At 37.9% G+C, this 72,089-nt stretch overlaps 1 protein-coding gene across 1 annotated transcript; it reads right to left on the reverse strand.

Annotated features, from left to right (window-relative positions):
- Positions 1 to 1,566: 1,566 nt before the first annotated feature.
- NPFFR2 (neuropeptide FF receptor 2) lies at positions 1,567 to 40,972 on the reverse strand. Its single transcript, XM_046656962.1, has 5 exons — positions 40,901 to 40,972; positions 23,924 to 23,989; positions 13,243 to 13,568; positions 8,192 to 8,291; positions 1,567 to 2,440 (listed from the first exon to the last, which is right to left on the reverse strand). Exons 3-5 carry the CDS (start codon positions 13,559 to 13,561, stop codon positions 1,606 to 1,608), a joined length of 1,254 nt encoding a protein of 417 aa, XP_046512918.1. The 5' UTR covers positions 13,562 to 13,568; positions 23,924 to 23,989; positions 40,901 to 40,972; the 3' UTR covers positions 1,567 to 1,605.
- Between the last annotated feature and the right edge of the window lie 31,117 nt (positions 40,973 to 72,089).

Raw genomic sequence — 72,089 nt, forward strand, 5'->3', positions numbered from 1 at the left:
GGTAGAATGTGACGATGCCCGTCAGAAAGTGATAGTTTCTAACAAAATAATCTTCAAGGTCTAAGTACATCAACTGTAAATAGCACTTCAGCAAATCAGGGCAGAGGAACATAAGATCAATTCTATACCTAAAATTCCAGAAAGTTGCTTTCCCTGATAACAGGAAATGATACTTGCATATTCAAATATCACATAGCTCAATTCAATCAAAAACAATTATTTTCTCAAAGGACTATAATATTGAAAGGCTTTTAGCTTGAACTACATAAATGACTGGAAAAACACAAGAGTTCCAAGCCCTGAGATTTATTTTTATTTGCCAAACTACTTGTTATTTTATAATTCCCAATTTTCTAGGGACTTATCTCAATCTAGAATAAAAGCTAGCATTTACAACTATCGTCATTACATAATTGTAACAGCAGAATCCAATTCTCTTTCTAACAGTTGTACTAATCGACTAATCTAGTAGGAGTGCTGGATTTAAATGTTAGGCCCAGTAGGAAATCCAGAATAATTGGTCTTGCTCTGTACAAACTTCATGGGAGTTTTATGATAATTGTTGAACATCTCTGATTAAAGACTTCAAAAGGGAGCTGTCATTCTTGTGACAATTGCTATATTATTAAAAGATTTGCTTCTTTATGTTAGAGATTCTATTAAAAAGGGGGTCAAGTTGGGATCCTCAATCACCTCTGTAAGAAACATGGGTTCGGCTAGGGCATAAACTTCATTTATGAAAATATTAAAAAGCTAACAATAAGTCCTATGGAACGTTATGATTTTACCAGCTTTAACAGAAAAAAAACCTTTAAATACAAAGCAATACAGTGTTTCTTTATTTTCTATTGCAGTTCTTATTTCTAAGAAAGTTAAGTACATTTTAAAAGCACAAACAGATAAATAATTCTGTAATCTAAAATTTCAAATCCTAAAGCAAAGAAAGGATTGACAAAATATACTCCCATGCAAAGAATTGCCGTTTATCACCATTTGGGGAAAATAGGAGTGTGTGTCTATGTGTGTGTGTATCCATACACATAATACACATAATGTGCTTGACTCATACACAAATGGCTAAGTTGGAAAAGGCCAGACTTTGAAAACTGTTCCTAGAAAATGGATTTATTCAGGAAAACTTGTATATGTGTTACTCTACATACTTTTATATACCATAAGAATGGTTATGAACACAAGACCATTTCGTTTACTTTTTTTTCCAGAGAGGCCTTTCAGTACATGTTTTCTTCAGAATATTCTTAGAAAGAATTGAAGTACAAAGCCATAGAAAGCAATAGTATTTCAATATATGTCACACAGTAAAGTGAAAATCATCACTCTAGCTCTTTTTTTCTTTTTGAGGAAGATTAGCCCTGAGCTAACATCTGCTACCAATCCTTCTCTTTTTGCTGAGGAAGACTGGCCCTGAGCTAACATTCTTGCCCATCTTCCTCTACTTTATATGTGGGATGCCTGACACAGCATGGCTTGACAAATGTTGTGCAGGTCCGTAGCCGGGATCTGAACCGGTGAAGCCGGGCACCCACAGTGGAACGTGCGAACTCAACTGCTGTACCACTGGGCCGGCCCCCACACTAGCTCTTTTTAAATCTCCTTGTTTCTGATAGGTTTCCCTAATTCTTCTGTCATTAACTCCTGCTTGGGTTTTTCAGCACTTTTCCTACAAAGCAAATTTTTCTCACGTGAGTTTTGAATTGTAGGTTCCTGGGCTAACTGACAAGATGTATTTATGACCACGTTGTTTTTAGCTCTTAGGGCGTAGTCTCCCATGGGCTTTGCTCTTCTTTGGCAGAGCTGGAAGTGAAAAGCATCTTGGAAACCCCGGCGAAAATTCTCATTGAAAAAACCGTAAATGATAGGGTTGATGCTGCTGTTGCAAAAGGCCAGCCAGTGTGCAAAAGGGTAGATGTAGACGTGGATTACCTGCAGTTCACTTGGAGACAGGTCAGCATAGTCTGAGAGCATCATCAGAGTCCACAGGGGCAGCCAGGAAAGAATGAAAAGCAGGGCCACAATCAGAAGCATCTTAATGACCTTCTGCTTCTTCTTGGACGCCACATGCCACTGCTCCTGGTTCTCCTTGCCTGTGTGGGGCACTGTCATCTTGAAGAGTGAAATTCCAATCCTTCCATACATGATGACGATGACAGACAGGGGAGCCAGGTAGATGTTGGCAAACAGCACAGTGGTGTAGATCTTCCTCATTTCTCGTTTTGGCCAGTCTTCCCGGCACCAGTAGACTGGGCTGGTTTTATTTTGGGAGTTGAGTCTCACTCGGAAATATTTATCTTCTTGAATGCGTAACATTATTGCAGATGGAAACATAATGGTGATGGCCAGGACCCAGATGATCACAATAGTGACAAACGCAGTCTTGATAGTGAGCTTTGGTTTAAAAGGGTAGACGACACACCGGCACCTACAATCAAAGGCAATATCAGTGAGGCTTTGCCTCATAACTTATAACTGAGTTGTGAATTAACTTTTTTAAATAATTACATTCTCCCACCCACCTTCCCCTCAAAAACATAGGAAGTTACCATTAGTAGTAGAAAGGCATGCATTGCCATTTTCTGTAATTGATAGTTGAGATAAATTTCAATTCAAAATATGAATAAGGGGAGTACATCAGACACTATTAGTAATAAAAGTAATAGTGGTAACTAGCATATACTGAACATGAACATTTAATATTCTATTCCAGGTTCTTTCCCGATGGTTTGCATCAATTGTTTCTTTAAGCTTCCCCATGTAAAAGATGGGAAAACAGGCTTAGGAAAAAATCTTGCCCATAATTACACATGATTTTTACACAGGTAGTTTGACTCCAGAGCTCATATTCTTAAACTCTCCTTCATGCTCTTCTGTGGTTCCCTCCAACACTATCTGTGTGCTTGGCCATACAACTTGCTTTGGTCAAACATTAGCAAGTGTGACATAAGCAGAAACAAGAGTGATTTCAGCTACAAGACACAGAGCAGGAGACCCACACAGAGGCACCTAGCCAATCCACAGCATTGTGAGAAATAATAAAGCACTATTGTTTCAAGTCACTAAGTGTTCTGGTGGTTTGTTTAACAGCTATAAGTCTGAGAGTTTCCAATTTGAGTTCTGATTCTGTGTCTTCCTGATGTTCTATGTCCTTTGGTGAGCTTGGAAATTCAGCATCAGTATGTAGGGTAAGTCTGATTCATTTTACTGCTATTTTGGTATTGTGATTCTTGATCTTGTTATTATTGATACTCATTATATTAATCATAAGATAATCATACCATTTTGCAACTGTGTAACATTTTGTATTTTTCCAAGTACTATCACCTACTTAATCTTCTTTGATTTTTGTGAAGACTCCATAAAAGTGAAATGTTATGAAAATTACTTTCCAGATAGTCGGATAAGGAAATTTAGAGTTTTTAAGTGGCTCAGCAGTAAATCCAAAGTAATTTATCCAACATATCATCATATAATGCCCAGTTAGCTTGAGCTTTCACTGCTCTGGTTTCCTTCTTAGGAACTCCTTCATTGCATGTCTAAGATCTTCTGTCTTAGCCTCCACGTTTCCCTCTAGTCTTCTAATTACTGAATTCTCCCATTTACTCACCTTTAAATTACGGGTAACTTCACAGGCAGGGTTCTGAGTATTTTGCTCTTTTTTTTAAACCAACTACTAGGACTTCAACTATTATTTTTTCATTTATTCATTTGACAAATGTATATGTATTCGGAGAGGCAAAGATGAACAAGATAGAAAATGCTCCCTACCAGGAAATAGTCAATGGAAATATTGTGTAATTACGCTAAAATCATGCTAGAGTTTGGACTTGGCCAAGGCATTAATCAGGGTTGTACCAACAGGACGTATAAATATATAGAAAGAAATTTATTGTAAGAAATTGGTTCATGTGATTACGGAGGTTGAGAAGTCTCAAGATCTGCAGTCGGCAAAGTGAAGACTCAGGAGAGCCGATGGTGTGTTCCAGCTCCAGTCTGAAGGCCTGAGAACCAGGAGAGCCACTAACACTAGTTCCAATCTGAAAGCCAGCAGGCTCAAGACCCCAGAAGTGCTGATGTTTCAGTTGAAGTCCAAAGGCAGGAAAAGACTGATGTCCCAGCTCAAAAAGTCAAGCAGGAAGAGTTCTCCCTTCCTTGCAGGAGGATCAACCTTGCTTGTTCTATTTGGGCCTTCAACTGATTGGATAAAGGCCCACATCAGGGAGGGCAATCTGCTCTACTCAGTCTACTGATTCAAATGTCAGTCTCATCAAAGACACCCTCACAGGCACAACCAGAATTGTTTGACCAGATATCTGGGGACCTACGGCTCAGTTGAGCTCAGACATAAATTAATCATCACAGCCATTTAGAAAAAAGTCTCAGTATCCCATCTCCAGCAACAAAGAATAGTGGCCTGGTTCAGGACCAGTTAGCAGACAAAACTGATGGGACTTTAAGAGTAGCTAGATAGAAGTTGAAGAGAGAAGAACGTTTCAAGGATAAATCTTAAGATTTTCAATTGTATTGGTGAGTTATCCAGCCATTCACTGATTGGGGAAAATGAGCTGATTTTTTGTTGAGTTTTTTTGTGGGGATGGATAGTGAAGACAAATTCATTTCTGGGCAGGTTTAGTTTGAGGTGTTTGTTGGATGCAGAGGTGAAGTTATCCAGTAGGTATTTTGAACATAAGTATAAAATCCAGGAGAAATAGGTTTGAAAGCTTTTTTTGCAATTTGGCTTTATCCCAGAGATGATCTGAGAAAAGCATTCAAGGGCAAGTACTTTAGATAGAGATAAATGTGTGGTGATTTTAAAATATGTCCAAATTTTTGACATTCCTTCCAAATTCTATTCACTTCTCTTTGAACGTGGGCTGGACTGAATGACTGACTTCTAATGAATAGAAAGCAGAAGTGATACTGCATGACTTTCTTTGGCACAGGCCCTCGGAGTCTTGGACTGACAGGTAAGAAGTCCAGCTGCCTTGAAGCTGCTGTGCTGCAAAGCCCATTGGGAGAAACCAATAGAGACAGAGTGCCAGAGAAGTCCCAGCTGTTCAAGTCTTCCCAGCCTAGGCACCATCATGAGAGTGAGAGAGCCTTGCACCCTTCCGCCCTGGCCTTGGAGCTCCCTACGTGATGCTGAGTGGAACAGAGACAAGCCATGCTTAGTGAATGTGCCCACATCACAGACTCTTGAACATAATAAGTATTGCTGTCACTTTAGACCACTAAGAGGTTTGTTTTGGGAGGTTACACATTATATAACAATAGATAGCTGAAACTATTGGAGGAGTGATACATGGATGGGAAGGCAGATAGTAAAGGGTGTGAATTAAACTACCAGTCACAGCAGGGGACTATATTTTCATCACTTTTTAAAAGACATGAAACATTACAGATGCAGTTGAAATTCTCTTGGTAGATCTTCTCAATCTTTTCCTCTTCTTCTTTCCCCAGAAATCCTAAAGTTGCACCTATAACATTTTAAATTTTATATAATGGCACCATATTATATGTATCATTATGTAACTTCCTTTTTGAGATTGTGTGCTTTTGAGATTTATGTATTTTTATATATGTTTATCTAGTTTATTAATTTTAACCACTGTACAGTTATCCATCAAATAAATATAGCATGATTTATTTATTATTCTAACCTCATATACTTTTTCAAATGAATAGCAATGTTTATTTCTAAATCTCTTTATAGGAGGCATGCTAGAAACAGCGAAAAAGAAATGTAGGGATATTTAATACTACATGTGGTGTGGAAGTAAACCTGATAAGCTCAAGATCAAGTAGGAAATGCAAAAGATATTACAGTTTTTTATTCACTGTAAAGATGACAAGTATTATTATATAATTAAAGTACAGAATTTATTATAAACATTCCCATCCAAATAACTTAGTAGTAGAACTACTTACTAGTATACAATGAGTATAAGTATTAGCATAGGTAGTATGTAAAAAATAATTGAGTATAATAGTAGTAACAGGGTATAGTAAGTTGGGAAATAATTAGCTCGCAAATTTTAATGCAAAAAAACATCTTTGGCATATAGTGGTTAGCATATGTTTAAATTCTGTTCTCTTCTCCTGTAAACCAGATAAAGTAGATCTACATGATGAATTCTTGGAAATAGATTAAAGTGTTGTAAATAATGATGCAAATAATAGATTAATATTAAAAATAGAATCTACCAGGTTGTTTTTTGGATGGCAGCAATTCTACTGCATTTCATGTTATTTTTAAACACGCTCTCTCTCTATTATATATGCGTTATTGATTGGTTGTTTTCTTTTGGGACCAGTTTCTTCACGTAGGGAGACATCTTCCAGGTCATTGTCCAGTTCCCCTCTCAAATCTCTCGCTGTCTGCTTTTTTTTAACATAGAGAAGCTGCTTTTACTTCAGCCCAAGGGAGACCATGTGAGCTGATTTTGTTTGTTTGCTTGTTTTGGTGAGGAAGATTGTTGCTGAGCTAACATCCGTGCCAATCTTCCTCTATTTTGTATGTGGGACGCCACGACAGCAAGGCTTGATGAGTGGTGTGTAGGTCTGCACCCAGGATCCAAATCCGTGAAGCCTGGGCCACTAAAGCAAAGGGCATGAACTTAACCACTATGTCACTGGGCTGGCCCTCAAATATCTCTTAATTGCCATTGCCACTGTCTTAATAGATGCGTACATCCTCTCCCATCTGAGTGGTTACAAAAATTTCTTATCTGCTCTCCCTTTCTGTAATCTTACACAACTCCAAAACCTTTCTACCTGTTTCTCTAAAATGAAAATATAGTCACTTTCCCCCTGTTTGAAAGACTTCAGCAACTCCCTGTTGACTTCAGGACAAAATTTAAACTTCTTAAAATGGAGATAAGCCCAGGAAATCTACTTCTTGCCCCTTTCTATGGCCTAATGTGCCACTCCACCTTCCTATGTTCCAGTTGAACTGCCTCTCTGCACATCTTTGGACACAGGCCCCTTATTTAAACTGGCCTATATATGTTCATGTCTTAAGAGATGCCCTTTCACCTACATCACTCATCTGTCAGTGGCCATGCTGTGGTGGCGGCTCACATACAAAAAGAGGAAGATAGGCAGTATATTTTAGCTCAGGGCAAATACTCCTCAGCAAAAAAAAAAAAAAAAAAAAAAAAGATAGAGAGATACCCTTCCCCCAGTTCTTCCTAAGGTAAATTTCTGATCCCCCAAGATTTAGACAGATATCAACTCTTCTGTGAACCCACCACTCCTGTCCTGACCAGTAACTTGATCGCCCTCTCCTTTGCACAGCTGTTATATCTTGGACCCATAGTAGGAGTGTTATTTGTAAATATTTGTTAATGTGTCTGTCTGCCTCTACCACTTCGCGGACTTTTTGAGGAACACTGTGGCTAATTTGTTTTAGATTCTACACAACCCAGCCCAAGACCTGGCACAACTCAACAATATGTGTAAATGAATGTATTAATGAATTTTATCTTACAATATGGATAAAGTTTCAGATTTATTTCAGCACATTTACATTTCCATCATTAGAAATTTCAAGATTCCAGTGTGAAAAACAGTAAAATTACACTATATGGATTATACAGTTGTGTCCCTTCAAAATTCGTCTGTTGAAACCCTAACCCTCAATGGGATGGTATTAGGAGGTGGGACCTTTGGGAGGTAGTTAGATTTAGATATGGTCAAGAGGGTGTTCTCATGATTGAATTAGTGCCCATTTAAGAAGAGAAAGAGACTAGAGCTCGTGCCTTCTACCATGTGAGGGTACAATGAGAAGATGGCTTTCTACAAATCGGGAAGAGATCTCTCACCAGACATCGAATTTACCAGCCTCCTGATCTTGACCTTCCCAGCCTTCAGAGCTGTGAGAAATAATTTCTGTCATTTAAGCTACACAGTCCATGGTATCTTGTTACAACAGCCTGAACTAAGACATGTATCATCCCTAATTATTTAATTTTAAAATATGGACATTTCCTTAGTTTTATTTTCTTCTTACTGAACCTTTAGTAAATATAAGCCTTGCTTTTAAAGGAGTAGATATTATGGATACAATTTTGTGTAGATATACTGAAATTTAGTAGATTATACATTTTTCTCTGGTTTGTTGGATTTGTTGCAGACCTGCCCGTTTTTCTGGATTCGGGTTTCGGTGCTGACTTACCTATCCACTGCTATTGCAACTAAAGTGAAGACAGAAGTCGCAACTGATACTCCCTGGACAAAGCCACTGATCTTGCACGTTGTGCTTCCAAATGGCCATCCTGAAAGGCAAATGGAACAGTTAGTCTCTGAAAAGATCATATTTTTTAAAACTTTCACTGAAAATATGAACAAAAAGGCATGAAATCAAGACTGATGCAACTGTTTCATAAATGATATCCAGGGAACAATGTTTCCAATTACTTTCATCAATATTGCCCTGGCCGTTTTTCAGCATACTGATAATAATGTCACAATTTTATAGTAGTTATGACATTCTAGGCACTATAATAAGTGCTTGCCATCTATGAACATATCTAATCCCCACAGTAGGATTTTGAAGGCTTTATTTTTCTCCTCATGATATAGATTAGGTAACACTCACACTAATATCACATACCTTGGCATACAGCTAGTTGGCAGCATGTTAAGAATTTGAACCCTAGCAGTATGGTTCCAGAGTGCAAACCATGAGCCCTTGTGCAATTATGCACTTTTTAAAAAAATTTTTTTTTTCCTTTTTTTCCCCAAAGTCCCCCAGTACATAGCTGTATATTCTTAGTTGTGGGTCCTTCTAGTTGTGGCATGTGGGACGCCGCCTCAGCGTGGTTTGATGAGCAGTGGCATGTCCGTGCCCAGGATTCGAACTGACAAAACACTGCGCCGCCTGCAGCGGAGCGCGCGAACTTAACCACTGGGCCACGGGGCCGGCCCCAACAATTATGCCCTTTTAACAAATAAAACAGGAAGAATATTGGTTTTGTAATTTGGAAATGCACTCTATAAACTATGAGGAATCAGGAGTTACATGTAGAATAAATAAAGTTAATATTTATCTATATATAATGTAATGAGACAATTTACCTCAGAGGTACTTTGTATGGAGTGAATGTTTGTGCTGCACACCTCTCCCCCCAATTCATATACTGAAGTCTTAACCCTCAATGTGATGGCATTTGCAGATGGGGCTTTTGGGAAGTAATTGGGTTTAGATGAGGTCATGAAGGTGGTGCCCACATTTTGGGATTAGTGCCCTTATAAGGAGAGGAAGAGAGAAAGAGAGATCTCTCTCTCCAGCACATGCACTGAGGAAAGGCCACGTGAGCACACAGCAAGATGACTATCTACAGACCAGGAAAAGGACCCATATCAAGAACCTGACCATGTCAGCTTCCTGATCTCAAGCTTCCAGCCTCCAGAATGGTGAGAAAATAAATGTCTTTTGTTTAAGCCCCCCAGTCTATGGTATTTTGTTACAGCAGCCTAAGCTAAGACATACTTCGAGAATAAAGACAACTTTACATAAATAAAAATAGTGTATTCCAGTTACTGCCTAATTGAAACTCAGCTACCAGAATGTTTATAAAAGATATTATTAAAAGTATTATAACAGTTTAATATTCTAAACTCCCATCTGCTATTACAGCAAATAATACTCCTCCACTAGCAAATATTCTATTTCCCCAAAGATAAATGCTGTGTATTTCTCAGATTTTTAAAATTTAGCTCTTAAAAATATCCTGGAATTCATTTAAAGAAAATATTCTTATCTAGTTTAAAATATCCCCAATAACCTAAATAATCCAACTATATATATCTAAAAAGGCCATTTTATTATCTATCCAGATCATCTTAAAATAGGTGCTTGAGTGACTCTACTGAATGGAAACTAGACGAGAGTGTGTCTTTCCAGTCCTAAAATTTGCCTGGCTGCTATAGTATTACTTTTCAACAAAAATGCAAAAAGGAGTGTATATAGCCATTGGTTGAAAATTGAAGAACAAGCATATGATTGATCTCATCTCCCTCACTAACCTCCACTGAAATGACAGCACAGGGACAAAAAGAACATAAATCCAGAGAAACCGAGGGACCACATAACTACTGAATGTAAAGTTGAGAAAACAACACGACTGGCTGAATTATGTATAAATGCAATCAGATGCCGCCAGCTTTTCCCCGGGGAGGGGCAGAAGCATGGAAGTTACTCTCTGAGAAGGCGGAAGCAGAGGGGCTCTAGACTTTGAGTCACCACGTGCAGGTGGAGTAGGGGCCACAATGATGTAGAAGGATTAAGTGAAAATATATGCTCCGCGTGCAATACCACTGGCCCAGAGAGCCACTCAGCTCCAGAATGCAGCAGCCAGCCTTATATTCCTTTAGCAGTAAGGCAGAGAATTTCCTTCTGGAGAAAGTGATCCTTCCAAGAACACTGACATGCAGATTTTGACAGTTGTGGATTTCCCAGTGAAAAGTCCAGACTAACGAAGCTGAGAGTGGGCCTAACCTCAAACCCCGAGCATGCAGAGGTTCAAGACAGCTATGCAGTGCTTCACTCTAAAACACAAGCAGCTAAGTAACAATTGACGTTAGGGAAACCTCAAATATGAAAGAAAGAGACTAAAACAAATAGAAAGAAAGAAACTTAGGGGAAAACCAATATGAATCAGGTAGACGAAAAATGACAAACAAACGAAAAATTATGACTAATAACCTCAGAGATTTAACACATTTTATTCATGAAACGTGCACGATAGTACGAAGAACATGCAGAACATAAAAATAGCTCAAAGAATTTAAAATATGATAACAGAAATGAACAACCCAAAAAAGTCTAGAAGAGAAAGTGGACAAAATCTTTGAAAGTAGAACAATAAGGAGCCGAAAATGGAAGAGAAAAGATGAATAAAAGGGTAACCCAGGACCTCCAATATCTGACTAATACAAGTTGAAGGAAGGAAAACGGAAAAGAACTCTACAAGAAAATTCCCCAGCATTGAAGGGCATTCTATTGTTGATTTGAAAGGACCTACTTTGTATCTAGCATAATAAATGAAAATAGAAAGACTTATCCAAGGCCTAATTGCCTGACATTCAGAACGCTGGGGATAAACAGAAGCCCTAAGAGCTTTCAGGAAGACAAACAAAATACAAATCATGAGTAAAGAAGCAAGAGTCAAATGACATTAGATTTTTCAGCAGTAACACCAGGTTTCTCAGCAATAATAACAAAGCAACCCTCTAAATATTTTGAGGGGAAAAAATGTCCAGCCTTGAACACTTTATACAGATAGGTATAATCAAGTGTGAGGGCAGAATAGAGATATTTGCAGACATACAAGATCTCAAACATCTTATCTCGATGTATTCTTTTTTAGGAAGCTAACAGAGGAATTAACCACGAAAGAAGAAGACAGAACTCCAGAAAATGGGATTGAGCACAACGAAAGGTGAAGAGAATTATTAGGGTCTCAGTAAAGGGACATCCCAGAGCAGTAGCTGAGCTCCATGCCTGGAGAGCGAGGTGGCTGGGTAGCAACAAGAGGATAGAGAGCTCCTGGGGGGTATCTCCAGGAAAGAGATGCAAGTTACAGGTTACCTGATATGTTTGAAGGTATTGATAAGAAATTGACGTTCCTAAAAGAGAACTTGAGGATACGTTGCTGATAGGTAAACATCAAAAACTAAGAAAATCAAAATATGATGTCCTTATTAAATCCAGGGAAACAAAAAAACACTTTACAAAAGAGAGATTGATATCTACCTCTCTATGTGGCTCAGCAGGAGTAAGATAGATATAATAATAGGAATGTATGCTTGGAATATTGATTTAAGCAAAGACTATGATATAATTACATTGAGAGAATGAGAGGAGATAAAGAGCGTGAAAAACATATTTGTGTTATGAAGTAGAAAAGGATTATGAAGACTAAATTACATTGTTTACAGTTTGAAGATAATATATTAGAATGAAAACACGCTCTTTAGAAATATGGTAGTAATTAACAAAAATAAAGGCAAATAATGCTGAAAGTGGCTGCCTCCTGGGAATGGGAATCAGGTAGAAATTTTTAAATAATAATTTAATTTAGGTATGAATGTTCATGGGGAAATGTTGAGAGCATTTCTTATTGGTGAAATAAGTTTCTTGAGAGCAATAATAATAATTTTTATTAATTATTTCACACTTTTTTGTCTAAATGTACATTCTCGATATTGTTTTTAATGATAGACATCACAAAAACACAGAATCTATGCAGGGCATGATAGAATAGGCACTATAAACTCTCCCTGGCCCCACTCCAGAGAAAGGAAGGAAACAGAGGTAAACTCTAAAGAGAAACCTCTTATTATTCAGTGAACTGATGCTGAATGCTACAAAAGGCTAAGAACTAGGATACGGCTCATGTTGCTCTAAATGTTATTGTTATGCTGCTATTGTTTCGTATCTTTCTTATACAAATTTGGAATATGAATATCTTGGGTACTGTTCATTAATTAATGCAAACAATATTTATTGTTGCTATGTACCAAAACTCTGTCAGGAGCTGGAGATACACTGTTCTGTACTTCCAGAGTGTCTAAGGTAGTGCTAAAGAAGTAGTAGTAACGCGAGCCCAGAAGCACTTTAGGGTAGTACCCTAGCCATTATTTATGTTGCACATGCAAATTACCACTGATGAAACTGTCACCTTTTGAGAAATCACTGGGACTGCTGCTCCATCTTCCATCAAAAACTATTGGAACTCTCCCTAGCTAACCACAAAAAGGCCTAAATATCTAGTTATGTTAGATTGAAGACATTGCATCAATTGAAAACAGACTTACCAGTTCCTTGAACTTTACAGTCCATAATATTCTCAATAATATTTCTACCATATTGCATGTGCCCTGAACTGTATTAAGCAAATTCAAGATCTTTGGTAAGAAGTGCCAGATCTCATTCTCTGATGCCCTTCAGTGAACACTATAAAAATAACAGCCTCCACTCTTCATCTCTGTCACTTGCTTTATTTTTCTCCATAATTCTTATTATTCTCTGAGTACTTGTATATCTATTTGTTTATTGTCTTTCTCCTCTTTTAGAATGTTGACCCCATGAGAACAGGTACCTGAGCAGTTCTTAGAACTCCATAAATACTTGTGAATGAATTGGTGACACTGCCATGGCTGCAGAGATGTGGGACAAACATTTCCTCATATCACCTTTGCACTGCACGCAAGTCAACATACCTGCTATAATATTGTCCAGCAGCGTGAGAGGCATACAGAATATGCCAACTAGTAAATCACTTATTGCCAGGTTCAGGATGAAGAGGTTAGTGACTGTTTGCATATGTTTGTTCCTCACGACAATAAAGCAAACCACTGTATTTCCCACCATGCACAGGAAGAAGATCAGAGAGTAGGAAATAATGAAGATTGCTGCCACTCGAGGCTCATAAAGATAGTAGTTCACATAGAAAATATTGATATCTGAGTGCTTGGTGTCATTGACACTCCAAATGTGATGCCAGTTTTCTGAAGAGTTTGAGTCCCATTTCTCCGTCATGATGAACCTGAACAAAGGAGAGGCAGAAAAGAAAAAGCCCAATTAGAAACCAGTAGGATATAAATTCTGTGCCTGAGTTTCAGAGGGGCCCTTTCAAAATCCTGTGGAATTTTGTTGGGCCTTCTAAAATAATCCTTAAATTTTGCATGGAACTAAGTTATAAATAAAGTATTTGAATTATTAGGATTTTAACCAAGAGCATTTGAAAATTCCACATTGTGCCATAAGTAACAATCATTATTATATTTTATTTCCACAATATACTCTTATTTCACCTCTTTCTCATATCTTCTATTCATTTGCAAAGTTTCAAGGGAAATTTTGGAAAATTCCCCTGTCTCCTACCTCCAGATATTGTAACCCGTCAAGACCTACTTGCTCTTTTAAGGCTAACTTACGTGCCTCTAACTTTCCTGATAATTTGAACAAGATGAGGTGTCTGCATCTTCAAAACTCCCACTGAAATAAGCTTATTGTATTTTCCTGATCCTGTTTTGGCTCAGTTAATTGAATATTCTTTTTAAATACTTCTGTATGCTGGAGTCGCCATCGTACTGTGAATTTCTTAAAAGAGGTCTAGGTTACTTGTCTTGGTTTCATAATTGGTTAGCTTATATAATTCCATTTACATAACATGTAGTCAATAAATATCTTTATGTAGAATCTGTATATCTTAATGTGGATATTTCAATCAACCCTTGTGTGTCAGAGGTCCCAGGAACACTCAGGTTTGGTGATTTACTAGAAGGACTCACAGGACTGAGCATATAGTGTATTCACAGCTAATACTTATTATAGCGAAATCAGCAAATAAAAAGGCACATGGGGTAAAATCTGCAGGAAACGAGGCACGAGCTTCCAAGAGCCCTCTCTCAGAGGAGGCACGTAGGGCATGCATAATTTCTCCAGCAGTGAGTTTGACAATGTGTGAACTGTTGTCCACCAGTGAAGCTCATTAGAGACTCAATGCCCATGGTTTTGAATTGAAGAGTAGTCATGTAGGCACCTTCTTCCCAGCACGTATCAAAATTTCAGACCCCTAGGTGGAAAGTCGGCATGCAGCATGAGCTATGCTCTTTGTACAAACAGACTAGGCATAGTGAGCCACTCATCATTTAGGGAAACTTTATGTCAGTATAAATGACTGTTCGTGATTTAAGTTCCCAGACTCTAACAGGGCCAACCTCGCAAGCAGGCCTTTCTAAACACAGCAGTCCTAGGCCTTCTTGTTAAGTCTTTTTTGTGTGCCTTTTAAATTAGTAGGACAGAAGGTTATATGTATCTTTAAATGAAAATGAATTTGACAGTGGACTTATACAGCTGATCTCCCATATTCTCTTTTTTGAAGTAGTCTCATGGACTTTGAATCAGTGAGGATAAATTCAAATGGATCTCTACAGGTAGATAATCAGACCCTAGTTTTCAGAAGACTGAAGTATTTAGTGACCTCATCATTACTTTGCATTTTCCAATCTTTCACTAAGTACACATTTGTATCATTTTAAGGGAGTATGTTTATTCTTGTAAATACTGCATAAGGACTAAGATATGTATTATTCACTTGTGATACGCAACTTTAGGTAGTTTTCTCTTCATATTTTAGGTACAGAAAAGAGTAAACAAGATAAGTTACTAATATAAAATAAGTTGATAAAAGGGGACTACTTTTCTCTATTAGCTCCCGTTATTCTGCCATTTTATTTCTTCCCTTTCCTCTAATCTTAAAAATCATCTCTGCTTTTCTGTATTTCATATCCCTAAGCCCAAATAAAAATGAAAAATGAAAAGCAAAGTGAGTGTGGGATGAGGTGAGGGTTTGGAGAGGAAAAAGAGAAAGGAATTTGTGTAGGACTAGATGTATTGTGCTATACAGAGTCACGTTGGGAATGTCTTTGTGGCCCAGAACCTGACATTGAGAATACTTACCAGCTGGATAAAAATCATTTCAAAGTCTCCAAAAGTAGAGCATTCACACAAATATTTGAAGATATTTGTACCTGAGGCAAGGAATCACTAGAAATACAAATGAGAACTAGGTAGCTAAAAGTTATTGGTAAGAGACATCTGTCCGTGGATTCAGTTATAGCTGGAAAACATAGGAGTAGAATATACCATAAGACATAATGCTTTATATTTGCACATTCTTTTTTTCTTATACCCTAGCTTAAAGCAACCACATGTTTCCAAAGAAGATATGCATCCATGGTGTATCTGTTGAGATAAGGCTCTTAGGAAAGTTGAGATGGAACAAGATTTTCAAAACCAACCTGCATATTAACTAAACTCCATGTCACTTGTCTGAGAGAGAAGTGTCTCTTTTCCTCTTCTTCTGTTGAATTTTTGAAACAGTAAAAGTAGATTTTGTTTTGGGGGCCAACACAGATTTCACTATTCCTATTATTGACTTGATAACTATATTCGGCAAGACAGCACACAAAATGCAATACAGAGAGTCAACCAAAGAACGTGTAGTATTTAAGTGTCCTTTCTTTCTGACATGCAATTGTAAAATTTTTGTATGTGAGGTCATAGCTTTGGCCATTAGATTGACTTATAATAATATAACTTTGGGGACAACATCATCACCCATGGTATTACTGTAGTGAGACAGGGAAAAGCCAGGTCCTGATTGATCCTAGGGAGGCCCACTTATTTCAGTTTAATACATCAAGGACAACTGCCCTTTGGTATTCATGCATCTGGCATCTTTCTGACTGGGCATTTAAAAATTCTATACATTTGATTAAAAAGATTTAAATGAAATCAACCTTTGGTTGAATACCTTTAAGACCAGAATTATTTAGAGTGTGCTCTGCAAATCATATTAATTGTGTAGATGAAATAATATAAAGAGTAAGAAAATTGTGTATACTAGTTGTAGGAAGGCAAACTTACACTCTGTCCTTACTGATGATTCAATGGTTTTGGAATATTTCATTAAAAACATGTGACATCTTTTTTAATAACAGAAAGTCTGAACTTTACAAATTAGTGTTTTACATACTGAGTAAATGAATGGTAAGCATGAGCCATTTTACCACTAATTAGTCTTATATTTTTTATTTCTACATGAAAAATTATGTGATAAATAAAATACTTGGTTGTGGGCTTTCTTTACCATTCCTTCATCTTCAACTCTAAAGAGGAAACAGATAGAGAGGCTGGACTGCATGAGCTCCATTGAGAACCCCAAGTTACCACAGTTCATTCAGACCCTTATTCTTACCTTTAGAAACAAAGTTGAGGTTTTCAGGAAGAGAAGTCAGGGGAGGAAGTCATCTGAAAATTTTACCTGCCTGGAATCACACTTACCAAAACACTAACAGTGGACTACTCTGGGAGATAGAATGGTTGGACACTGTTATATATTTTTTTGCTTATCAATATTTCTCAACTTTTTTCCTGTTACAGATTTTTTTATTATCTAAAAAAATGTATTATCATATCATTATCTGAATCGCACTGTGGAGAATAAAACCAGATGCCTTAGCTTAAGTTCTTCTTATAAATTTACAATTATGGGAAGTCAAATACTGGCTAGTAATAGTATTATTTTACCTAAAATAGATATGTCTCCCAAATTTCGGTTAGGAAAGAACCCATAAAGACTCTAACCTATTAGGTTTAAATGTATAGTTTCATACATATCATATAGAGAACTGATCATCTGAAAGAAGAGTTTATATTCTTTATTCTTGCATCAAACACTCAATTAAAGGGACCAAGCCGATAATAAACCGTGGGCTACCTAGACTGCGAGACACAACAAAGTCAACTATGGCCAATACTCTTTGTTTTTGTCATCTTCTCTCCTTGGGCTTTCCCTATTGCCTCTATTATTAATGTTATTATTATTAATTTTACTGTATTCTTCATTTTTTCCCTTTTTACCTCCATGTATTTATACAAGGACATAAGGACAGGAAGATGTCAGTATTTACTTCACCTATGTTGGATTATCTAAACTAAACTTTGATGATTATCATTAAAAGGTATTACAGTTATTAAGTAACCAATTTAATAATTCTGAATCAAGTAAATTAAATACAGTTATGACACCTTAGATTGCTAAAATAATTGAAAAGGAGAGACAGGGAAAATGGCAAGGACGGAAATACTGTAACGACACATACTCAAACTGAGAGTGAATCATTGGCAACAACTATGAGACATATAGTAATAATGCCTAATATTTAAATTTTCTAATCACTCTCGAATATATCACCTTAGGATATCAGTATCATGGAGCATAAGATGTCCCTCCTTTTTGCACCCCTTTTAACAACTAAAATTCAGCACCTATACACAAACAAAAGTGCCTCTGTGGGAGTTGTGGGATCTAGCACCAAACGTCAAGGGACCTGGAAGGAGTCTTGCCCACCTGTGCATCGCTTAGTAGTCAGAGGGCCCTCACTTGGGCTGTGGAACCAGCAGGAGCAGGTGAACTGGCCCCGCCCTTCTCAGCCACAGTTGGGGAAAACCTGGAGTGTGCTGAATTGGGAAGACACCTATGCGTGAGGGAGACTTTGTAGAAGTCCAGGTTTCCTGAGGAGAGATTCCAGTTCTCCGTTGGAGAAAAAATAGAGTTTGGAAGCATTGGAGAGGGTAAGAGGACTTTGGCGTGCCATCCTGTCAGATCTGCTGCTGATTAATGGCCAATATTTGGAGAAACCCTTGGACTTCTTTTGTTTGAAGAAAGAAGATTGGGTTCCCATGAATCTGTAATCTGAAGAAAAGAAGAGATGTGTTTCCCAGAGTGATACTGCAAGTTTTACTAATATCTGGTGTGTCAAACGTCTGCCACAGCTAAATGGTGTATTAGAGTGTTTGTAATTTCAGTGATAGAATTAAATGAAGACCAGACTTAGGCAAATGATGCTCCCCAGGATAAGGAAATGCTTTAGGAAGCTAAGCTGAAGCCTCTGACTGATACAAAACCTGTTAAAATTCATTGTCCAGAGGAGGAAGTGAACTTGACTTTAGAGACATTGCGCATTCAACAAAATGTCTCCATCAAATCATATAAGAAAGTCCATATAACTATGCACAATTGAAGATGAACAATAATTGAGATGGCAAAAGCATCTCAAAAGACCTTTAAAGAGATACAGTCACTATGAACATGCTTTATTCCTGCTCCTCATTGGGCTGTTCAAATCTTGATGGTCATCAATGTTTTAGAAATATTATTCTTTGTTTAAAATATTAAGGAAAGTGTAGTAAGACAAATAATAATAACTTGAGAAACAAAGAAGTATTAACTGAGGTTGGGGAGTGAATTGGTTGAAGGTGTTAAAGCAGCTGTCCAGTAATCCATTTCTCCCCTAAACATCTGGAGAATGCCCCCATGGAAAGAAAAGAAGACCAATGATTCAGTCTAATGCTCTTGTGGGTATAATAATTGGAACTCAAGATAGAGTAAAGATACTTGGTAGGATGATGAGCCTTTTCTCTTAGAGTTTTGAATATGATATTCCTGTGTAAGTATTGCTCGTACCAAATAGACACAGAATCTATAGTCTTATGAGGTATGACTCCCTAGAAAATGTCATGTAAGCTGGGCTATAAAATGGAGCTATTACATGGGCTGAACTCTCACTGTGTTATGTTGGGTAATAACACAAACCTTACCTGGAGACCTCATCTCTTACTCTGGGCCTGAGAGTGAGCATCTGATGCAGGAAGAGGAGTCCTAAGGAGCCACCCTCGATGTCCCAGACCCTCTTCTATTAAGCTCCTTGGTTGCTTATATTGTTGAAATTATTAATAAGGCATGAAAATGAGTCAAATCTCTGATTTCTAAAAAAGTAATTCAGGTTTTAACTATAAAATACAATATGCACACTGAATTGAATAACCATTCATATTCTTATATGCTTACAATCTAGTATAGTTGCCCATCTCCTACCAATTTTTTTTACTTTACATTTTTACATAAATGTCCCAGAGAAAAAAATAATGTTACTTTCAAGGAGGTAGCAAGTTCTTTTGGGATGAGAACTGTTTCACTTATGAAAACGCTTTGAGGAAGTCTCTTCAGATGAGAAGGAGACTACCCACCTCCAACCTTACCCTCTAGGACATAATGAAAGTGAGTAGAATAACCAAGAGACAGATGAGTACTTTATCATCCTTAAATTCATTATTACCTTAAGCAGTTTATTATCTCTGAGTATTTTAATATCTACTCTGTGTGAGGCACTATGCTAATTGCTTTATATGTGTCAGCCCATTGAATCTTCCCACTATGAGGTAGCTACTAATGGGACCCCAATATAATATATAAGATGTTAAGTAACCTGACCCAGTCTCCACAAACAACTGTAAGAGTTGGGAAACGTATAAAAAGGGTGTTCTAAGAGTGTGAAAGTCAGCAACATGGCTGGAGGGTGGGGGGCAACTTGAAGAGTTGGAAATTGACCAGAATGAAGTTCCATGAGATGGATATGGGCAAGAAAATTCTAGAATCTATCGTGTCTAATATTTAATTTTAAACTAACTTCTGTGCTATGCAGAAAACTACTCCCTGCCTATAACCCCAAATTGTCAGCAAGAACCTATTAAACATAATTGCCTTTGTGGGAGATATTTTTCAAATATTAAGGGAAATGTTCTAATGTCTGGGTTAGTATAGGGCAGAGAGAAAAAAGCAGGTATAAAGGATAAGACAGGAAGAGGAATGCATCAAATCTATCCAGAGAATTCCTGGAGATACTGTGTGGGAGCTGGGGGGTGGGGAGGTGATTGGTGGATTCTCCGAAGCATGTGGAATGGAGACAATTTTATTTGTATATCACAACTACATTGAACAAGCATGGCTTGTAGGATGCAATGTAAAAGCAACTATATTTGTATCCTGCTGACTTTTTAATTTTATTATTTGAGGATAATTTCTCCCTTGCCCCTGGGTGAAATTTGGAAGAAGTCTTACTACTTTTATAATCATTTTCTGACAATAAAAAATAGTATAGTAATTAATATGTCCAGTCTAGTGTAATAAACAAAATTTTAAATTTCTACCAAGGATGCCTCCTTGTCTTCTTTTCTCTTTGCTGACTTGCTCTACAATATTGTCATCCACATCTTGCCAATCTCAGTTCCCATCCTTGCTGGACTTGTAGGTGGACAAGGTTAGGCAGGTGGAAAGGGGCAGGAAAAGTCCTACTTTTCTTTCTAGGGTTGTCCTGAGGTATTCCTGGGACTGGACAGTTTTAAAGCTGATTCTTTCTTCTGTGGCACTTTCCTGAGCTCTTCAGAGACACTAAACTCTTACTGTGGATCTCTTATCTGCAGTTTCTCTTCATGTGAGGAAATTCATCTCTGGCTACTGCTGGCTTTGTCCTCAGCCTCAAGAAATCCTACAGGTCACTCTGCTGTAGAGCATCAGGGTTAACCACTGTCCAGGTGTGTCAGTCACCCCTGGCCCACAGTTAACATTTATGTATCTTTTGTCCAGAAAGACTCCAGGAGTGTCGGTTGGCCAATGCCACCAACCCTGTTGCTCCTCTATCAGAGAAACAAACCAGCCAGCCAGGCCCTGGCACTTATATGTGTGAGGCTGACACAAGTCACTGTGTTCTCCAGAATACTAAGTACATATGTTAAACTCTGCACGTCTCCTTTAGTCCCTCTTCCAAGCATGAGTTGAGGGGCAAGAACCCCAGTCCTCCATCTTGCAAGTGGGTGACTTACGAGATCCCGGCAATCCTGGGCCTTTTTATGTCCTCAGCCTGAGGATAAATGTTCCTTGTTACCCTGTTTACAAGTCTGCACGATGGTCCCATATAATTGCTCTATTTAAGAAGAAAGTGATATATGGAATATATTTCAGAAAAATTATATTGTAAATAAGTAATCCTTTTACAAAGTATTGATTCTATTTAGAGAAAATTCCAATTATTTGTAAAACTGATAGGAGAAACATCTAATCTTCTAATTAGAGATAATAAAGAGAGCCTTTGTTATTACTATTAACAGAATTATTTTTATTTTCTAAATTTTGTACACAACAGCTTAAATCTTTTAACATTGTGATTTATTTATGGCAAAAAATCCATTTGCATTATATAAATATGTATTTGTTTAATATATGAATATAAAAGTGAGTGAACACAAATTTCTAACATGTATAAATGTGATGCTAATTAGTTCTTGTAAAATTCCTAGAGATGGATAAACTTCATTAAAATCATATATTTCTAAAGGAAAGAGACCTAGTTGATATTGATGGAGCTCTCTTGAAACAATACTAAAAGTAGATGTTCAAGAATTTTAATTGTGAAAAGTGCTCTCAAAACTGTATATAAATTCAGTAATATGCAGTTCTCAAAACTGTACATTAATTCAACAATATTTATTGTGTCTTTTATCTACTAAACACTATGCTTGATGATGAATGTACATTATGAATAGGGTATGCATCCTTGCTGCCCTAACAGAACTAAAGGCTTGACCACTCCATGAACACTAACAGAAAAGCAGGAGGAGCCTTACAATCTTAGCTTTAGGTTTGAAAGGACAAATACAGATATCATGGCCTATACCAAAACCAGAACACACGCAAATCACAAACCTACAAATCATCTTCCTTAAAATTGCTAATATTTATTTGGCACCTTTCATTTTATCAAGGCTTCTCCATTTGATATTTTATTTAATATCTCAGTCAGCTATTTTAAAGGTAGATTATCATCAGAAGTAATGCTGAAGCATCCACAGGATCAACACAATGTGAAAAAGATCTTATATTTGCACAAATAGCAAAATGGAACTTCTGCTTCTAGCCAAGATGGAATAACAGGGACTGGATTTACTCTCCCACCTGAAACAACCAAATAATGGACAAAATATGTTGAGACAATGGTTTGAAAGACAATGGGTATCAGGCAACACGGACAGTCATCACTGAGAGATGGGGAAAATGAGGTGAGCCTTATGATTGCCTGTCCCATCTTACTGATTTGAGAGAGTTTTGAGGCTACAGAGCAGAGAACGGGAACCCAGGCAGAACCCAGTGGACTCCCTGAGTTAAGGAGATGGAGTTGAAACTCCAGGGAGACTTAGGTGTCTAGAGTCCTCAGGATAAACTACTAGAAGGAGAACTCTCTCTCCTCCCCCTCTCCAAAGGATGAGTTTCCTGGAGCTTACATAGGGTCTAGAATAGTGTTCTTCCCACCAACTGGAAAATCGCAGTAAAGTTTAGCAATAAAGTTTAGCAATTCCTATAATTTCATTTCCACTTCTTTTTCTTCTAAAATTTAAGAATATTTTTAAACTGAAGACATTTAAAAATGTTATGCATACCATGAAGTAATTTTTGTCTGCCTCTGTATGGAAATGTCTGTCATTCTATGTCTGTCCATACAATGTTTTCAGTGGTGTGTGTGCCTGTAAATGTTTAATAACTGGCTTTCAAAACAACCACCACCGAAACACAACAAAAGCCCTGGTATGTAGCCTATATCCATGGTGTAAATACCCCCCAACGGCTAATTTCAATCTACCAAGGGAACATCCCTGAATGAGAGGTGGGAAGGGATGTACAGAGTTAGTTCTCACAGGCCAGTACAAGCCAGAGCCAGCACACCATGTGATACATCTGAAGTTATGTCTACCAAAGGTTAACAGTGGATGCTCCTCAGTGTTGCGATTTTTGATTTATTTTCTTCTTAGTACCCTCTGAAAATTGATTTTATGGTTAACATGGTTCCATCATTTGTGTTTCATTATTTATTCACTAAAAGAAAAAAAAAGAAGGGAAAGCCTCTAGAAGAAGAAAGATGTAGAAATAATAATCTTTAACAATTATAATTGTTTTATTCATTTTGGTATAAAAGATAGGAAACAGATGAATAAATGAGTAGATAAATATGTATCTTTGAATATATATGAACACACATATATATAAGTGTATATGTTGCCTTAAATTTCCTTAAAATTTATCTTCCCTTAAATATCAAAAACTACATATTTTCACTAATATGTTAGAAACACTTAGATAAGAAAATAAAAATAGGGTATTTTAGAAATAAAGGGTTAAATAAATATGCAATTTAGTTCACAAATTAGGCAGGCAGCCCGAGAAATTCACCACCAACTATCTAACTGACTGGCTAATAAATGCTGGGAAAAAGCGCATGCTTTATTTCTACCTATATTTCTGAGATAAGCCTGTACATTAATGTCTCTCTTAAATATGTAGAGCCCTGGCCCATGGACTGTGAAAAATCCAGTCCTCTCTTGAGGGGTGTGGAAAAAAAAAAAAAAAACAGGCTCAAAATGGAGTCACTTATGCTAAGCCCCACCTTATTAAACCGAGACAACCTGATCACAGTTTCCGCTCTCCCAGAAATGGAATCTTACCAGTCAATCAGGAATCCCCAGATCAGCAGTAGTTAGGTCGTCTGCCCAATAGACCCCTGCCGGCCCCTAAAGAAAAGAAACCTTGCAATAATCAATCCATTTCTTGCCCAGTATAACTTCCTTGTTCCTGCTCCCTGCTGCCTATAAAATTTCATGCCTTCTATAGCTCTTCGGAGCTTCTTTCTATCTGCCAGATTGGATGTTGCCTGAACCATGAATCATTGAATAAAGTCAACAAGATCTTCAAAATTTGCTCAGTTGAATTTTGTTTTTTAACAGGGGATGAAATGATGAAATGGGCATCTGGTTCCTTCTCATCCTAGATTCTGGCTCTCACTAAATTCTCCGTTCCTTTTGCCTTCTGGGTCTCTCCCCTCTCATCTTTCAGAGCACATTTATGTTAGGCTATTTGATCAGGGATGATGCCACGGGACTGCAGCAGAACCAAAATGGAAACAACCTTCAACTGAACTTTAGACAGCGTTTTTCTTAAAGTCTCTCAGCCACCCCTACCATGAAGAGATATTTTCCTCAGGGGAAAATTTCTTTTCTTCAACCTCAACCAGTGGGAACTGCTCTTACCCTGCCCGTTCAGGCAATTTTCTCTCTTCCACCAGTCCTAGCCACAAGTTCCAGAAAGCAAGCAAATCCCCTTTTATTCCCGGCCTAGAGAAAATTCTCAAATTCCTGCTAACTTATTATTCAGCAAGTTAGCTTATTTCTCTGAATCTTCTCCTAGATCCTTTAGAGAGGACTTTACTCGTCACAACTGAAAAAAGTTTATTTAAACAAGATAAGCGTTTACTAATGCTTGAATCCTAGCAACTCCAATAACCAGCGACACTTCAAGTTGTTTTAACTTTTCCTAGATTTTATTTTTAGCCAAGTCTGTCTGTCCCTGCAACAATCTCCACAAATAGAAAGCAGTAGAAAATCATATAGCTGTCTTTCCAGGGGAAACACGAGGGGTCATGGAAATTTCTTTTTGTATGTTATTTTGTTTTGATTTTCTTCCCAGTGCATTAGCAACAGTGGCAAATGATAAGGTTTTTAGTAAAGCAATTCACAGAAGCTCTAGTGTGTCTTACCTATATTTCTAACAAGCTGCTGTGTGGACCATAACTTAGATTTTTCAGTGCTCAGAGGTAAATGTTAAAAATTGAACTCCTACAAGCTGTCATGTACCTTCAGGGCACAATCCGCACATCAGAATACTCAGGCGTGTTAGCATGAAATAGCCTCTCAGCTCCACCAGGTATTTCTGAGGAAGTCTAACCCTCTTCCAATAATAAGTACATTTTTTTTAAGTTTTGTTTCCTTTTTCTCTCCCAATTTTGCGAAGATGTTTATGAGGAAATTACAGACTTGTAAAAATATTTACTAATTGTCATTAAATCTCCATTTCAAAGTTTATCTACAGTTTAAGCATCTATAAGATATATTTTTGTGTTCCCACAGGATGCAAGACTCTTTCTTAAGCCCTGTGTCAACTTACACTGCTTATGTTCAACTCAATCTCCACCAACAATCATTTTGCTATTTATTCTGCATTAGCAATAAACTGTTAAGATTCTTCCAAAATATCTTTCTTTAAGAGAATCCACTATTGAAGAATACATGCAATGACAGTGATGTGATTTTAAAGTATTCTGAATACTAAACAGAACTAATGCAATCCATCAAGTTCAAATTTTTTCTCTGTTAACCAATTTAAAATGTTCAAGTAAATAGACATAAGATTGTTTCCTTATAATCAGTAAGAAAATTTAAAAAAAAATTGTACTTTACTTCTCTGCCTCTGAATTTCCAGAATACCCTTCCTAAGACTTACTTCTTAATGTTTTGTTTATCAACTTACATGCTAAGAAGTCTAAATAGAACATTACAGGTGGCAGGAATAGCTTAGAATAGTGCAGTCTGCCTATAGGTAGACAGAAATACAGACTTGTTAATGATACCTGTGTTCTGGACCATCAGAGCACTACTTACTTAGAAGACCGTGAGTGCTTCCAAAGCTGAAACCTATCCCATGTTGTTAAAACCTTTTTTAAAAAAGGGGTTCTAAATATTTGTATCCTATCTAAGCTAGTTCATGGATTTTTAAAATTACTTTTAGGCTTCAACAGGGAGCAATGATTGATATTTTAATCATCAAACAAGAAACAGGGGACACAAGGAAAAGACATCGATTGTACATGTACTATGTGTTTGGTACTTAGTGATCTTGTATGCATTATCTCACATAAGGAATGCTCACAATGACCCTGTGAGGGCACACTGAGAACCAGCAGTCACTACTGAGCATCTTCTTAGTATGTATCACACAAGTCAGACACAGCTCCTGCTCTCTTCCAGTTTATAAGAGGAAGATATCCACCCTTCCACTCCATTGTTTCCTCTCTTAGATTTTGGCTTCCTGTGGCAAGCTGCATGTACGTCTAAACTGGTAGTCTTAGAAATTACCAAAAGGTCACTTGATTTTTACCCAGTAATTTCATCTCAAATTTTAGTCTTCTCTATAGCAATCATGTGCTACAGAGTGGGGCGAAAGGGTAATGACAGGTTTTTGTTTTTAATTAGATAACAATACTTCTTGATGTCTCAGTTGTCTCATAGACTTAATTTCTTGAAACTGACATAATTCAGTTGCTCTCCTTAGTCAGTAATTATGTCAATAAAAAGTGGAAAATGTAATAGTAGAACATCATTTGCCCAGGCAATTATGCAGAAACAATCCTAAAGTTAAAAGAAATGTTTTATGCTATAATAATCTCAAGAGGCATTTATCTAGTTGAACAAAAGAAAAAAAATTAAGTCATGTAAAGGAGTGAGAGGAGAGTAAAAAGAACAGAAAAAAGATTGAATAACCAAACCTGTGGCTGAATCTTGAAATGCAAAATATAAAAAGCAAAAATCCAAGTTATAAGCCCCTTGTCCCAATAGAAATCCTTTTCTCCTCTTTCATAGCTGAGAACTATTTAGGTTTCACAGAAGTTTGAGATAGCAATGGCATAAGAAATAAAGCTGGGGGCAAATAATAATGATAACTCTACGTTTAGCTGATTGATAGCTACTTCATGTCAGTTGTAATAATTAGAAAAAAACTCAAATGGCTGTAAAATGTGTAAAATAGTGTTAACATTGTTGGTGTTTCTTTTTTATCCAGTGGATTTCTAGTTATACTCTTAGAAGACTTACCACTATTATATGAAATGTCTTTTTAACAACTTGATTTTCTTAGCACATTGCACAATGTTCTCAATGGTTCTTGATTAGAGGAGTGAATGATTATTTGTCACTTTTGGATTTCTCCTAAAGCAGAGCCTAAACAAGGTAGTTTATTTGGGAGACAATTTCTGGAAGAGTGAATGAGAAGGGTGAATGCGAAAGTAAAAGGAAACATCGAGAAAGATAAGTTATTGAGCTGGTTACCACTATGGGCAAACGAGGACTCTCTGAGTTAGTGTATTGAAAGCATAACGCGTGGCCAGGGCATTTATCTACTGACTCCAGATTCTTGTTACTGGAGCGTTGCCTCTTAGGGCATTAAGTGTCCCATGTTCCAGGCTGTGACCTGCTGCTTCCAGAGAAGCACTGAAGCAGAGAATCCTGAGAGTGGGTTGCAGACTTTCGAGATGACAAGTCGGTATTGTGCGCGGGAAGGGAACTGTCCACTGCAGCTGCTGCTGAAATCAGTGTGGGGGGGGGGGGGGGGTGACAGAAAGAGGGGGGCACTTAAAACACCTACAGTACTACAAAAATGAATCTGAACCATCATTTAAAATATCATTATTTAAGATAAGTTACTTTAGTTCTAGTCAGTTGGTCTTAAAAATGCTCACATAATTTTTAATCTAGTCATTGTAGTGCTCAAATTCTTCAAAGAATATCTGAAATTCTAAGTTCTTAAGCCCTTCTCAATTTGACCCTTTGCGTATTTCCAGTGTCATCACTTTCTAAACTTCCACATGGTTTATCTTCAACCATACTGAATTATTTGTAGTTTTTTGGCTGCAACATGCTATTTCTTGCTCCTTTGTGGAATTGAGGGGAGAGAATAAAGGCAAAATCAGGTAAATCCTTAGAAGCCATAGTAAAAAGAATTAATTTTATTCTAATAGAAAGTGTTTTAAGCTGGGGAGGAAATAAACTGTATGATAGTTTAAAAATATTTTTCTGGTGGTTATATGCAAAATGGAGTGGAAAAAGGAGGGAGGGCAAGAGTGGAAGAAGCAAAGTCAATTAGGAAGGGATTCCAGCAGTTCACATGGAAGACGCTGACAGCCTAGATTTAGGTGAGAGCAGTACATAGAGAGAGAGAAAGATGAATTTATGATCTTTGTCGGTAGTAATACCAACCAACGGATTGGATATGAGTTGGGTAGAAAGGAAGAGAGTAAGCAGTAGACTTTGGGTTTGGCCTGAGAACTGAATGGGAGGTAGCAACATTTATTTAAATTAGGAAGTCTGTACTGTTTTGGATTTATTTTATATAAGATGCCTTCTAGAAGCCCAAAATACTCAGCTGTAGAGTTGGGACTCAGAGGAGAGATAAGGACTAATGAGATCAACTTGGGAATTGTTAGCATATTGATGGTATTTTGAGTTATGGAATCTGATGAAATTACATATGAACAGAGGGTAGATAAGGAGAAAAGAGGTCCAGAGCCAAGTTCAATGTCCTCCAACATTTAGAGTTTAGGTAGAGGAGGTCAAACCAGCACAGGAGATTGGGAAGGTGCAATTAGTGAGCTAATGAAAAACCAAGAGACCGTGATGTTACTGAATCTAAGAGAGGAAAGTATTTCATAAATGAAAGAATAGTCAATTATGTCAAATACACAAATACTCCTAAAAAATTAAAGAAGATGAGAACCAAAGAGTAGTCATCAGATTTGGCAAAATAGATATTCTAAATGATCCAGACGAGATTATCTTTGCTAGAGTGGATAGGAAGAGAGCCTGATTCGGATGACAAGAAGTGATTCAGAGGGGAGATACTCTCCCCCCTCAGCCTCTTCATTGGATGAAATACTTCCAGTCTTTTTGCTGAGCTCCTCCTATTCCTTGAAGGAAGCTGTCTTGGAAGGAGTTATTTCTAAACTGATCTGATGCTAATGTCTCCACATAGATTTCTACATTTCTTCCCTGGGAAACATGCATCCTTACTGAAGTTGTATTGGGAGTACAATTACCTTCCAAATACAATTGTGTATTTGCTACCGTAGGCAGAGTTAGCCAATCTCCTGCCCATTAAGTCTGAGTCAATTACAAGTCTTCAGTCTCAACTCATGGTGGCCTTCTTAAACTCACTCTCACCTCCATCCTACTTCTGGACTAGGCTTGATGTTAATAGGAATATCCCTTTCTCCTGCTTGTGAATCATGTGTGTATGTACTAGCAGGATGGGGAAATAGTGGACAAGGGAAAATGCTACAGTCCTTCACCCACTTTCTCCAACAAAATTCACTCTCCAACTGTTTACTACACTCTTGGCCTCTCTAAATTTTTCACAGGTGGGTAGTAGGAGGTCAACTAAGAGTTATTAAATCAATTATCAGCTACCTCCTTTATATGTGCTCGTTGGGTGGTATATCAGTAAGGGTTCAGTCAGGAAGCAAGAACCATATGGGATATAAGATTTATTATAGGACTTGTACTTTACACCAGAGGTCAACAGACTTTTTCTGTAAAGAGCCAGATAGTACGCATTTTTGGCTTTGTGGGTCAAAACGTATCTGTCACAACTACTCAACTATGCTGTATAGCACAAAACAGCCATAAACATAAACAAATAGGCATATTTATGTTCCAATTGAATTTTATTTAAAAAAAATAAAATAAAATGACAGGCCATGGGGCTGTAGATAGTTTGCCCATCCCTGCTTTACATAGAGTGGGAGTTGCTGAGGAAATGAATTCCCAGAGTGGAGTATCAGAAGATCACACAAAAAGTCACTAAATAGTCATCCTGAAGCACTGGGGCAAAGGGCATCTTGGAGCTGAAGTGACATCTGGGAAGCCAAACAAGTTCAGCTTCTTTCCAAGGACTGTATAAAGGGAACTGTAGAAAGGTCTGTGGGAAGCTCTCGTCTCAGTGTGGTTCCCAGCTCTGTGGGTCCTTAGGGTCAGCAGTTGGGAAGAAGAGCTTGATGTGGGGCAGAGGAGGGTGAGGGAAAGCTGAGTATCTCTTTATCTGTCACTGCTCCTCACCCTTAGGTCCTTCCAAGAGAATGGCTACTGCTTCCCTTTAACCTCTCTAATTTCATGAGATTTCTCTCTTAGCCAAATTTAAGCTGGAAGTATACATGTTAAAAATATTCTAAGAAACATGGTTCCCAGTTTAATAAAGCTGATACTAGAACAAATTGCTGCGTTTTGTCTTTGGACTGTAGATAAAGTTGAGGCAGAAAGATTCTCATTTTAGCATAATGTAACTGTGGGAAAATAAGTCTTCCCCGGATTTCTCAGTGTACCCTCAAACATAGACATGCATATAATATAAATACAGAGAACGTTTCTTTTTACTTCCCCCAGAAACATTTAGATTAGATCTGTAACCATTTGTCTCCCTGATGATGAAGTTCATTGCTCCCATCCAAAGAGCTAAGAAACATCCCCCAAAGCCAAATGGTTACATCCTGGGATAGGCATTTAGGTTAACTTCAAAAGTGACTGACAGCTCAGAGATTTCTATGAAGACTTTAGTTTTATCTTCCTAAATGTTTATATTTCAAAAGAGATGAATCCCAGACCCTTGGAGACATCTCTCGTTTGTGAAAGCTGGACACACTGGACTTATTTGGCTTATTTGTACCCCAAAGAGCTAGGGTACAGATTCTTCCCAGCACAACTCCAGGAGACTCACTCAGGAGAGCAGGGGAAATTGGTTTCTTTTTTGTTTATAAACACACAAAAAACCTTTTTTTGTTTGTTTGTTTTGCCCACCTACCAAGTGAAATCTGCCAATCATGTAGGGCATTTCTCCATCTAGCTCTCATCACACTAATCTGCAGGGTTACTGGGTATAAAGGACCTATGCTGCAAGGTTAACCTGGCTGTTGTCTTTCTATTTGTATAAATGAAGCTCTTTTACCTGACCCAGCTGCCTCAAGTTTTTGATTTATCTTTCTATCTATCTATCTATCTATCTACAAACATGTATTTGCACAAATGGGGTAACATCTCAGATCCTTAAAAGTTTCTGAAATCACAGTAATATATTATGTTTCATCAAATCTAAGACATCATAAACTATAAGATGCAACTCTATTTTCTATACTGCCAAAAAATAAAAAATGTTGACAGTTAAACACTCAATACTTTTTATCTCATAATTTTATTTTGAACTTATTAATAATGCACTTTTAGATTTATTTAGACAAAAAAAAATGACAGCAGTATGAATAGCTAAGACTGTTGGTTCAGTGTAACCAATGGCAACTGTATCCTGACTATCACCTTCTTGACAGTGATTGTTAGGCACCACTAATTCTAAGACACGTCCTCATTGATGGATATTCTTAGATATTTATGGTTATCCTTAGGATAGATAAAATACTGTATGGATGAAATACAGTCATCACTTGAAAACCAAATGGGGGAGGAGAGTTTATTAGAGATTCAAAGAGGGAAGAGAGGTAATCAAACTGTTAACTGAAAAAGATAGATAGAGTTTATTAGAGAAATGTAGAATAAAAGGCAAGGATTGAGTCTCCCTGTGGAATCTGGGTTAGTGAAATTGAAAGCTCAATCAGTTATGTAATTGTGTGATTTTTTTTTTTTTTCCTCCGGCAAAATCAGGCTATTCCATATAGGCACAGGTTATTTGCTATGTATATATCTTCAGTGAAGTGTTTGCTTAAATCTTCTGCCAAGCTTTCACGGGATTGTTTCCTTAATATTGAATTTTCAGAGATTTTTATATTTTTCTGGATACGTGTGATTTATCAGATGTGTGGTTTGCAAACATTTTCTCCCAATCTGTAGTTTGCTTTTTCGTTCTCTCAACACTAGCTTTTGAAGAGTTGAAGTTCTTAATTTTTATGAAGCCCATTTTTTATAAATTTTATCTATTCCTAACCAAGATCACAAATATTTCCTCCTATTTTCTTCTGGATGTTCTATTGTTTGAAGTTCCATATTTAGGTTTCTGATCCACTTTGAGTTAACTTTCATATCAGGTGTGACATATGGATTAAGATTTTTTTTTAATGGATATCCCATTTTTCCAGGACTGTTTGTTGAAAAGATTGGATGAGAAGTTTTAATACAGTTGAAGAATTGCTGGAGTGATGTGCCAAAGTAAATTAACTGGGTAGAGGAGACTGCTTCCTGAAATACAACTTTCAAGATGGTGTAGTAAAAGCAAAACATAAAAATGATGTTGTAGCATGGAAGAAAATATCATTTCAGGGAAAGAGGTCAAGAAACTGATAAGCCACAAGGAGCCCTCTGTGTTGTGTTGCTGACACCAAGAAAAAGAATGGAGAGGAAGAAAGTGAATCAGGTATTAAAGATATCAATGGATAAGTGAGAGCAGATGATAGCAACAAGGAAGGTTAGTAGGAGGCTTTGTGTTATGGCATGAACTCCAAAAAATCTGGGGTTTTTAAAGGAGCACAGAAGATTCCCCAAATTGGTCCATATGTATATTGCAACTTCTATCAAAGTACACACCAGGTTTTTTTTGTGGACACAGACAAATTTATTCTAAACTTTATAGGGAAAGGCATAGGACCTAGAATAGCTAAAACAACTTTACAAAGAATAAAGTGGAAAGAATCACTCTACCTGATGCTAAGGCTTTCTATATAGCTACATTCATAAGGGCAATGCGGCATGGGTGAAGGGACAGACACACAGATCAGTGCAACAGAACAGAGAACTCACACGAACAATATATACCCACACAAACAAGCCCAACTGTTTTTTGACAAAGGTGCAAAAGCAATTCAATAGAGATGCTGAATGAGAAAGAGTAATCTTAAAATTTTCCATATTGTATGATTTTATTTATATAACATTCTTGAAATGACAAAATTCCAGAGATAGAGCATAGACTACTGGTTGCCAGGGTTTAGGGAGGTTGGAAGGTGGGAGGTGGCTCTTGCTATAGAAGGGCAGCATGAGGGATGCTTGTGATGGAACTGTTAGATATCTTGACTGTCTTGGTGGTCAAGCAGATCTACACATTATAAAATTGCATAGAACTAAATACATACACACACAAAAGTATATAAAACCAGTAAAATCTCAGTAAGTTCAATGGATTGTATCCATGTCAATTCCTGGTTGTGGTGTTGTACTATAGTTATGCAAAGATGTTACCATTTGGGGAAACTTGGTGAACGGTACATGGTATCTCTCTGTATTATTCCTTACAACTGTATGCGAATCTACAGTTATCTCAAAATAAAACGCTTAAAAAAAGAGTATGGAAGAAAAATTATTTGGTCTTACTCATCTTTGTTTTTTCAGTTCCTAGTGAAAAAAATATATTGTATGCTTTCAAATACTACTGTTTGGATGATAGCCTTATGAAAATTTTAGTGGTATTATACATGCAAATCCTCACTAAATAAAACGTACAGCCAGTCAGTCAACATAATCAACTTTTATTATAAATCAGCAGCTGCAATTAAGAAATAAAAACATGATTTTTAATTTATGTTTTAGTGATGGATGAGACAGCCTAATGTTGAAGAACTCCAAGAAAATAAATCATGATAATTTATGCCTGATAAACCATGACACGTTTTACGGAACAAAGATTAAGAGATAACACATCAATTATAAATTATAAGGGATCAGATACCATTATTTTCCTAATTTATACGCACTCTTTATTTTTAATGTAAGTATAGTTCTATCAAAGAAAAGAGGAAATGTCACCACCATATCACCCCAACATACATAGATACAACATAAACAACCTTTAAAATAAAACTAAACTTAATTTACATTCACTCTATTTCGGTAAAATATCTTCTGAGGTATATCTATTTTTTACAAGAATGTCAGTTGATACTGGTTCCCGAAGAGCTAACGTGTGTGAAAGAATGGCTACAGCAAAGAGACAAGAGGAAACAAGTGAAGATTAAAGCCTTGAGAAAGCTTGCCTTAAGAATCAGGACACAGTCGCGCTAAGAGATTTCTGGTTCTTGGTGAAGCTCTTTTCTGAGCAGTAAGCCCCTTCGAGCGAAGGTTTTAAGGAGGCACCTGTCAAGATCTGTAGCCACTTCCAGTTTCAGTGTTAAAGACTGCCAAAATGAGCAAACTTTTAGGAATGCTAATTAATAATCACCCTCCTTTGAAAGGAACTCCATTTACCCCAGGACTAAAATCATGGATGGAATATAAGCTTTGTGGTCCCCTCCTTGAAGGTCATCTGGAAAGAGAAACAGACCTCACTTATGTGTGTGTGTGTGGTGAGCGGGAAAGTGATTTATTCTTCTTTTTCTTTATCTTTAATTCTACCTTTTATTAGACTTAGCAGTTAATTTTCCATTTGACCTGGCCCCTCACAGTCTCTGGAAGAGGTGGTAGAGGTGCTCTAAAGTATCCTGATAATAGCTTTTATAGGGACAAAATTTTCTTCTAAGGGGTTTATGCCAGCAAACAGAAAAACATAGTGTCTTCAGCGTCGTCTACACGGGTTACACTGATGAAAGCTCGGAAGAAAGGAACTCAGGAAAGTGGTATTTTTAAAAAGGTTGAATATGAGGACAAATGAAGCCTAGACAGTGGAAACCTACAGACATACACAAAAGATATTTTAAAAAGCATTTTATCCTACCTACTGGGCAAGTCACTACTAGGTGGGGGTGCACATTTTTTAATTTTGAAGAAAATATGATTACATTTAGATAATTTATTACTTTGTACTTAAAAGGGCAATGTTTTACTCTTTCTTAGAAATGCCGTTTGCTCTAGGCAGCAACATTGAATAAGCATTTGAAATATTATGTTTGCTGACAGTGCATCCTGCTTCCTCACTTACCTTTTATGATTACATAACAGATCCAACTGTCTAAAAGTGCAGCAAAAAGCAAGTGACGAGTGATCATTCCCTCTTGTGACAATCGCAAGGACTTTCTCTCTCTCGTGACTTGGCTACATTAGGTTATATTTGTGCTGAAATGATTCGGTCACTCTCAAGCCTGCCTCTTTATCCAGCAATCACTCACGCTTTTCCTGAAGAAGAATAATGCTCTATCTTCAGTCCAGTCATTCTTCAGTGCGCAGCAGTCTGGCTCTTGCCTCCGCTTTCTACTGAATCTGTACTTGCTAAAGTCAATGGCTTCTTTTCAGCTGAATCTTGACCTCTTGTCTTTTCTAGCACATTTGACACTTTATATTCATTTTGGGGGTACATGCTTGTTAAGAGAGTAGTTTGCAAGTGCTTTTTAAAAAAATAAGATGTAAATGAATGATATGTAAAATCAATTTTATTAGAATATAAAAATTCAGCTATAAAGAAGAAAAAATAATGAGCTTTTCCCAAATATAAAAAATACAAAATATATTATCTTACCCTGGGGTAAGCCCACTGGGGCTTCACAATCTCCTACCTGGACCCCACGGTTATCACAAATGCACTTTTCTCCATGGATGGATGCCAATTTATTGCTGTTGAGGGTAGTACGGGCATACTTTGTCTTATTATGCTTCACTTTTTTGTGTTTTACAGATACTGCGTTTTCTACAAATTGAAGGTTTCTAGCAACCTTATTCCAAGCAAGTCTGTTAGCACCATTTCTCCAATACCATTTGCCCACTTCGTGTCTCTGTGGGTCACATTTTGGTAATTCTTGTAGTATTTCAAACTTTTTCATTATTATTGTATTTGTTACGCTGATCTTGTCCATTTTTCTGTTGGGTTGTCTTTTTCTGATGAATTTATATGTTCTCTGAATATTGTCAATATTAACTCTTGCATAGTAAATGTTTTCCATATTCTCTACTGTCTTTGTTCACAAACCCTCAAGGCTGTAGGTAACAAGTGAGGTCAGGAGAGGGCAGAGCCAAGGAAGAAGTCAGAGAGAACTTCTAAGGCTTTGCTTACTGTGGAACCTTCAAGGCCCTACTTCCACAAATGAGAAGTTACTCAAACCTGGTAATCAAAATATCAAGAAAAGCAAGCTCAGGATAGGGGTACTTGGGCAGTGTGGGTTGGTCTCCAGTGAGCCCCCAGGGCTGCTGGTTTTGGAAGATGCATAAACTGCACTGCAGGCCCTGCTGCGGATGTGGAGCCCTCTGCGCATAGGAAGGACTAGAGGCTGTGCTCCTACAGAGCTCACGTTCACTTTAGTACCTGTGTACCAGAATGCAGGCGCAGGAAGTAAAATGGAAAGGAAATTTTAGAAGCTTTAAAGAGGCACTTTAAATTTAAAGACTTTAAATGAGATGCCCTATTTTCAGGGAAAGTCGGGAAAGTTCAGAGGAATCCTGGGTACTATGGGTGACACCTCTTTAAATGTCCGCATTTTTCAAGGAGACAAGGGTGTTTGAGATGACACTCTGAAAGGGGAAGCAGTTTGTATAAGTGACAGATTCCTGCTACCCTCCCCGGAACAAGCTCTTGATTTGAAGTTTTTCCTTATCGTGTTTTATGTCCACAGGTGGTAAACTCTAATATAGACAATTATTTGATTTAACTGGCGTTTTGGCGAGGCTGAATTCCAGAAACGTTTAGCCTCTTGTTACATTTCTCTAAATACCCCCTTTCCCAGATGATACTTGTTTCTTCTATGGCTGCAAATAGCAATGTGGGTTAGGACCAATTTTTTTCACTATGAGAAATCATGAGGATTATTTTCACTCAGAATCATGAAAATACACACACCCAGACCCGACTCCAGACCCACTAGGCTCAGTGGTGGGACCCAGGTGCAGACATTTGAAAAAGCTTCAAAGTGATTGATGCTTCCTACTTCTGTTTATAAGAACCTTCGTCAAGACTGTAATATTTATTTCTTCCTATTGCAGCTTTTGCTTGGGAAATCTTGGTATAGGCAGAAATCAGTAATTTTGAAAATAAACTGCTATTACGATATGCCTGGGGGCCCTGCAGTGTAGAATTTAAGTGTGTGGACTTGAAGGACACATGAGTTCATTATCGTGATTCCTCAACCTAATAAACATATTTACTTTGAACAAATTATTGACAAGCCTCAGTTTCCTTATCAACAAAACAGGGATTGTGATTGTACTCAATCCCCAAATCAGGAGGAGTAAGTGAGATAGGGAGGTGAAGTTACACCTCACTAAAGCTTAGCTGTTACTATCTTATCTGGCTTTGAGGAATTGTTGTTTTTTAAATTTTGTGGGAATGCAACCAGAGTTGTAATATTCAAATGCGCTTGGTAGACTCTGAAGTTTTGAAAAGATAGATAGGTCAACTAAGGTTTCTGTGGGACTAGAAAAAGGTACATCTGTCCTAGTAGAAGATACTTTACCTGCAAGGGCCACAGGGGACCCAGACTCCATACGGGCACCTAAATGAGATGCTTTCACATCCCCAGAAGCAAATAAAGTAAGAAATATACTTTGGAATATTTGGAAATATTAAACTTTTAGTAGCAACAAGATTACGGGAGAACTAGTTTCTTGGCATTTCAGGGGTTATTTTGTTCATTTTTTCTTTCCTTTTTTCTTTAAATTACTGGCGTGGTGTGGTTTGGGGTATGCTGCTGTTCTGATGCCCCTTATGTAATGTGTCCAGGGCTCTTAGCTGGAACAGAGTTGAACCTAGTTTGACAAGAGAACTGAAATAGAGCATGTCTTCTCAGTCTTGTGTGGCATTAATATAAATTTAATTTTTGTGCTTTCCTGGGTCACTTTGACTTTTGGGCGGGGAGGATGGGGAGATATTAAAGAGGCATTCATGAGATGTTTGAGGCCCTGACTCTCCCATCTCCTGGTCCTGGCACACTATAGGAGTTATACTGGTAATGGCCATCTGAACATGCAGGAGGGACTTCTCCACACTTTGCCTATCTCCTCCCCTGCTAGAGCCAGAAACGCCTTTGGAGGTGTCAGAGATAGCACCTTCAAAAAACCACTGTGCAACTCCTACGTGACAGATGCTGCATCTAGCACAGTCATATGTACCATCCCATTCATTCCTTCTAAGAGCCCTTTTTACATAGGGGACATTGATGCCATAGAATTTTCAGGGCCTTGCCTAAGGGCAGCTGCTCTCAAGTGTCAGAATAAGGATGTCTGAGTCTTCTCACCATGGATCCTCTGCCCTCTTACCATAGAAACAGTGAAACCCGGAAGGGTGAAAAGATTTCAGAAATCATATTCTAACTCATCCTTTCACATTCAAGAAATCTTAGACTCAGAGAAGTTGTATGATTTGCCCCAGTGCAGAGCCAGTTAGAAGCCTGACTGGGAAGAAAACCTGATCTCTGCAGTTTTAGAAGTCTTGTGCCTCCAGATCCCACGAGTTGTGTGAAAGACATGAGAGCCATTCAAAACATCTGTCTGCCGTGGTGACCATTGTAACTCATCCTGGGTCAGCATATTTACGTCTGCCTTTGGTTCAATAGTATGCAATTCTCTGGACCCTTAATGTTCGGTTTCAAGGCAACTGGAAAATTCATTTAAGAGCTAGTTTATCCCAAAGAGCTAGAACTTAAAACTAAAGGAAAACAGGAAGAAAATTCAGCTGTCAAGATTGGGCTAATGGCAAGTAATAAATTCATGTGTTTAAGAGAACAATTTGGTAAAACTATTAAAAGAGTACATAGATATATTTTAGAAATAGAGATACATTTTAGGTATATTTATCCTCCTTTCTTTTAGTATGTATGACAGTTTTAAAGTGTTCACCTAAAATTGATTCCCGTCTCCACAGTAAAGAGGGTAGTATTTTACAAAATGATTATTTTTAAATAAATGAAGCTTTGAGGAACAAAGTTTCTCCTTATTTTGCATCCTGATTACACCTGGAAATCCATTTAGTGTAAAACAGTGAAAAAGTTCAAGAATATTTATCAGAGAGGCATTTGCAAGGAATTCTCATCAAAAGTCACACCTTCAAAAGCCAAGAACAATAAATGAACAAAGTTTCCAGGAGCAAATCATTCATTGGGTAACAGAATTTGTATCTATACATCTTACAGCCTTTGACACCTGTAAAAGAGAACATGGTAAGCAGTATGATTAACAGGAGCTATGGATAAAACAAGAAATTTCTAATATATACTTTTAAATACCTTGTAATGTATTCCCAAATGCTCCAGAATAAAAATACCAGATAAAATAGATAGATGATAGATGCAGGAAAAAATAAGTTTGAGATTCAAACTCTCCTGAGGATGCCTATAGACATCAAGAAACAACAGCTGGTGGAAAGATCTCACTGGATTATATGGGTTTTAGAAAAACTTATAGGATAGGATAATGATAAATGAGTGACTCGTGTCATTATCAAGCAATAGTGAAAGCACGTTTTATATTATTACAATATCCAGTCTTTAATAATATTAATATGTACCTTTAAAAATAATGAAGCTGTTTTGTTTTTGTTTTTGTTTTTGTTTTTGTTTTGAGGAAGATTAGCCCTGAGCTAACTACTGTCAATCCTCCTCTTTTTGCTGAGGAAGACTGGCCCTAAGCGAACATGCATGCCTATCTTCCTCTACTGTATACATGGGACGCGTACTACAGCATGGCTTTTGCAAAGCCGGACCATGTCCGCACCTGGGATCCCAACCGGCGAACCCCTGGCAGCCAAGAAGCCAAACGTGCAAACCGCTGCGCCACCGGGCCAGCCCCTGAAGCTGTTTTCTTAAATTACTAATCAATAGTAGCTTTTACAGATGAATACAATTGCCACTCAAATTTCTGTTCATGATAATAGTTCTATCTTTGAGCATTTCATAGCAATTCTGCAAATTCAACCATAACTTAAAATATCATTATTAAGATAATTTTACACAAGCTATTTTGGTTTAATTAGAGTTCCTGCTGAAAACAGAAATATGTCCGCAGTTTACAAGCCACAATTTGCCCATCCTCCCCCTTGTTAGTTATCAACTGAAAATGATTTGGAAAGAGAAGTTTAGATGCATGGTTAAAATAACTTGAAATACTTTGTTCAGGAAAAATCCCCAGCGTCTTCTTAACAGTTTATGTCATCTTATACTAAAGATCCTTTAAAATGAATAAATCTTTTAAATGTCCACAGTCTAGCTGAGGGAAAATGGGGGATAAACAAATGTATCTTTGTTCCGTAGTTTATAGCTTGTCTTTAACAAAGACGACAGCGCAGAGCAGATAATTTTCCTCTGCTCCCACTCCAGACCCTAACTTTGACGGAGAGCTGCGCTGTTGGAAAATGCCTGGTGGTTTAGCAGAAGCGAGGCTAAACTGGCACTGCCTGGAAACCCCATTTCACCCCCAGAAAGAGCTAAAAATCTCTCCAAGTGCCGTCACCGAGGGCTCTTTGGTGTCCTGGACCCGGGTAAGAAACCGCATTTTAGCCTTCCTGGCAAGTGGAAACGCACAAGATTCAGCCTCAGGAACACCAAAATCATTGCTCGGAATCCTCACGGATGAAGGGAACAGTTTAGAAATCTCTCTCTAGCATCAATCAGGCTCGCTCTCCGAGGAGATACAACAAAATTATAACAATACAGCCCCGGAGAGGGGTTTTTGGAGAACTTTAGCTAAGAAACCGCCCCCTCGTCCCTCGCCCCAGGCCCACCTCTGCGAGCCTGGGAACCGGCACCCGTGGTCCGGATAGCCCCGGCAGGGAAGGCCCCCCAAAGTTAGGCTGGCCACCAAAGGGACACTCTCGTGGACTGTGACACTACAGAGGGTGATTATGGATCTAGGAAGGGATTTGGGAGAAGTAAAGAGCAAAGTCACAAAATCTAAGGTAACAGTCCCCAATCACTAACACAAATCATCCAAGCCAGGGGCGGGCGCGGGGGACCCCAGCCCAGCCGGACCCGCCCTTACCTGCCCACGGTGCAAGGACGGAGCCCCGGCGGCGCTGGGAAGCAGAAGCGCCTTCGCTGGACTTCGGCAACAGGTTCCCCCCTGCCTCCCGGCCCAGGCTCCGGCCCCGGCTCCGGCGGCGGTGGGGAAGCTCCGCCCCAGCCGACCCTGTCTGCGGGCTGGGCTCTAGGTGACCCGGGCTGCGCAGACGAGCGGCTGGGAGCTCGGCGCTCTGCGCTCGCTGCCTCCTTGTCCCCTTCGGATGAAACGTCACTCTCTGGGAGGCATCAGCAGCCGCTGGGATTCCCAAGAAGCTAGTCACATCCTGCTAAGGGGCACACAGATACCATCCTGGGACACTCAAAATCCTGATGCTGCCAAGAAAAGGAATACACTATGACGAGTATCTCGTCTTTGGTTGCCTGGCTCCACACCTAGGGGAGTGATTTAGCCTCTCTGTACCTCAGTTTCCTTGTTTACAAAACAGAGATGATAACGATAATAGCAACTGGGTAATCTGAGAGTTAAATGAGTATGTGCAAAATGCCTGGAGTGGTGCCCGGGACACATTAAGCATTCAAAAACGTTAGCTATCATTGTAAGGCTCTCTTAGGAATGAGGAGTTGATCCAGGCTGCAGACTGAGACGGCCCCTTCGTTTTCTGAAGGGAACTGTGATCTATGAGTCCTTGCAAAGACCTTTTAGCTTGCACGATAACCTCTCTGGAATTCTGGAAATGTGAATTCACATCATAACTAGAAGGGGAAAGGAGACAGCCAGAAGGAAAGCTCAGTGATTCTAAGAATATCTGTTTGGTTGGAAGTTGCTAATAGATTATACCTAAAATATAATGCATTAACTTGGAGGTTTATACGATTACTGAGTCAGAGATAAGTAAAGGTGCTTTAAGAGAATAACACCGATAGGGTCAAGTGTGGGTAAAGTCTGTGAAGAACCTTTGCATATGCTATCAGGTCTGCTCCTCACAAAACTATGATAGGTTTGTTAAATGTAGTGCACAATTATTCCCAAACAACACGGAGCAACCCAGGTTCAGTAGCTTGTCCAAGATCACAGAGGTAGTTTTTAAATGACAATGCAGGCTCCCAAAGCTGAGTTCAGTTCTTTCACTATTACATTTCTCTGCATAAGTCACTGGTAAATGTGGGATACAGGAAAAAGCTGCTTGGGGAGACCTTTTAAAATAAGATTCCTTGGTCTTGCATTAAGGTTGTAGATTCAGACGTGTGTGTGTGTTTAAACCTGGATTATGACTATGCTGAGGATCCAGAAGGGGGTATCTCTCTCAAGACTTTACCAAGTTCAAGGTAGAAATACTGGGCCCACTTCTGTGAAGTTTATCCAAGTATACCCAAGGCATAGAAAGTCACAGAAAAAAGAAAAAGACATTAAACAGAGATAACAAATAGGAAGTGGGGCTTAGAAGAATAAGTTAGTTAAGGAAAATAAAGTTAAGAGGAGAAAGACACTGTATTTAATCTGAGATTCTCAAATCGAAGTGCAAAAAATTAATTGTGGACCGTCACCCGGTATAATCCCTTCTACCACTAGAAGACTGGATCATCGGAATGAATGGGAATAGTAGCAATGCTTTTGATGAGACATTGAAGTAATGTCTAGCTTGCAAGAATTCTATTACAAATTAAATGAAACACAAAATTTGCCAGGTAAAATTAAATTATGAGTCACTTCCTGTTTCTTAAAAAACAGCACACTGAGAACTACTGTCCTGATTCTCCTCCCCACCCCTAACTCCATTCCAAACGGGAGACCATGTCTGTCAGCAGGAGCAAATTACATAAAACCAGAGAGGGACCCGAAATGTACCCCCCTCCCCCCACTTTCCCTTAAACAGCCACACACGCTGCTTTAACTTCTACCCTTTCATTTATCCTGCTTTGCCTTATCTAGTTCCAACAGAAGATCTTGTCTTATTCCCAGCTAATGCTCAGCCCTACAACTGTATGATTTGCTCCCCACCCTCCCCCACGTTTTCAGGATTCCCACACTATCTTTCTTGTGGATGTCTCCTCTCCATGCCACATGAATTATCCCCACTGGCGTTTTTTTGAGGAAGATCAGCCCTGAGCTAACATCTGCTGCCAATCCTCCTCTTTTTGCTGAGGAAAACTGGCCCTGAGCTAACATCCATGCCCATCTTCCTCTACTTTATATGTGGGATGCCTGCCACAGCATGGCTTGCCAAGTGGTGACATGTCTGTACCCGAGATCCCAACAGGTGATCCCAGGGCTGCTAAAGTCAAACATGTGAACTTAACTGCTGTGCCATCAGGTCGGCACCCCTCAGGTGCCAATCTTTAAATTGCCTGAAGAAAATGGTTAACATTGAAATTCTTAGAAAAATTTCAGTTGAAGACATTATACTGCAATAATGATGTGGCAATGCAGTTTCACGGAATGTGACAAATGTACCACTTTGGTGGAAGATGTTGATTGTTGGGGAGGCTGTGTGCATGGGGGTGTAGGGAGTAGATCCCTGAACTTTCTGCTCAGTATTGCTGTGCACCTCACTGCTCTAAAAATAAAGTAAGCAGGGCCAGCCGGTTGGCACTGTGGTTAAGTTCGCATGTTCCGCTTCGGCGGCCCCGGTTCATCCATTTGGATCCTGGGTGCAGACACGGCACCGCTTGGCACTCCATGCTGTGGTAGGCGTCTCACATATAAAGTAGAGGAGGATGGGCATGGATGTTAGCTCAGGGCCAGGCTTCCTCAGCAAAAAGAGGAGGATTGGCAGCTGTTGGCTCAGGGCTACTCTTCCTCAAATAAATAAAGCAAATACATAAAGTTATACTGCCTACTAAAATAGTGTGAAACTATTAATTATGAATATTTTGTTTGCTTTTACTTTTGCATACAAATTAACGGCTATTGTTTAGAAATAAGCCTAAAAGTAGAAAGAAACTGTGTTCCCTTAAGACAAAGTAAAAGTAAAAAGTGTATGTAATGGAAAATTTGTGAATGCAGAAATAAATCAGTCAAATTTAGAAGAACAGAAGTAATTGAAAAACTACGTTTGGAAAAGAGACATCTAGATGATATAATATTAAAAATACTTGAGGAAAAGTCTTCAATTTGATCACTCTGTCAGATTTCCTAATTTGGTAATAAATAGTTCCATATGTACGTAAGTCACCAAAGAATGGAAAATTCCTGTATTATCCAGTGACCTAAAATTTTTACTGTTATTATTTATAGCAATGAGCCGGAGAGTCAGTTGGAATAGAAATAGATGATATTTAAAGGAATTAAACTAATCTAATTTTAATGCCAGATCTATTCACTAAGCAACTTAAATGGATATATGAATCACTGTTAAATTCTCATCAAATCCTATTGAATCTTTGAATATACGCTGGAATTTTGGGTGATGTTACTTCATTCCACATATTCTTAATACATGTTTTTATAACTAGTCATTTTTAATATATATTAGTCCCTTGTTATCCTATCATTTTAAATAACAAAAATCCTATTATCCTTAAATATAAATGTTTATATTTGTGTATATAAATGTTATAAATTTATATATATATTTTTTTCTCATTCTAGTTTCTGCTTTTGTAAGATTTGCCCTGAAGGTGATTCCTGTTTTGATCTTCTGTGAGGATAGACCTGAATGTGGATTGGGACCTTCAGTTTACACAGAACCTAAGAATGTGAGTTGTTGATATTCAATAATGATCTACCATCATCTGTGTTTCTGATGACAGCTGATGCAGGGCTTGCTTTCAAGAAAAGTTGCTATTCAGACACACACATTTATTTCATCTCCAGCTCCATAAGGCGTTGCTCTATCTAGTCCATTCCCACTGCTCTCGAGGATTCCTGGTATACCTAGCTGCTTGCTCAAATTATGCGAATTTTCATAGTGGGGGGAAAAAAAAGCATGAATTCAAACCAAAGAGCCCATGCAAAAGAAAACTACTCAAGTCTTTTTAAAATAATAATGTCTGTAGAAGGATGTCTATATAGAAGAGTCCACAAATCACAAGTGTACAGCTCAACGAGTTATCACAATGTGAATTCGCTTAACTGTCACCTATGTCAAGAAATAACCATTCAAGTTTAAAGTGATATCACAATAACCATAATTGGGAACACCACTCAAGTTCTGGTAAGTGTTTGGAATAAGAATTTTAACAAAATGTTTACATAGTTTTAGCTTCAAGTTATATATAGAGAGAGAAAGGGGCTTTAAATCTTACATGTGCATTGATGAAATTCCCCATTTCTAAATGTGGAAACGGGATAATAAATACATTCGAGGGACAAGTAGTGTCTGGACCAGGATACTTTCAGTGGAGGAGCATCTTCTCTGCTCCTCCTAAAACTGGGACGGTGGTGAATAGGTTAGAGAAGGTCTCACATCTCTGCTAGAAATTGGAAATAGTGTCATCATTAAGGAAAGAAACCACCATACCATAAAGAACATAGTGCCAGTCATATCTAAGTAATACTTATCAGATTGAAAATAAGGGCACTTGACTGAAAAACCATTATTTATTCTTAGTTTCTTATTCACTGTCTTATTTAAAAAAGCAAATTCTATTATTTTGGGTGTGGTGAAGAAGGGGAAATCATCCTCTTTGGTGAGAAACCCTCCTCGCTCATTCTCCCATGCCTCTGTTTTTGCTCCCTCTACCCGAGAGGGGATCGGTGAGCTCTGTCAGAACTGCCTTCACTAACAGCAAAGTGACCTCTTTGCAAGGGGAGTGGCAGTTGGTTTCCAGTTTTCTAAAATTTCTCATCAATTGTATCGTGACAGGATTGTCTCAGAGTTTGCACTGTTGGGAATTGACTGTTTTAGCATTAATAACCCTGGCCACCTCCAGACCTAGGATTTTTCTCTTTGTTTCCATTGTTCTCTGGGATTTGATGGATTAGGAAGGTGAAATAGTCAGGAAAACAAAGAAATGTAATATCAGATAGTGATAGATGATATGAAAAAAATAGAGTAAGAGATTTGAAAGTGATTAGGGGAAGAGACACTTTTAGATGGGGGGTAGGAAAGAGTTTTTTGAAGAGGAGACATAGTAACAAAGATCTAAAGAGGAGCCAATAGGGACAAAATGAAAAGACTAGGAAATGAGTCAGAGAAGACAGGGCTAGATAGTACGCCATTATAAGGAGTTTGAATTTTATTCTGTTTACTGAAGGACCATTGGAAACTTTTAAGCAAGGAAATGACATGATATGATTTATATTTTTTAAAGTTCATCCCAGCTACTGGGTAGAAAATGTACAGTAGAGAGGCAAAAGTACTGAAAACGGAAAAGTCAACTAGTAGGCATTTGTGTGATGGTCTGGATTAGAGATGGCCATGATTCGACCTGAGATGGTTCACATTGGAGATGAAGATCAAGTTACTGAACCAAGTTCATTTTTGCCCATTGCCTAGCAAGCCAAATACGGAGATGATGAGATCGCAGCAGAGGGAGAGTTTAATCACAAGGCAGCCAAGTGAGGAAACAGAAGAGCAGGTCTCAAATCTGTCTCCCCAAAAATGGGGACTCAGGGATATTTATGGGGTAGGAGACGAAGTGCTCTGAAACGTGGGGAGGAGGATTGGAGAAGAGGAGAGGTGAGGTAACTGGTGATCTACGCAAGCGTAGTCAGACTTCATGCCTCTTCACAGGACGCATGTTCACAAAATGGCGGCATTAGCATGACCTGAGGGTGGAGTTTTTAGCCTCTTGATGTCAATAGGTCACTTATAGGACATCTGCACAGGCCCAGTTGATGGGTTGGTGGTCTCAATTGGCCTGAAGTGGACAAGCGGTCCTAATTCCTGAAAAACAACTTAAACATTCATTACCATGGTGACCCAGGTGCCAGGGAGACTTCATCTATAGGAAGCTAGTGGGAGTCAGGTAGCATATTGCCTCAGCAGCACAGTTAACAGTGGGTGGGACAACAACTAAAAGCTATAATCAGTAATTACAAAAAGGAAAAAAAACTTTAGTTACCAGCTGCTTAATCATCAATGGCTAAATGGCTGACTATTTACTGCTTTCAATAAATTATCAGGTCATCATGTATTTTAAAGAATTTACTGTTAAATTGCAAGTGGCAGGAGTTGTAGTGCAGCCCAGCAGGGAGCGGAGTGGGAGGAGAAAGTGATCAGTAGTGAGGGAAAGAAAGGAACTAGGGAAAACTCGTAGGTTCATGGCCTCAGCAACTGAAGAAATGAACGAAAAAGACCACAGACACCACAGGCAAAACAGTCAACCATGTAGAAGAGAGGCCAAGTTCAAAGTAACTCTCCCTAAATTTAGATGTTTCACTCTTTCCTAGAACAGTTTTTTCATTGTTACGTTCTGAAATATAAAAGGAAAATGTAGAAACTGAAACTTTTGTACATATTAATTGGTATAAAACTTGTTAAAGAAATTGAGATAATTTAAAATAATATGACTAAAGGGTAAAGATAATAGACAAAGCATATTAAGTTGTAACACGTTGAAGTAGATTTTCATTTTCTAGAAGCGGGGATTTATACAGCAGAAATTAGTCAATGTAGACATTGGAGAGAGTAAATCCATGTACTCAGATAAGTCATAGAAAAAATGTTTTGCAGAGAGAACTGAATTACAGTAAGAAAAGAGAACCACAATGCTCACAGCCCGTTCAAGTACCACTTTTTGAGCAATTACTATGTAACAGGAAGAGTGCTACCTACTTGCTATACAATACCTCATGTAATCCTTACCAAATTCTCCCAGATAGATATTTTTCTCCGGATGTTACAGTTGAAGGAATTAAAAAATTTAAGAGGTTAAATAATTTGTTCAAGATGACAAATTCAATGTCAGGGCATAGAGATCTTCAGCACCAGAAAATATCACATCCAGCTATTTAAGAATGGTTTAATTTGACAGCTCTGCTATGACTAGATGAATAGAAAATCTTAGAGCTGAAAGGACCATAGAGATGAATCTGTCCATTCAAAGAATCAGTGGCATGGTCAATGCCCGCCAGCCAGATACCACGAGAGATACAACCCTTAATTTTATTGCTGTTGCAGTGAGGGAAAACCCACCCAGGAAGAGCCCTGGGGCAGCTTAGTAAGAGGGTAAGAGAAAGACTTGTTTTCGGATCTGGGCTTTGTGTTAGGTGATTTGGGAGAGGGGTTAAAATAGCAAGGCTTTCCTCTGGCTTGGATGGTGTCAGGAAGCAGAGAATAATTCTGTGATTGGACATCTTAATAACTCTTACCTGGAAGGTAGGATGAATGAAATGCAGCTGAAGCCTTAATTGATAAAGAAGCAGCAGTCACTCATATTAACCAGCACATGGAGACGCTTGATCATTTTTGTGGTTTGGGCAATTTTTAGGTTTTGTCTGTGTTCAGACATGATACACGGTCATTTTGCTTTTGCCTTGCCTGATGTCAGCGCTCTGGGAAATGGTGCATGTCCAACAGGAGAACACCAAGGCCTAGGTATGAGTACCAGGACAGCCACTGGGCGTCGGGACGGTTTTTCTTTCCAGCATTGACAAGATCAGTCATTTCTCCACATGCATGAGTTTTCTGTCCAATCTTTGTATAGGTATCTTTTATTTCTTCATTTGCGGTAAGTGAGGAACTGAATGTATACCCCCCTAGTGCCCATTATTGGCAATGCACCTTTTCTTACAAAAAAGGCAAGTTTTCTTTTAAATGTAATGCTACTCAAAGAAAACATTTTTGTTTTTGGCATTCATTTTATTTTTCATCTTTAAAATGTTGTTTTGAAATGAAAGAGGCAATTGCGTGTGAAAATTAATTTTGAGAAAATCTATTATAACATGTCAGCTGGAACACTGAAAATTGTTCTCTTACTTTCCAGTTCATATTCAGAATGTACTGAAATAACATTTAAAAAGTAAAAATATAGAACATGTACAAACATATGGTTTCTTATGTTTGAAATTTAGTATGCATGATCTTTTATAAAAGTATGATTATTTTAAGAAATTCAAACTAGTTACAAAAGATTACAATTTAGAAAATGAAAACCCCCTTACTCCATCCCTCTGAGAAAAGCTTTATTAATAAACATTTTGTTGAATATATAATGCCAAAATGTATATATTTGTATCTACAAATATAAAAAGGAATCACACTATCCACACTGCTATATATCATTTTACACATAAATGTACCATAACCGATGAAATTCTATTTTGTCGATATATTATAGATTATTGACCCAATTCCTTATTGATTAGGTTTAATTAGATATTTTGGGCAATTTCCGCTAACACCAATAACCCTTTAATGATTATATATACATCTTTGCGTATTTGTCTAATTTTTATCTTAGAAATTGTATTGCTGGATCAAAGTATTTCCATGATTTAGATTTTGGAAATTATTGTCAGTTGACCCCAGAAAGGTCCTAGAATGTATAGTCAAGTATGTAAGGGAGTACTTACATATTCACTGAGTATACCGTGAGTACTCACGAACTTTCATGAATATTTGCATGCAAATGAAGCCAAATGGCCCATCAGCACACTCATTCCCATCCGCTGGTTCTGCTTTCATGGGGAAAACTTGCTGAGACAGAATCAACAGCCCATGTAGGACCGCTCCTCCCCCTCCCATCTTGGCCTCATCCCCTCATGGCAATCTGGGGCAGTGGACAGCAAAGTGGCTAGAACATCAACCAAGTGAGGGACAGCCTGACCCAAGGACTATGTGTCCTTTAAGCCCCTTTTCAGGGCAAGCCTAAACCCCACCTCTGGAGGGGTCAGGGACAGGACTACAATAGCAATATGATGTGTCAGAACCTCAACTCCAGCCCCAACCTGCTTCTTCCTGGTGTACTCATTTTTCTGGGGTTGAAGCCTTACATTATTAGAGCAAGCTGATGGCAGGATTGCCACACCAGCCTCCCTGGCTGTGGAAGGACCAGCCTCTGGCCTGGTATGTAGGGCTGGGATCCATCTCCTGGGGTTGGTCAGGACTGATTGCCTTAAGCACTGGGCCACACTCATTTTTCCGTGGAGCTTTGCAGCAAATGGGTAGAGGTCCGCTCTTTGTCTGGAAGGCCAGGGTTCAGGGAACAGCCTGGGACAATTAACTGTAACCTTCAATATTATCAATGATAAATATCTCATTACTAAAATTTACATTTCTTTGATTTGCAGTTGATTAGTCTTGTTTAAATAATCATGTTTGCATTTCTTCCTTTGTAAATTCTCCGTTTATGTCCTGCATATAACACAATTGATCCTTTTCTTCTTGAAACCTGTATTTGAACTTGGCTTTTGGAATACAATAAATTCCTGGTTTACTTCCTATCTCCCTGGGCATTCTTTGTCAGTCTCCTTCAGCATTTCCTTCTGTTCTTTCCAAGGACTTGATCTCTGGTCATTTCCTCTCCATCTATATACTCTCGCTACTGGTCTCATTTGGTAACATGGCATAAAATACCCTCGATGTTCTGAGGATTCCCCAGTTTATCTTCACCATATCTCTTCTGAGCTCCAAAGAGGGCCTTACATGATGTCTCTACTTAGACATTTGATAGAAAGCCTAAACTGTCCATGTCCTAAACAAACTCATGATACCCTCGTCCCAGGCCACCCTCTCCTGCTCCCAAATTGGCTTCTCCTTCAGTCTTTCCTCTCCAAAGCGTAAAGGAGACTACCTGTCCCACATCTGCACAGGAGGAAGACCCACGAGTCACCCTGATTCCTCCCTTTTCCTCACGTTGATATATAATGTGTTTGGAAAGCAGCAGTTTCTAACTTCAAAATATATTGGATTTCTTTTCACCACATTCCCCTTCACTCTTCCAGCCTGTAGTCCACTTCACTCTCCTGCAACAACCTCACAACCAGCCACCCACTTTCACGCCTGTGGCTCCACCCGCACCTTCAATTCCACAGGGCAGCCTGAGAGATCTCTTCACCCTCTGCTCCTCAGGGTTTCTCTCCCTCAGCACTATTGCCATCTGGACTGGATAATTCTGTGTTGTTGAGGGCTGCCCTGTGCATTCTAGAATATTTGGCAGCATCCCTGGCTTCTACCCTCTAATGCCAATAGTAAGCGCCCAGTTGTGATAACCAAAAATTTCTCCAGACATTGCTAAATGCTCCCTGGGGACAAAATTCCCCTGGTTGAGAACCACTGTTAAGGGTTTTCCTTCATACTCTGGTAAAATCCCAGGTCTTTATTTACCTGCCCTGATCACATATCCCTTTATTCTGCCCTTTTTCATTTTGCTCTAGCATCCTGGCCTCCTTGCTTTTCTGGGAACACATCAATCCCTTTTTCAAGACCTTTGTCCTTGCTCTTCCATCTGCCTTAAATGCTGTTCCCTCAAATCATTTTATGGCTCACTTCCTCACTTCATTGGTCTCTGCTAAAATGTTGTTAGCAGAGAATTCTTCCCTGATCATTCCATATAAAATGTCCTTTCATTTTCAATCATTTTCTCTTTATCTCTGCTTTATTTTTTAGATATCGTTGTCCCTACCTGCTATTTTATTATATAAATATCTGTTTATCATTTATCTCTCTCAAGAAAATGTAAACTCCATAGGAAATGTTGTCTTCTTCATGCTTATTCAACTATAATCCAGCATCTGGTAGCTACTGGGTAAGTAGCTGTGAAATAAATGAATGAATGAAATAATTAAATCTCTCAGAATATTTTTTTCACTGTATAAACACAAGTTAGGAGGAAATATAAAGTCATTTTTATATCTTCCTCAAAGTAGACAGGCAATGAATTTTTTTTATATTATCAACTCCGGAAGGAAGTATTGGGAAAGAAATTACTTTACACCGCGACTCAGAGTAGTTCATAATAATAAAATCAGCTCTCCTTAGCCCTAAGCTAATCCTATGCCAAAACGCTCCTGCCAGCCTATCTTTTCTGATCACAGAATTGCATTTCAATAGAGTGCTTTGTTTAGTTACAATGTTCTTGTATTTCTGGCATATGCAGTAAGAACACGGAAGAGATAGGTTTGCAAATAAAAGTAGATAATAGCATTTTATTTTGTTAGTCTATTACTGACAGTAAGTTTCCATGACAACTTATCAAAACCTCCAGAATATTATGTTGCTTTCAAATCCAGTTGTGATTATTCATTAAAAGCTTTTTAGCATAGTCATTTCCTCCTAGTTATCAAATAATCAGGATAATTGGTGATTTGGGCTCATTTAAAATCGAGATACATGAAATTCTATAAAAATGAGTTTTATGGAACTGACTATAAATGATAAGTACACTGTCCTATTCATGCTTGTAAGCACATTAATTGGTAATTTCACTTTATCATTAAAAATGTAATTTTGCAGCCAATTTTATCTTATGTATATACATTCCTTTTATTTTCTTTCATTGAAAGTCACCTTTCTACGCTCTTCAGGATAATAACTTTTGCATTAAAAAGAAATGTATAATTGGTTTAATGTGGCAAAGCTATAATAGCTAATATTCATATTTAAAAATTGAATTGAATTAGTTCTAAATGTATATGCTTTTCAATGAAATAGGGAAACCCACCAATATATTCTATATTTAGCATTCCTTTAAAAATGCCTTTACTGGCTATGATTAAACAATACAAAATAACTAATTGAAAGTTTACAAATTACACTTTCTTTCACTTAAGCACATTCAATCTTAACATCACTAGTGTATGAAAATCTGACATTTTACACCTCCTAACATGATACAATAAGAAATACATCTCACTAACTGAGTATTCTTGCCAAAAATGTCTAGACTTAATCTCTAATCACGAGATGTTATCAAACCAATCTAGAATATTGTACATTTTAAAAGGGAACTAGCCTAGATACTTTAAAACACTAAATAGCAAGAAAAACAAAACAAAAGCTTATTGGGGCTTTTCTACAGTTACATATTAAAAGACGCTAATAATATATTTAACATTCAAAAGCTGTGCAGGAACTTTGGTTAAAGCTTATGGATCTTATTACCTAAAGCAAATGAATACACAAAGGAATGAATGATTAAATAACTATTAAAACATAGGACTTCTGCAATTGGAGAAATTTAAATAAGGACTGTATAATATTATGATATTTTTGTATTAGTGATAATTTTCTTAGGAAATTTCATACAATTCACCCAAAAACTAAAAAGGTGTGTATGTGTGCATACAGCAAGAGCAAAAAGTGGCAAACTTGGTAAACTATGAGTGAATTTATGTGAAGGCTATGTGGATATTCTTTGTATTAGTCTTTGAATTCTTCTGTAGGTTTGAAAATTTAACAATAAAAAAGTTGGGAAGCAATAAGGTATCTTAAAAAATAGCACTATCATTTATTTTTATGTCTCCATGTGTTATATAGTACATCTTTTTTTTTTCTTTAAAAATTTGCCTTGATTCTTTTCATTCTCTTCCAAAGACAGAAAAATAACCTTAATTTTATTTTAGAGTGACAATTTATATGACAACTGAACCAGAACAGTTTGTAATTCTGATTATCCACACCTATGATTGATAGAAATACCAAAAGGAGCTCTATAGAGAATGTACCTCTGAGTTTCTAAGATCATAGATTTGTACTACTCTTTGGCAAGGAAAAATAAACTATTGGAAATTCCATTGTGCCATTTAGCACTAATCTTAAAGGCATAACTCAATTCTTTCCAAAATAGCTCCGATTTAACTCCAAAACATACTTAACACTTACATCACTGACACTTTGGAAGTAGAGTTAACTTTTGCTTATGCATAATACATAGGAATATGATATGTGTTACAGTAAATTAACACAAAGACTATCAAAACAGTGAAAATCTATTCACTTATTTTAAAACACTTCTTGATCATTTACTACATAAAAGGTATCACGTAGGCTATCATGGCAGCTTTAGAGATAAATATGATTTGGTTCTTGCCTTTAAGAAATTCTCAGGGAAGCTGAAAAAATAGGAGACATGCCTGCTTTCAGGATAGTAAATTGGAAGTGGCCTAACAAAGGTATGGATATATGCTCCAAGAGTCCAAGACCAAAAAGGTTTCTTACTCCTGAAGGAAACTAGGGGAATTCATTTTGGAAGATGTAATATGTGATCTTGACCTTAAAAGATATACATTATTCTTTTTTTTGGAAGATTAGCCCTGAGCTAACTGCTGCCAATCCTCCTACTTTTGCTGAGGAAGAGTGACCCTGAGCTAACATCCATGCCCATTTTCCTCTACTTTATATGTTGGACGCCTACCACAGCATAGCGTGCCAGGCGGTGCCATGTCCACATCCAGGATCTGAACCAGCGAACCCCAGGCCACCGAAGTGGAAGGTGTGCACTTAACTGCTGTGTCACCTGGCCAACCCCTGACTTTTAAGCCGAGAGACTTTCCTGGGGTCCAGCTAGAAAGCAAAAGATTGAGATGAAGAAGAAATTCTCCTTTAGCTTACCTGAATCAGAGATTCATAGCTTATTAAACAACAGGCAGTACAGGACTGTGATCCCTGCGAAAAGATAGAGTACAAATGAGATGAGTCATCTGATTTCCCCAGCTTTCTACCAAATGTGCTTTCTGGACCATGTTTCAAGGAAGGGCACTTCAAGCAGAGCATGGCATTTCTGTTGAGATGAAGAGAGAGATGATGTTCAAGGAAGACAAAGCAACTGGGATTTGCATTAATATAATGAGGAAGAAGTAGAAGATATATAAATAACACAAAATGGAATTTAAAGAGTCAAAAATGTACAACAACTAAAGTGAAAAATTTCCTAGATGATATTAACACATATTAGATACTCATAAGAAAAGATTAGTGAATACAAACACACCACAATACAAATTCTCAACACTGAAGCACAAAGAGGAAGATGACTGAAGAATAGTGAAGAGTGCCTGACTAACAAGTGGAAAGTGTTAAGAGGTCAAACATACATGGAATTGGAGTCATAAAAGGGGAAGGGTAAGAAATAATGTTTGAAGAAATAATGACCAAAAGTAGTATGAATTCAAAGAAAGCTAAAAACCCACAGATCCAACAATCGCGGCAAACCCAAATCAGAGATCTAAGAACTGCTGTCACAGACTGTAGAAGAAGGGATGAAAAGCATCCGAGAAGTGGGCCTATGTTGGAGGAAGTAATCGAGAGGATGTGACTGTCAGTTGACCAGGCAATCAGAGGCTCCTCACTCTCTCTCTGTCCTTAGAATGTCTGTTCTGCCCACCGTTTCCAGCGTGGGAGCTGTTTTCAAGGATGCAGCCTTGAGAGAGCAATGTGTTGTTGAGACCATCTGGATGGTATATGAGACTGAACCCAGTCAAGGCCTCTATATAAACTTTTAGGACTGGTGGGCAGGTGTGGAGATCTACTCATCTTGTGGCCACCCAAAACAAGCCTCACCTGTAAGTTCCCTTGCTTATTAAACTTGCCACCTACCAATCTAGAGAGGTCTGCCTCTTTCTTCAGTCTCTCCTTGCCCTCTGTGTTTGGGGGTCAGTTTCAGATTTCACCTGGAAATCTCCTGAGTTTGCAAACCAACAGCATACTAGAAAGAATCTCCTCTGTAAGACCAGAAAACCTACCCGCTTACTACGTTCCTCAGGGGGATGACTTCATTTATCAAGACAATAAAGAATGCAGTGTTGAGGGGTCACTGGTAACACTGCAAAGCTCAGAGGTGGCGATCCTCTGTAGTTCAAGGCTAAAGATTTGTAATACTTTTTCAAAACCAGGCCCCAGAGGTTTCAAAATCTAGGATCTTGTCAGGAGCAAAATAGGCATATTGGACAAGATTGGAACAGCACTTGGCATGCTGACATGTCAGACCTTTGGAGACAGTTAATAGAGCAAAGATTTCACAGCAGCAAGGTAGATTGCCTAGTAAATATGTGTAGAAGACTAAGGTCAGCTGCCACCCAGAAATCCCTTTGCCTACTTTCCAGGTCTGAGCCCTTTCTGAGAGCAGATCTGAAGACTGAGGGAAAGGCCAGGTACCATGAGAAAGACCCTGAAAAACCTACTATTGATGAAAATAATAAGAATAATAAGTTTTCACATATTGAGGTATATGGGAAAGTGATTCTGGTTTATGTCAGATTCAGCCTAAAAACTTGTTTTTCCCAGAGCAGCCTGACTTATGGCCCACCAACCACGCATGTACATCTGCTTCAAATATTTTCCCAAGCAAAGAATGCACTCTTTAAAGATAGAGACAAATGTCTCCTTCTCTCTGACGCCAATAGCAGTACTTCTTTGAAGACAAGATTTGCTTCCCAGGGAACCAAGGTCAAGATGACCTGCTGTGTAAGTGCTAAACCATGGCAAAGCATTTCTTTGTGACTTTGGGAAAAAACTCTATTCCTGTCATGCTTGATGCATGTTCTTCGTTCTCAAAAGTTATATAACCAATCTATAAATCACATTTCTCCAGAATGTTTCTTCCCTGGGGAAGGGAGTGCTTCTGGACTAGCCCTTGGCTCAGTTAAATATCACTCTCTTTCTCATCTATAGATTGGTTATTGATTGTTTGCATCGACACTGTCACATACACAGTACTGGTGTCCACAGTCCTTCCTCAGAGAGACGTGCAGCCCTTCATGTAACTACAGGACTGTTGGACACAGTGCTCATGACTGCTCATGATGTTGACACCCAGGGACGTAAAACACATCATGAGGATATGGGGTCACGTAACAAGTGAAACCCTGACCCAGGTCTATCTCAGAGTGGGTTCATTATGTCCATGGACCCACCCAGGGGTCCGTTCTCAAAAGTGTAACTGAATGAACAGAGTTAACATTTGTCAGAACCCTCACATTTGTTGCTTACTTTGTAAAGTAAGAGCTATTTTACATTACTGGCCCCTGTATTAAAAAAAAATGGATAGATCATGGATTACTGCTAACTTAGCTGAGTGATACCTCAAATTGTAACCGCTGGAGTGGATGTGGTGGAATTATTGGAGTTTATTTACACATCCTTGAGGACATAGTATTTGCTTATTTATCTGATGAATGCATTCTTTTCTAAACTCATCAGAAAGGAGGCTCTAAGGTAGTTTTCATTAACATTATTGAATAAATGTATATATTCACGGGCTAGTTCCAGGGCTATGTTAATGCTACAGTTCTCTATCACAATGTAGTCTTAAGGGGACTGAACAATCTGGGCAAACTGCAGAATGTGATATTATCCCACTATATTGTTGATATTATGTTAATAAGAATAAAATTTCAGAAATTTACAAAGTCAAGTGATTGGTTGGAAATTCATTAAGTGTCTAAAAAAGAACATTTAAATAGATACTAAAAATTGCTCCTTTTTGCTCTTAGAATGAGAATTAGTTAGCATTGGGTTTGGAATTAGCAAAAAATTTTTTCCTTTCCTACCTAGTTATTTTCTATTGTTTAAATGGTGTCTCTTATTCATTCATTCATTTACTTGCTAATTCAAGAAACATTTGCCTAAAACTGTGTGCCAAGGACAGCAATTAGCCCTGAGGACAGAGTAAAGCAGATTCCCAAAGGACTTGCAATATTGGCATTCAATAGAACATTCTGGAAACCAACAAAATTGTTTTTATAGATCACAGAGTATAAACCTTCAGGGAGGAAAATGTACTCATCTACTGAATGATGAAATGCTCATCTACTGATGCTGAAGGAATGTTTATCAGAGAGGGCAGCTGACTATCCAGCTAGGCCCCGGAGATTACCTTGGTGAAGTTATCAGTCTAGGTTATGGCTCTCAACTTCACAGACTGATATGGACTATATTTTCAGTGCCCTAAACTTAACCAATTTCAAGGATTCTGACTCGTGCTGACAGTGCTCAAGGAAGCAGGTATATGAACTGAAATGTAAACTTATTCCATCGCAGTGAGAAATTGACTTTCAGGCAGATGGAACAATTGTGACAGCTGACACATTCTATGAGGAAAGCTACATTATCATGAGGTGAGTTGATAAGCAGCTGATACCTGCTCCTTCTGATTCACTGCAAATATTGTTTTCCACGTTCCTCCATTTTTTAATGTTTCATCACTGGCCAAACTTTCTTCTTATTTTCAGTCTTTTGTCCAGATATGATGATACTGTCAAGGGAGGTTACACCTCAGTCCTAACTGGCCTGGAAATCATTTGAGACATTATTTCACTAACTCTGAGAACTATCTAATTCCTTTTGTTTCTACACTTTATTTTCAGCTTACTGTCTCTCAAAAGTATCCAAAAATCACCACTTTTGAGACATTTAGGGGAAAATAGAGGAGAAGAAAAGTATATGTACATCGTGAACATCTGCTTGAATGGTTTGATTAAAATTAGCCATAAAAAGTTCTAGTTATTTAATTAATTTGATGTATGTAGTAAATTCCTTGCCTGTTTTTCCTCTTAACTCTCTAAATTCATTAAAAATAAATCTCTGTATAAAAAGAGGAAGAAGCATCTTTAAAGCTATTTTCTCACTGGAAGTTGCCTTTGAGTTCTCATCTCAGGGAATATCTTCTCATCCACTTCTTCTTTATCTGTGGGGTAGTTTGGGAGAAAAATGTCTGTCAGCTCTGGAAATCTTAAAAAATTCTGCATGCAGCAGCAAAACTGTTTATTTCAGCAGCAACATAACATTATATACTACTTCCGGGAAAATTAGGCACGGTGGACCACCAAAGCGTATTTCAGGCCCAAGCACAGTAAATTTAAAAATCTAAAAGCTGCATACAGCCAATTTTTTTACTTGGGTACAAAATGATCTCAAGTTTTCTGCTCCCAAAACACCCTAAACCATTTATAGAAATTGAATTACTGTGAGAACAATGACTTCGGGAAGAAAATAATTAACTATCTATTAATTTTTCAATTGCCTTTACTATGTGAAGGTAAATAGGTCATTTCTGACAAAATAATTAACATGCTTAAATTAGCCACAGTGAAATGAAGAGTATATTTATTAAGTTTTAAATCAGAAGAGTTGGGTTCAAGCATCTGGTGCGTGACACTGACATGCACTCGCTCAGATTTCTTCATACAGCTATGTAGAAATTTTTATATTTTCATGCTGTGATATTAGTTACTTACCTGGGTTTGGAACTCAGTAATAACTTCAATAACTTCACAGGAACAGTGGTTTTCATGGTTGTAGCAGGACATACTAATATCAGTAGAAATTAGCAAATATTCTGGCTATCAATGCAGAGCATTTTAAATTAACATTACTAATGAGAATAGCCAAAAGTATAATATTTGCATTTTGCTTTTATTTTTTAAGAATAAAATTCTTTAGCAAGTGATTGCTAAATATTACTGCTATTTTAAAATATTTATTATCTTTGGGGAGAAGAAGAGGTAGAAGGAAATGATTATTCATGATTCTTTTTGCCTCAAAAAGTGCTATGTCATTAATCAGTTTATAATTTTGTTATTATATTAATCGTATTTTGCTATTCCTGGCTCTTACACTTCTGACAATACTTATAAAAACTTCAATTTAGTCAACCTCGAAGTTGTTTATTAATCATCACATAGCTTGTGTGTGTGTGTGTGTGTGTGTGCATGTGCACACCCTGGTTTGTGGTTGGATGCACCAAAATGCCTCATAATCAAAATCGTACAACTTGGATTGCCTGGAACCTCCTTTTTTTTAACAGCTACACACTGCTACTGTGATAAATCTCAATCTATATACCAATGAAAATTAACGTCCAAATGAAATAATAAAATGTATATTTATACATGTTTTATATATCCTCCATAAATGAAGTTTTCTTTTTTATCATATTATTTTTTAAAACTCTGCAAATAATTCTTACACTTTCTGATGTGAGGTTACCCTTTTGATGACAACAACACTGCCTAATGCAGGAAGGAAAGGAGAAAGCTATAGATTTTGTATTTCTTAATTTGTGAGACTAGAAGCTAAATGTTTCTTGCATTCTCTCCAACTCCTCCTGGAAACGTAGGAGGAAACTGCTGTTGAATTACCTCCTTGTCATTTCTCCTTCCTACAGAATACATCAAGTCATAGAAAATTTGACCATTGAATTTGCTCTTGATAGTAACAGGAAGAGAGCAACAAGCCTATGAATTACCATGAGAATATAACCAAAAATTGTTTATTTTTGACAATGATCTTTAGTTTTAGTTCCTGTTAATTTTGATGTAATTAAAGAGATTGCATACTTTAAACTATTTTAACATATATTAAATATTTCCTTTATAAAATTTCTTAGAATCAATGTTAAAAATATCAAAATTCTAACACTAAACTCAAATAACTAGGTCTAATATTATTGGTGAGGGATATTAACTGGAAATATATAGTAGTGCCTATTTCCTTGACTAAAAGATTTTGGAGGTTTTAAATAAGGTTTTTCCCTCTCTGCTTAACCTTAACTTGTATATTGATAAGTTCTCCTCATTATATAGAAATGCTGTAGTCTTTCCCAACACAATATTGAGAAAGAACAAAGTTGGAGGATTGATACTACTTGACTTCAAGATTTACTACAAAGCTACAGCAATCAGAACAGTGGAGCATTGGTGAAAGAATAAATAAATACATCAGTGGAACAGAATAGAGAGCCAAGAAATACACCCACATAAATAGAGTCCACTCATCTTTGACAAAGAAGCAAAGGAAAGAAATGGAGAAAAGTTAGTCTGTTCAAAAACAAGGTGCTGGAACAACTGGACATCCACATGAAAAAATAACGAATCTAGACAAAGACCTTACAGACTTCACAAAAGTTAACTCAATATGGATCATAGACCTAAATGTAACATATTAAACTCTCAAGCTCCTAGAAGATAGCCTAAGAGAAAATCTAGAAGTGCTTAGGTATGGCGATGACTTCTTTTTAGACAAAATTTCATAGGCATGATCCATAAAAGAAAGAACTGATAAGCTGGACTTCATTAAAATTAAAAGCATTTGCTCAGTCAAAGGCAATGTCAAGAAATTGAGAAGACAAGCCACAGGCTGGGAGAAAATATTTGCAAAAGACTTCTCTGACAAAGGACTGTTATCCAAAATATACAAAGAACTCTTAAAATTCAACAATAAAACAAACAACCCAATGAAAGGATGGGCAAAAGACTTGAAGATATAGAGATGGCAAATAAGCATATGAAAAGATGCTCCACATCATATCTCATTAGGGAATTACAAATTAAAACAACAATGAGGTACTACTACACACCTATTAGAATGGCCAAAATCCAAAGCACTGACACCAAAGACTATTGAGGATGTGGAACAACAAGAGCTCTTATTCATTGCTGGTGGTAATGGCAAAATGGTACAGCCACTTTGGAAGATAGCTTGGCACCTCCTTACAAAAGTAAACATACTCTTAACACATGGTCCAGCAATCATGCTCCTCGGTATTTACCCAAAGGATTTGAAAACTTATGTCCACACAAAAACCTGTACATGGATGTTTATAGCAGCCTTATTCATAATTGCTAAAACTTGGAAGCAACCAAGATGTCCTTCAGTAGGTGAATGGATAAGTAAACTGTAGTACATCCAGACAATGGGCTATTATTCAGTGCTAAAAGAAAGAGCTATCAAGCCGTGAAAAAACATGAAAGAACCTTAAATGCGTGTTACTAAGTGGAAGAAGTCAATCTGAAAGGGCCACGTACTATATGATTCCAACTATATGGCAATCTGGAAAAGGCAAAACGAAAGAGATAATAATAAGATCCATGGTTGCTGGAGGTTGTGGGGAGGGGGGATGAATAGGCAGAGCTCAGAGGATTTTTAGGGCAGTGAAATTATTCTGTATGGTACCATAGTGATTGATACATGTCATTATACATTTCTTCAAACCCACAGCATATACAACTCTAAGATAGAGCCCTAATGTGAACTACGGACTTTGGGAGATAATGATGTGTCAAAGTAGGTTCATTGGTTATAAAAAATATGTTACTCTAGTGTGGGATGTTGATAGTAGGGGAAGGAGAGGGGATAGTGCATGTATGTGAGCAGAAGGTATATGGAGACTCTCTGTACTTCCCACTCAGCTTTGCTGTGAACCTAAAACTACTCTAAAAAACAAAGCACAAATAAATAAATAAATAAAATTGAAAAAAAAATCAATTTAACTCTACAATTGAAGAGCTTTCACCTAACCTTCAATTGATTGATTGATCTGCATTGTAACAATATGCTAAAGGAAAATATCAAGAGAAGAAGCTAACACAATTTTTAAATGCTGCCTTCCAAACAATGAATATTTTCAATTAAAATTATATGAGATGATTATTTGGTAATATCTATCTGTGTGAAAAGACATTTTCAAAGATGAAACAAAATCTTATTATAGATCAGCACTAATGGGTGAATATTTACAATTGATTTTGATGATAGGGAATACTAATTTTGAATCCCAATTAAGCAAAAATGTTAGCCCTCCAAAAACAATTCTACTCTCCTTAGTAGTAAACCTGTATTTTAAAAATGGTACTCAATTATTATTATTTGAATTTCATTTTAAAAATTGTAGAAATTCAGGAGAAAAAAAAAACCCTCTTTTCAGTCATAATATTCCTCATTTTCTCTTGTGACATCACTGCTTAAAAAGAAGTCTTTATTCTCTTCACTAGTCACTCTCAACCTCCTCCCTCTGTCCTTCATCATCTCATCCACCCAACATGAATGTGGTCCTGAGGACTCTCCAACCCAGTCACTACAGCAGGGATGTTGCCAGTCTTATTCCACCTGATGGGTGAAAAACATTCCTCTCCTTGAAAGACCCTCTTCCCATGGCACCCTCAATATCCCTGACTTTTCATGACACCTGTTAGGCTCCTTCTTGGGCTTATTTTTTCCCTGTCCTCCTCTTTCATTTACTATTACCCCTGGGATCGCTTTTCTGCCTTCTTCTTAATATACACAGCCTCCCGACTGATTTCATAATTCCAAAAGCTTCATTTTCCCTCTTAATTGCAATAAATCTCAAGGATATATTTTCAGGGTGTATTACATTTTCTTCTAATATATGCTATTTTTATACCTAGTAGCCTTCTGGTCATCTCCCTCTGGGTCTCCCATAGAATCCTAAGCTCAGTACGTCCAACTTAGAGCTTATTATTCTCATCTAGGAACGTCAATTCCTCCTTTATTTTCCTTGTGAAGGTCATTGCTATTTCCTGTTGTACAAGCCAGTAACCTGCAGGCACCCTCTACTTCTCTCTCTCTCTTTCCACCAACATCCAGTCTGATCCTGTTGCTTCTTCCTCTTAGATAGGACATCCCTGCTAGTTCCTCTTTTCTCTATCCACAGGATGTGGGGAAACCACCATCATCTTTTATCTGGACCATGGAAATAGCCTCCTAACTGGTCTTTCGGCCTTTAGCACATTCTCCACTCTACATTCACCATTCTAAAATTTGAATCTTGTGCGGGCCATGTTATTTCAAGGGGACACTATAGGGAAGGAAGATTTATTTCTTATTCCTCTGGTTGCCATGTGGAAGAATTTTCCCAATATATCCTTGAGCTCTTGAGCTATGCTATGGTACTCATTTCTCCCAAAATGGATAGAGTTTGTTTAATTGGTGACTTTGGAAAAATAACTGCCCCTTGTGGCTTAGACATTTCCCTTTTTGTCCTCTTGGGAGTCAAGTTCTTACCAAAAGCATCCCTGGTGATCTACTTCTCCACTCCGGCCCTTCTAGGAAGACTGTGAATTTCCAGCACTGCCTTAGATCTGCACATCCAATTCTGGGATTCAGCCAAGGAAGCATATCATATCTATCTGCATACCTATGCACCATATGCCAATATAGCCATTCATTGATAAAGGAGATACTTCATTTTTGACCTATCTTACTCCATGTCCTATTTCTCAATTAGTTCAGAATTCCTGTGGGATAAGTTTTCTGTTTATTGGGCAGGGGTTGGGAGGAAGATTAGCCCTGAGCTAACATCCACCACCAATCCTCCTCTTTTTGCTGAAGAAGATTGGCCCTGAGCTAACATCTGTGCCCATCTTTCTCTACCTTATATGTGGGATGCCTGCTACAGCATGGCTTGATAAGCAGTGGGTAGGTCCATGCCCAGGATCTGAACAAGCGAACCCCAGGCTGCTAAAGCAGAGTGCATGAACTTAACTGCTGCACCACCAGGCTGGCCCCCCAATACCTGCTGTTTTGGCCAGTAAAATTAAGAGACAGACAATGAATGGCATTTGAGGAGAAAAATAACAGACTGGGACTCCTGGCAGGGCCCTGCTATTTTGGTGGTGGTTTAACAGTGGGACTTTTAGACCCTAGCTTTTTGCAGAGGTTTATATTGTTTCTTGTGACTGTTTTCACAGGTGTGGCCTATATTTTATCTCTTGTGTCCTGACCAGGCCACTTTAGACTGCCCACCAATGGCTGTTTTCCTAGAGTCAGAGCTGAACATGCTAGTCTTTGAGAAATAGCAGGTCTACTAAAACTTTAGCAAATATGAGCCTTAGTATGTGGGCTATGACAGCCAGGCCTGGGCAGGGCAGTGGGCCTTCCATCTGTTTGTGAATACTTTGAAAGTACATTCTGGTCCTAAAGAGGGGACAGTAAAACCTCTAATGTTGTAGACTCCAGTGATTTACGGGCCATTGCCTAGCATGTAACTTCAGATTGGCTCTTGATTTGTTAATTATAAAATCTCTGAACATGGCTCTAGGATTCTGAGTCCAACAGTGGCTTCACTCATAAAAGGTTGGTTGATTTTATCAATAAACAATAAAGAAGGAAGTGCCTTGTTTTGAAAATAATGTCATTTCCTTGTAAATCAGGCAGTTTACAAAGCCCACGCTTGAAATGCCTTCTCTTTGATGGTGTTTAAATACATGCTTCTGTTTTACTATCAGAACAACAGAATAAGAAAACTGAAATCAAAATAAAGGAGGAAACAAAATCTTTCTTTAGGAGAAAGGTTGAAATCTTAGGGAGTAGATTAGTTCAATGGCAATGGGGTTGTGGAATGCCAGGGTGGACCTGATAGGCAAATGTAACAGGGAAGAGAAAACACACTAGGAAAAACTGGTCTTAATGGAACCTTTAGAAAAGGAGAATATGTCTTCCTACTTCTAGATCAGTAATGAATTAGAGGACTAAATAAATCTAACAGAAGAAAAGAAACAAAATCCCTGAGAGCAGCAGACCAGAACACCTCTCCCAGCAGTGGTCAGAATCAAGAACACAATGGAAAGTCCCCTCTTAAAGTGACAAATGGAGCCCAGAGGAATAATTCTTGGGGGAACCACCCTTCAAAGACTGAGGCTGTGATAACAAGTGGTTACAAAACATCAGGCAGATTTGTGAGGGGAAGACAAAGAATATGAGCATAACATTCTCACAGTATTACTAGATAGTTTTTAAAGTAATACAGTCATTGTAAGTGGAATTTATATTTCTAGTTTGGATCTCTTCCTTGAATTCTAGATTCACGTCGAATTGACTGCTTACAGCTCACGTTGATATCAAATAGCCACTCAAATTTAACATGTCCTAGATACAACATCTGATCAACCTACATGTACAATCTCATCCTTGGTCTTCATCCCTGTTAGTTCATCAGGGAAAATTGTTAGATTCAGCCTTAGCTCTTTCTTTTCTACCCCATATCCAATCTGTGAGCAAGGCCTATTGACTATGCCTTTAAAATACGTGCAGAGTCTAACCACTTCCCACTTCCACTGTTGCCATTCTGGTCAAAGCCTGCATGACTTCAGTCATTCCCTGACTGCTCCCTCTACTTCCACCTTTACACCCACATACTTCATCCTCAGCAGAATAGCCACACTGAAACTTTGAAAGCAGATCATGACATTCCTCTGCTCAAAACCCTCAATTACTACTGTAACTCTCATATATACATATCTATTTAAAGATATATAGATATGTATACGCACACATATAGGAGGAAGTGTAAGTTTGTGAAACAAATTTGTTAAAAGTTTAACTACAAAAGATAAAATATCTGCATGCTCTTTGACCCAGCAGTTCCACTCCTAGGTGTTTAAACAAAAATGTATCCAAAAAATGTGTAAGAATATTCATAGCATCAGTAATAGCCCTAAATTAGAAAAAAGACACAAATAGCCTTCTATAGTAGAATATATATATGAATTGGGAGTATGTCAACATATATCATCACTAACTGTTGGAGATTTTATAAGACAAACAAAAGAAGGAAAGCACACCAAATTCCAGAAAATACCAGTTGCCTTAAAAGTGTTACAAAAAGAAAGAAAACTAGCTTAAGTATGTCAAAGAATTAGGAACTCAACTGTGCCTTCTCACAAGTAATGAGGGAACGGCAGAAGGAAACAAACAAAAAACATGAGCAAACCAGGACAGAAAATGTGTGCCATAAAGAAATGCAGCTCAAGACCTGGAATATAAAAACATCCACAAAAGTGGAGTTGTGAGAAGAACATGGTAGAGTTATTGGTCCTCAGCAGGCACCTAAGGCTTCAGACTCCTCAATGTAGCTATAGTTCAGGGTTCTGGTGAGGTTTGGGAAGATCTTCAGTTGGGAGAAATATGGCAGCAGGGAGGAAATCTCAAAGGAGCAGGTTTCACAGGTCTAAGTAAGCTGTCGTGCAGCAAGAGGATTCAATGGTGCCACTGTGTCTGAGGACGCAGGATGGTCATCAGAAACAAGGGAGACTTTGTGACCAGTGGAGCCCTCTCAGTATCACAACAGGCTGCTAGACCCTTGGAACTCGATGGGGAAGTGGAAAAGAACTAGGAAAAAAAAACATCTCAAATAAGATCTGGTAACTGAGGTGGCCACCACTGAAAGGTCTAAATGTCAATAAAGCAGATGCAATTCTTTGACAGAAAAGAGAGTACACAGAGGCTTTTTCCCCTATATCTGTTACATTTCCAATACAAACTTAGCCTCTTGATGAGATATTTCCCTACACTGAATATAAGTTCACTGGGCGTGGACTTCAGATATCTGCAAAGACTGAACAGAGATTTTCTCCTTTATTTACATGTTCTCCTCACAGGCATACACTTAAAATCACCAATTGTAAATGCAACATAGTTGTTGTCATGGCACCAGGGAACAAAGGATGGGGTCTGGAGGAAGAGCATTTATGTGAGTATTTCAGGCAGAACCACTGTGACACAAATAAATGCAAAGACATCCCCCATTCATGGATTAGAAGACTTCATATTGTGAAAATGTTAATATTACCCAAAGTGATCTACAGATTCAATGCAATCCCTATCAAAATCTCAATGGAATTTTTTGCAGAAATAGAAAGATCCACCCTAAAATTCATATGGAATCTCAAGGGACTGTGAATAGCCAAAACAAGCTTTTAAAAGAACAAAGTTGGAGGTCTCACACTTCCTGATTTCAAAACATTAGAAAGCTACAGTAACCAAAACAGTGTGGTACTGCCACACAAAGACAGAAATATAGACAAATGGAATAGAATAGACAGCCCAGAAATAAACCCTCGTGTACATGGGCAAGTGATCTTTGACAAGTGTGCCAAGATCACTCAATAGGAAAAAGACAGTCTCTTCAACAAATGATCCTGGGAAAACTGGATATATATGTGCAAAAGAATGAAGCTGGACTCTTGTCTTACACTAAACACAAAAATTAACTCAAAATGGATTAGAGACCTAAACATAAGACCCCAAAACCAAAAAACATCTGGCAGAAAATGTAAGAGAAAACCTTATGACATTGAATTTGGCAATGATTTTTTGGACATGACACCAAAGGCACAGGAGACAAAAGCAAAAATAGAAAAATGGGACTGCATCAAACTTAAAAACTTCTGTGCATCAAAGAACACAATCAACAGAATGACAAAACAATAAGCAGAGCAGAAGAAAATACTTGCAAATCACATATCTGATAAGAGGTTAATACTCAGAATATACAAACAACTCCTACAACTCCGCAACAACAAAAAATAAATAACTTGATTAAAAAGTGGGCCAAGGACTTGCATAGACATTTCTCTAAAGATGATACACAAATGACCAACAAGCACATGAAAAGATGCGCAACATCACTAATTATTAGAGGAACACATATCAAAACCACAATGGGATCACACCTGACACCATTAAGATGACTATTATCAATAAAACAGAAGATAAAAAGTATTGGTGAGGATGTAGAGAAATTGGAACCGTTGTGAACTTTTAGTGGAATTGTAAAATGATGAAACTGCTATGGAAAACAGTATAGCAATTCCTCAAAAAATTAAAAATAGAACTACCATATGATCCAGCAATCCCACTTATAAATATGGATCCAAAAGAATTGAAAGCAGAGTCTAAAGGAGCTATTTGCACACCATGTACATAGCTGCATTATTCACAACAGCCAAGAAGTAGAAGCAACCCAAATGTTCATAGACGAATGAACAGATTTAAAAAATGTGGTATATACATACCATAGAATATTCCATCTTAAAACGGAAGGAAATTCTTTCACATGCTGTAACACAAATGAACTTTGAGGGCAATATACTAAATGAAATGTCAGTCATAAAAAGACAAATCCTGTGTGATTTCATTTATATGAGGTATCTACAGTAGTCAAATTCATAGAAACAAAAGTAGAATGGTGGTTTCTAGGGGCTAGCAGGAGGAGGAAATAGGGTGTCATTTAATGGGTATAGAATTTGTTTCACAAGAGGAGAAAAGCTCTGGAGATCTGTTGCACAACAATGTGAACATACGCAACACTTTTGAACTGAACACAAAAATGGCCTAGATGGTAAGTTTTGTATTATATATTTTTTAGCACAATTAAAAAAACTCAGTTACACTTTTATTTCATTTGGAACTTGTATTCATTATAATATGCTGGCCTATTATGCATGAATTGCTATGCAGTTTTCCAATACTGAAATCATGCTTTTTTTTTTTTTTTGGAGGAAGATTACCCCTGAGCTAACATCTGCTGCCAATCCTCCTCTTTTTGCTGAGGAAGACTGGCTCTAAGCTAACATTCGTGCCCATCTTCCTCTACTTTATACATGGGACGCCTGCCACAGCATGGCTTGCCAAGTGGTACCATGTCCACACCCAGGATCCGAACTGGCAACCCTGGGCCACCAAAGCAGAACGTGAGAACTTAAGCGCTGTGTCACTGGGCTGGCCCTGAAATCATGCTGTTTTATCCAGGCTGGGACTACGGTAAGGCAAGTGCCTCAGGTGCAAAATTTAAGGAGGTGCCAAAAAAACTCAGTAGTCAAGATAAATAACATTTTAATGCATTCGTTTTTTAAAAACATCAAAATTAGTACAAAAAATTCCATGATGAACAAAATATCAAAATTTAAATATAAAGCCAGGATCAGTAAAAGTGTCATGTCAAGCCATATTGGAGCCTGAGGCAAAAGAAAAAATCAGTGATACTGATCCAGGATTAAACCTTTTAGGCTCCACCCACTTTCAGATGATCTTGCCATAATCCTACCAACAAGACTGAATTCATCTGCTCTAAATCCCACCCCATTTCCTCGTCTTCACCTCAGAACTGCCAGAATCTTCACTTTTCCTTTACTGTTGTCTCTGAGATGTTCTTCCTGCAGGAATCTGGTGTATTTGCACTCACGTTCTTTCCCAGTATAGGTCTTTCCCTGATTATGCATTTCTGTTGATGGTCCAACCATGCTCCCAGATACTCCAGGTTGAATCTTCTGCTATAAATCCACTTTCTCTGTCGACAGCTGTATCTATTAAATTGTGGATTCTAATTCTAATTGTGGATTCCAACTCAATCCATCATTTCTATTCTGCTGCTGCTGTCTCCTTATTTAACACAACAATTGTGTTTGAAACTACAATCTGTTGCCAGTGAAACATTGTTAAAGTCCCTCTTTTACCTGACCAAGGCTTTGTTGTTGCAGTTCAATCTCTAGAAGGAGTTTTCTTTTTCTCTACACTTACAGACATTTTAGCCAGTTCCCAAGAGCCAGCGACTTCTTCCATTAAATCTTCAGTGATAAATAAAGCTAGAAATAATCTATATGACTATGGAATTTCTCTACCAGTTTCATGTGATTTAAATTTCTAGTTTTGATCTTAATTATAAAATGTCTCTCATTTCTCATAAACTGTAAGCTTCCAGAAAGGAAGTCCATGTATTTACTTTCAACACCAAGCAGAGCCCTGAAACTGTGTGTGTGTGTGTGTGTGTGTGAGATGATTGGGTGAATCATCTAGAATCTCTTTATCTAGTAATTTCTCCACACTATAGATTATAAAACACTAGACACTTAAAACTCTGTTGGCCCTGAGGAGAAAACAGAGGGATGTCCACAAAACTTCACAAATAAAATATTTCACTAGGGAATTGAACATTTTTTATTTGTTTTCAGGTTAGAAAGCTAAGATGTTTTAAAATGTTCAACATGTTCTCAGCCCAAGGGAATGACTAGAGTGCAACCAAATATGTTAACACTGTCACCTTAAAATAAAGTGGGTATTTTTCAAGCTTAAGATGATAATTATCTTGAGTGTGCTTCTAAGAAGACCAGAGAATTTTCACATTAATTAAACTCAATATTTTACTGAAATATTTTGAAAGAGTATTACCATATAATGCCCACCCCTTGTATCTATACAAAACAAAAATGTTATTTTTATCTTCCACAGTAATAAGCAGGCTTATAGTGCAGCTGGGGTAATAGATTTTTCTAATTTCCCAAATTTTTTTGGGGGGGGAACTCCTAAAAAGAGAGATATCCACAAAATGGCTTACAGACGTCTGAATGCAGTTTTAAGAAACAGTCTGTTATTTGATAAGTGTTTATTGAGCACCTACTCTGCTGAGCACGTTTCCAGGCCTGGGGAGGTATGTATAGTAAGGAGAAGCCATTATTCTTGTTTTCAAAGAGTTTATGTTTCAAGTGAACAAAAGCTTTATAAATTTTGTAAAAAAAATAAACTGAAATATAACACATAGCCCAATGCTAGATCGCTTGATTCAGCTTTTATCTAAGAACACAAATAAAGGTGAAACTCATTGAGGGTTCTGGTTCTGGCAGTTAGAAAGGGCTTCATGGCAGGGGGTGTACTAGCAGAGTGTATCATTAATTTTTATTTGGACAAAACTACAGAAGAGAGAATTCTAGGAAAAATTTAGAGAGTAAAGCAAACATAAATGTACATTTGAGCAGATCAACATTATAATGGGAAAGAAGTGAATTTGAAAATTAAAGTGTGACTTGGGTCAATTTCAGGTACTAGGCTAAAAAATAGAAGGAAGCTGACAGATATTTAGAATTTCCAGATTATATACATTTTTCACTTAATAAGTCTTATTATAGAAAAATATAATAATATCCAGCAAATATTTAATCTACATCCTCTAAAACTTTATTTGATTCTTGAAATCTGACTATATTTTTTGAGAGTTAATTCAAAAGTAATTGAAATTTCCTTAGTCTTATGGGTATAATCATTCATACATAATTTCATTCAAGAAATATTTTTAGAGATCTCGTCAAGATGGTGGCATAAGCAGACTCTGAACTCATCTCCTCCCATGAACACAACCAGGTTACAACTATTTTTGGAAAAATTACCCTGGATAGAAAACTGAAAAATGGATAAAAAGAACCCCCACAACAAGGGACTGTCCTGACTAAGGTGGAAGAGGCAGAAATTCCTTCTGGAGAGAAAAAACCTACCTTCAGGAGCAGTGGAGTTTCTCAGCCAGCCAGGAGAGAGCCACCCTAAGGTATGCAGCCCTTCCTGGAGGACTGAGGTCCAGAACTGGGGTCAATAATGCTATACGCATCCTTCAAGACTCAGCACAACTGAGATGAGGGTCTTACTATCTGGCTTTGCTAGCTATTAACTACAGCAAGGATACCCCAAGAAAAGCTATCAGATGAAAGCCAAAAAGATCCAGGTCTTAAAGGACCCATGCACAAACTCACCCATCTCAGCAACCTAAAATCGCCACAAAGAAGGCTGACAGTTCTTTGGTAAAAAGAAACTCACCTGGTGGGCTCTGAATGCATCTCAGTGAGAGGAGAGACCTCTCCAGAGACTGAGACATTGGTGGTGGTCATTGTGGTGAACTAGTCCAGGCATGCTGACACAGACCCCAGCAGATGCCATTGAAATTCTTCCCCTGGCCAGTTAGCCCAGGAATCTGCCACACTCACTAGAGCACAGATTTAATCCAGTTCAGCCAGGGCAGGCAGCCTACCCTAGGGACCCACCCCACCC

Source organism: Equus quagga, chromosome 3, assembly GCF_021613505.1.
Source record: "Equus quagga isolate Etosha38 chromosome 3, UCLA_HA_Equagga_1.0, whole genome shotgun sequence".
Taxonomy (NCBI): domain Eukaryota; kingdom Metazoa; phylum Chordata; class Mammalia; order Perissodactyla; family Equidae; genus Equus; species Equus quagga.

Excerpts from the sequence above, each read along its gene's own strand:
- NPFFR2 (XM_046656962.1), bottom strand. The coding sequence starts at position 13,561 with ATGACGGAGAAATGGGACTCAAACTCTTCAGAAAACTGGCATCACATT. Across the intron at positions 8,292-13,242 it reads GCTGGACAATATTATAGCAG|GATGGCCATTTGGAAGCACA; the intron begins GTATGTTGACTT and ends TTTGCCTTTCAG. Across the intron at positions 2,441-8,191 it reads GTTGCAATAGCAGTGGATAG|GTGCCGGTGTGTCGTCTACC; the intron begins GTAAGTCAGCAC and ends CTTTGATTGTAG.